The sequence below is a fragment of the Nelumbo nucifera genome, chromosome 1 (genome assembly GCF_055504915.1).
Source record: "Nelumbo nucifera cultivar China Antique chromosome 1, China Antique-T2T, whole genome shotgun sequence".
Taxonomy (NCBI): domain Eukaryota; kingdom Viridiplantae; phylum Streptophyta; class Magnoliopsida; order Proteales; family Nelumbonaceae; genus Nelumbo; species Nelumbo nucifera.
In genome coordinates, this window is record NC_142649.1 from 202,552,257 (window position 1) to 202,624,345 (window position 72,089).

Consider the following 72,089-nt stretch of genomic DNA (forward strand, 5'->3'; position numbering starts at 1 on the left):
CTTAATAAACTTCCTATAGAATCCGGCATGCCCCAAGAAGCTTCTTATAGAATGGACAGATGATGGGAGTGGCAATTTTTCAATTGCCTCCACCTTAGCTCTGTCGACTTCTATACCTCTTTGAGAAATCTTGTGTCCAAGCACTATGCCTTCTTGCACCATAAAATGCCACTTTTCCCAATTTAATACTAGATGTGTCTCTTCGCATCTCTTAAGCACCTGTTCCAGGTTATTCAAGCATGTATCAAATGAAGAGCCAAAAACTGAAAAATCATCCATAAAAATCTCAATAAATTTTTCAACCATGTTTTGGGATTTTAACCTTTTCAAGAAGGTTTAGGTTAGGATGAGGGCACTTGATTACTATTTTTGGTTGGGATGCTCATATGTTCTTCATGTCTTCCTTCATCTTGGCCAACTTTTCTTGGTAAAGTACAATCGATAATTGTTGCTCGGTAGGAAATTGATGAAAGGCTTATTCCACAGTGATCCTAAAAGGGTTCTTTTTAGTTTGAGAGGGGTTTGTACTTTTGTTTGGTTAATGTTGTGTCCTGTATTACTCTATTAAAGCTAGGCTAGCTAGATGCTTTAATGTTGATTGTCTCAAGGGCCTATGTTATTGGTTCTATAAAGGTATCAATTTAGGTTGTAGGTATCTAATGTGTGGGAATAAACTAGTGTGGGATAAGGACTAGTTCTAGGGATGCAATATGTGATGACATGCATTATGCTCATGCAAATGATGAAGTGTGGGCAAAAATAACGGAAAACGATGACAAAGCTAACTTGCCCCTAGTATGCACTTAGAGCTATTGAGGCTATTATGACTTGGCTAACTAGATATTAGATCCTAAGCAATAATGGGTCGAGCTTAAACCTGACTTAAGTGGGTGTAGGCTGCTATGGATGAGGTTGTGGTAATAAACTTGATGTGAAGTGCTAGGGTTCTCAATTCTATGGTGACTATTGATTGGAAGAGTCCTAAGAAGGATATATGTGTAGATGATTAGATAGGATAACTTCCTTGGAGTGGGTCAAGGGAACCTAGCAAGGATGAAAGAATTTATGGTCAACTAGACTAGGTCATGCAAGGGGAATGTTTTAAATTAGTGGACCTCTGTCAAAAATTAAAAAAAAAACATTTAGAAAATAAAAACTAAGATGAAGTTTGAAGTTGGAAACATTGAAAAATTTTTTGGGGTTTAGGCAATTCGATTAAGATTTGAAAGAGAATTCATGGACTTCGGTATTTTTTCAAGTTTGTGGAATGTTGATTTTTGCAATTGACTTGAAATTATGTGAGTTAGGATTTGATAAAGAGACTTTATTTAATAATCATCATAATAGAACCTCATGTTTTGATAATTTTATTTCACATCAAATTATGAGCTTTTCCTTTATTGTATTTATGTTGGCTTGATAGATATATTTTTATTATGAGTTAGATATTGGACTTTGATGTTATTTGGTACATTTATTCTTCTCCCTCATTTTATTGTTAATTTTGGGACTTGGAAAACTAGTGTTGTAATTAGGATTAAGTTCTATTTTAGAAAATACTCTTGGGTTTTGGAAAATGTTAAGATTTGAAGGAAATACTGAGAGTAATTAGTTCATGTTTATGAAACAACAACCTTTTTTATGTTTCTCCCCAAGAGCAAACTCATTAGGTTGAATATCCACTCAGTTTAAAGAATAGCAAGAAAGATATTTAAGCTCGAAAGTTTATGAAGGATCATGAGAATGTCCTTTTGACACTGGCTAAGGGAATATCAATCCATGCACCATATGTGTACCTACTAGACATCCTGGAGTTTTGAAGGTATGAAGGTCCAAGTGGACTTTTGATGTTATTTCTCAAGAGTAACTAATAAAACTAAACATCTAATTGGCCTAAGTTCAATTGAGGGAATGAAGCATCATTTGATATTAGTCAAGGGAGTGTTAGACCCTTTACCATATATATCTACTAAATCCTCCCAGAGTTTGAATACTTAGGATGGGTCAATGTGGTGTTTTGATAGAGTTAGGTACCTACTTAGCCAAGACATGGGCATAGGATAGAAGAGGCCCAAAAAAAATGGTCGTTTGATGCTATTTCTTAGGAGTTGAGCTCATAGAGTTAAGCACATAAAGTCATGCATCTACTTAGCCAAGGGATAAACATAGGACAGATAATTAAATGAGTAAATAATGGCCTTTTGATGCTACTTTTCAAGAGCTGAGCTTATAAAGTCATGCGTCTACCTAGTTAAGAAATGGACATGGGACAAATAATGAAAGGGGCCAAAATATCCATTTGATGCTACCTCTCAAAAGCTGAGCTCATAGAGTCATACATCTACTTAGCTAAGATAGGGAATAAAAACTTGGAGTTGGAAGATGGTCATTTGAGAGTTTCAGATTCTGATAATTGTAGTTTTGATTTTGATCTTGACTCCTAAATTTCTTATCCTTATTTTTTTATTATTATAGTTTGAATCTTAAATGAAATTTGTAGATTTGATTTTGATTTGTTTAATTGGTTTTTATTTTTTTATCTATTATTGTTGTTATTTGGCTTTGATTTGATATGTTGAAGCTTACTTGGGATCAAACTTAGACTTGGATAACATTTGGAAATTTGGACCTATGTGTTACTTTCAGTTTGAAAGAGTTCAAGCTTCATGTTTTTTATCCTACTTCTAATGATGGCAACCACATAGTGCAACACTCATAGTGTCCTAATCCTAATTATAGTACAATTCCTCTTTCCTGCTTTCATATAAGGATTCTATATATGAGTATTCTAGGTGCAATGTAGGTGGGTTCTAGACTCTAAGGTTCCAACAATGTTACTAGTCTTCAAACCTCCACCCATGGACAAATGGGTTTCTCTGTTTGGAGGCTAGTTTGAAGGTTTTGGTGGAGCCTTTGAAGGCCAAAGTCTAGAGGCACACACCTACTATCCTTCCCCTAATAGGTGGAAAGGGATTCTAACTCTATTTACATGAGAGAGTGTGTGTGACTATGAGTGTTTAGGTATGCAAGAGAAATGAATATAAAAGAAATAAAAGAATGGGAGAATCCAACCACATGTTCAAGTTTACAAGCAATCATACAAGTCTCTAGGTGGCAACATTTGAGGATCTAATAGAAGCTAAATTCTCTTGATGCATTTTTAACTAAAATGAAGAAAAGGAAAGAGCAGAACAAGGAACAAATGCAATTTATTGCTATCTAAAAACTAGGCTAATAATATTTAGTTACAGAAAAAGCAAAAACTACAAATTTTGAGAGATTATCAAAGGAAAAGATGGGAGAAAGAAAAAATCCAAAAAAAGGGTGCTATGACAGAGGGTGCAATGCGATAACAGGGCGCGGGAAGGGTAGATGGGTGTAATGAGGTGCGATAAAATTGAAATACACTGCGATGGGTATGTTCCAATGTGCGATGAACAACTTCTGAGTTGTGATGAGATTGAACTAAGTTGCAATGAGGTTAAACTAAGTTGTGATTTTGAGCTTCTGGGTTACGATGAGATTAAACTGAGTTGCTATGAGCTTCTGGGTCGCAATGAGATTGAACTGAGTTGCGATTTTGAGCTTCTGGGTTGCAATGAGATTAAACTGAGTTGCAATGAGATTGAACTGAGTTGCGATGAGCTTCTGGGTTAAGATGAGATTGAATTGAGTTTCAATGAACTTATAGATTGCGATGAGATTGAACTACGTTGCGATTCTGGGCTTCTAAGTTGTGATAAGATTGAACTGAGTTGTGATGAGCTTCTGGGAAGGTTCTATTTGGATTCTTGAAGTGCGACAAAACTGAGGAAAGGTGTGGTTTTGCACTTTTAGGCTACGATAGAGATGAAATGAGGCATGATTGATTTTGGAGAAATGTTTTAGGTTAGACTCTAGTTGCAATTTCGACAAAGGTATAGTTCTGGGTGAAGCTTCAGGTGCGAGTTGGCCCAATGATGGTTTTGGGCATACAAGGAGGAGGTCACCCGCACCAAAGAATGATAAAATGTGGTTTTGAATTGCATTGGGAAAGTCTATAATGCCCAGCCTTCTTGAGGTGCGATTTTGAATTGCAATCCAAAAAATCTTAAACTTACCAACACAAAACAAAAAGAATGAAACTAAGTTTGAACAACACTCAACAATGGTTCTAGTTTTCCCCAGTGGAGTCGCCATCTATGAGCTCCGGGTGGATCATGGCCGGTTCAAAGAGATGGAGTCACCACCAATTTTTTAAAGGAAATGGACTATTATTTTTAGATTTAAAAACTCAATTTAAGTCTTTGATAGTGACTCAGTCCTCCATGGAAAAGGCACATAACCAAGAGATTTTAGATCCCAAGGATTAGGAGAGGGAAGTTATTAGGCACCCCTCTCTCCAAGCTGTTGTAACAACCCAATATGGGAGTTGTTCAAGCTCAGTTTCTTTCGGAGCGAAAAAACAATGGTTGCAAGAATTTCTTAAATCTGGAGGAACACATTTTCAAGCTTTCCTAAGACTGATTTTGAGGTGATGTTATGGGGTCTTAGGTACTGATCTCCCTAAGAACCTCTCCTCTCTGCCTTTATTCTCAGTCAAGAAGAAATTGCAAACAATGATTCTCCCAACATTTCAGAACCTCAAGCAACCCAGAAAAACTAAAAGAGACTTACATTTTGTATGTACATTGTCAAAAGTTTTCCAGCAATTAGGAGGACTTCAAATGAAACTTGAGTAAGGCAGAAACTGAGCTGAGTGTTTTTGGTGTTATGTTTGGAAGACAGGAGATGAGGCTTGAGCTTGGCTTCAGAGATTTTGGGATTACAAGTAGAATGGGTGTTTTACAAAAATTAGGAAACTACTCTCTTCCTCTCTCTTTCTCACTGGGAGACTCCCTGAGGTTTCTACCTTATCTCCCTCTTCTCTCCCCCACTCCCCCCCCTTTGATCTCAAATTAGATCAATATTTATAGAGAAAGGGAAGGGGGTCTGGTCTGAATTCGCTCAGTTACAGTGCTTGGGATTCAATAGAGGTTTTTCACAAAAATATGTAAAGATTCTTCAAAGAAATAAATGTCTACTTAAGCTTACCTATTTGGTGAAACATTTTCTTTGATTTGGGGGTGGCTTCTATGGGTTTTGTGTGTCCAATGGGTGCTTGGGGTGTGCCAGACGTTGCATCCCCGTATTTGAGGTTGACAGTGGCTAAAAACCTAAATTTGATAAACTTTCAAATTCTATTGTCTTTTCTAGGTTTTAACTGTGGGTATCTTTGGGTTTTTGGGTTTTTTGGATTTATTAGGCTCTATTTCATTGGTCCAAGTGTTCTAATGGGTTAAGAATGGGTCTGGCATCATCCATCACCCTTTTTGGACATCAGGTTGGGATAGATGAGATGATGTGGCAATTTAATCTGGTGCGTCGAAATGAAATCTTTCTAGTTTAATAGTTAAATTGATGAATCTGGTCATGAAATTTGATGTTCTGGGGTTTTTTGGGTTTTTAAACATAGTGGTGATGTCTAATTGGTCAAATAGGCTCGGGATGATTGAGATCTATAGCTGACAAGTTCGGGTTAACGAGATTTATAAAAATAGAATCTTTGTTTGATAAAGGGTCAAAAAGGGGAATTTTGGGATGAAATTTGGTGGGTTGGCACTTCCGAACATCCTAAATCTAATGGAAGTGATGGATCTTTGATTAAAGGTGTAGATTGATTGTTTTAGTTCAGATCATGGTCTTAGCTTATGCTTTTTCAATTAATGAGAGTGTCCAAAGCAAAACCTTACTTTTTCAACGGTCAAATGGAGGTGTTTGGTCGTGAAATTTGTTGTGCTAGGGTTATTTGGGTCACTGAACATAGTGGAAGGGTCTGGTTATTCAAATAAGGTTTGGATAATGGATATTTGTGACAAGTGAGCTTTTGATCAGTGACATTCATCACAACAAAATTAAAGCTTAATGTTGGGTCAAACAAGGGAATTTTGGGATAAAATTTGGTGGGTAGGTATGGATTGGGATTATGAGACTGTTGGAATGATTTGATCGTGTTAGGTATGTGCAGATCAAGGGTTTTAGGTTCGAGGAGCATCGTAGTGTTATACACGTCGAAATAGAATCTCTGATGGATGATTATCTAAATCCTGTAATTTAGGGTTGAAATTTTGTGCGATTGGTTGTTTGATGATTTTGCTTCATGTTATGGAGTTTGATTGGGAATCAAGTATGGTGATGTAGCATAATCAAGAACATCAAAAGGGAATCATGTAGATTTAACGATGGATTTATGGGCATTTGGGCTAAAATTTGGTTTCTTAGAGTTTTGGCATGTTTTAAAGTGACTGGCATGGTCCGTGCTAGCGGGCTATGCTAGCCTGCCCCAGACCATGTTACACCTCTACATGAATGCAAAGTGAGAGATTGAGTTGTGGGCCAAATATACTTTATAGCTTTTGTGAATAGTGATGGCAATTTTCCCCATTTCCCTGATCCCCGTGGGGATCTGCCCCCAATGGTGTGGAAGTGAGGATGGTTTTCCCCCGCAAAGATCGGGATGGGGAAATTTTCATCCTCGTTAGTTGGATTGGGGCGAGGATGGGGAGAGAGCTCTCCGCCTTATGGGATCCCCGCTAATATATGTATATATGTACACATATGTACATTTATATATGTATATATCTATACATGTGTCTATATGTTAATATTTTTAAAAATAATATGGTTGAATATGTTTGAATCTTTTCTAAACAGCGTCCTGTGGGCCTATCGGATGACACCTCGGATAGCCACGAGAGAAGCCCCATTCAACTTAACTTACGACACCGAGGTCGTCATTCCGGTAGAGATCGACCATTCGACGCTTTGAATCAAGGCGTACAACGAAGCCAAGAACAATGAATAACTCAGAACTAACCTAGACCTGTTGAAAGAAGTCCGAGAACATGCGCGGATCAGAGTAGTAGCCTATCAGCAGATACTCACTCACTACTATAACTGAAGTGTGAAAGAAAGACACTACAAAGGAGACCTCGTCCTCAGAAAAGTCATGGTGCCCGAGCTCGGTGTAGGAAAGCTCGGCCCCAACTGGGAAGGTCCCTATAAAATCAAGCAAATTGTCGGCCCCGACACGTTTCTGCTTAAGCATCTGAATGGAAGACCTATCCCTTACACATGAAACTCGGAAAACATCTAGATATATTACCAGTGAATGTACTCCCTATTAGCTGAACAATGAATGCAAAGTTCCTCGCCCCTTGGCTCAGTGTTTTAGTGTACAAGTCCTTATTTTCGCTAAGTGGCCAGGACCCCTCGGCCACACGATCGGCCAACGCGTACTGCCTCTTTTGAGGTCACACACTCGGATTGGATAGTGGTTAGGACACATGGTCCCTTGTTAGCCATATGTCCCCTCTGCCTTCACGCTAAGGCAAGGATTGACAGGGACCTCAACTACAAGCATCGGCCAACAATCTCGGCCCATAACGAACAAACACTAAGAATAACCTAAGTGCATCACCAAAAAGGAAGGATATGGTGACCTCGGCCAAGCACAGCTCGGAAGCCTCAGCCATATGAGGGATCACACCCTGGGGCACTCCTAAGAATGTCAAGCCATGTGAACATAGGAAAGTACTATCTCGTAGATGTGGATTATAGAAATATGTCGGGATTCTTAACTCCTTATCAAAACATACGGTACCACCTCAATGAGATCTAAGGACGGTTGCTTGAATCTGCAAAAGAAATCTTCAACCATAGGCATTCCGCATTGAGAAATGTAGTAGAGCGTGCATTTGGTGTATTAAAGAAGCGCTAGGCCATCCTAGACCCCACCCAACACTTTGATTTCCCTACACAGGTTAAGATTGTAATTGCATGTTGTGTCCTTCATAATCACATAATGGGCGTTGATCCAAATGATGTAGAAACTCGACAAGGTATTCGGAATACAGATGCATGCAACTCTAATGCTAGTAGGAGTAAGCCATGGATGATGCACCAATTGAGGACAACTTAACGCAACAACTCCAAAGAAATGAACTTGCAAAGAGTACTTCGTTTAGAGATCAGCTTGGTTCGGAGATATTTCGGGATTGGCAGACTCAAAAAGGAGTCCGATGGGGTGGATTGTTGTGAGACCAGTGGTTTTGGCTTCATATATGCTTTTATTATTGATGAACCATTTGTATCACATTGAGAATAGTTTGATTTTGTTTAATGTTATGGTTATTAACATGTTCAGTTTCATTATTGCTATACAAGCATACATTTTATTTAGTGGTACTAAATCTGAATTAGATGCTCGTATGTTGAATGTTGGCATATGTTTTTTATTCAAATTTAAGTGTGTTTTAAATTTCATCTTTCAGGTATGTATGAATCCATCTAATTCATGATATGAGACTGGTTACCAAGAATGGTGTCGGGAAAAGATTCACAAGTGTCGACAAGCGGTCACCCAGGATACTGGCAAAAGGGTAAATCCCTATTTGTCTAACATCTAGCTACACCAAAGTCTAAGCATTGTAGGCAGATTAGATGGAATGATTCAATGGACCAATCATTAATAGAATTATTGGTAGAGCAGGTTGTCTTAGGCAACAAGATCTATAAAGAGTTTAAGACATCTAAGTATACGTGTTTGTAAAGGGATAATGAGACGATATGGTGTTGACATGAAAACCCCAAACATAAAGATAGGATGCGCACATTGAAGTCGATTTATATAGAGGCAAAAAAACCGCTTGGAAATTCTGGGTTTGGATGGAATCTCCTAAAGAGAAAAGATATTTGTGTCAAACACACATTAGAATCCAACACTCAATGGATTCAAGCCACAGAACTTGAAAAGCCTCAATATCATTGGAACCAGATAGATCATGTAACTGCTGCAGCCTTAACAAAAGGTGCAAGGTAATTACCTGCAATTTTTTAGTTGCAAAATATACAACCAGAACAAATTTGAGAATCTATTAAACAAAATGAAAGGAAAATTTTCATGACATCAACAAACAAATACCATGCCCTGTTGTATAATCCCATCCCAAGCACATACCTCATCAATCCAAGATTGAAGGGCTGCAAGACAATTTCCTTTGCCCTCAATCTTAGTAGCATTTTCCACAGACTGTTGTCAAATAGAAATCAATTCCTCCAACTTTGCCTTGGAGCTTTTCTTTATGTTATCCATAAATTCACTAAGGGCAGGTTTTAGTCTTCCTTTGTAGTCAATTCCCAACAACTCAGCAGGGGTTGATCCTTTGGCGTTCAACACATATTGATAATTGCCTCTGATCTTTAGCCTGGAAATAACAAAAAGGAAACAATGTTATAGCCATGAAGGAAGTGTTCTTCAATGTGGATTGTTTTTCATGTTGTGAGTTTCAAAAACAAATCAAAACTATCAAGAACGTGTATTTTTTTGTGCATGCTGAAGCAGAAACTTCAAATATAAATGAAAACAAAAACATTCCTGTTAATTTCTACACAAGGAATAAACCAGCCCTAAAAGCTATAATGGAATGGAATTTCAAATTATACTCAGGAAACCCACAAACCAAAATGCTTCGATTATAAAATTAAAACTAAAATGGTTTCTGACCTATTTAGATCATGAAGCAATATACCTTCTAAATCAGATAATTGATGCAACTCCAGCACACTAGTTAGAGATGAATTGGCAAAAACAAATCAAAATGCAAATCATCAAGCAAATCACAACAATTCACCTCCTAAGAGCATGATTTCATTCAATTGAGAGATTCTCAAGTTCCTTAAGCTTATGTGCTAAAGTGGCATCAAGGTGCCAGCATTTCTCCTCTCAATCGTTCCTCGCAAGCTTTGTCTCCGCAATATCTCTTTCCATAGCATGGACCTTCCTCTTCATCCTCTCTGCATCCCTAGCATTCACAGTCTGCGCATCAATCCTCTTCTCCGTCTCCTCATTCTCCTCAGAAATCCTCTTATTCTCCTGGAGTTTGGCATCCAATTCCTTCTCCTAATCCTTCAAAGTCTTCTCCACCATCACAATTGCGTTAGTGAGCTCCTCAACAATTGTGTGAAACTTCTGCACATCCTTCTCCAGCATAGATTTATCTTTCTCGAGCACCTCCCTCTCGGATGGCCCCGACCTCAATTCTTCAAGTTGGGCCTCAAGATCAGCCACTTCTTTCCCCAACGACTTAACTTTCTCAGCCGCGGCATCCCTCTCTTGTTACATTTGTCTATTGAATTCATTATCGAGATCTTCAACACCATCATCGTCGCCACGGATGTAGAGTGACTAGCAATTTACGATGTGAGTAAGAACCCTATTATCTCGGAAGAGTGAATTTGTCGTTGTTGTCGAAGAAGACGCGATGATCGTTGTAGAACGCAAGCTCGATGAGCCAGTGAATGACGGCAAGAAGGGAAGGCCAAGAGTGAAGAGTGCCGGGAGCTTTGAGGGCGGATTTTGTTGAGTTTGAAGGGGCAATTGAGGTGTTTGAGGAGAAGAGGAAGATCTTCTTCGAGTTTGAAAGAGGGCCAATCGAGGTGAGTGAAGAGAAAGCGAATGGTGCAGTGATGTCTTTGGCAGAGGGGAGAGGGGGCTTGAGGACAGTGGAGGAGGAGTGGAAAGCGAGGTAAGCGTTGATGACGCGGATGGCGGAGGCTTGATGGACGCGATCGGTAATGGGGGTGGAGGTGGCACGACCTATCCCGATGGAAGAGTTGGAGGGGCGGCTGCTGCAGAAACTGGCGTCAGAGTCTCGGTTTTGAATGGTGCATAAATGGCGAGTGTCGATCGGAAGTCGATCTTGCAGAGAGTCCTTTGGGCGTCTCCGCCCACTGATGGCTCCTCTCATTTCTCTTCGTCTCTCGCTTCTGGTTCTGTGACTTCTATCTATTCAAATTCGTCTCTTTTTCAGTCTTTCCCGCCTTTGTCTCACTCCCCTCGTTTAGGTAAATTACAAAATACTACCCCCAAATTTGTGTCAATAGCAATTACCCCCTGAACACAAAGATTCCCTCAACTTTCACTTTGCAATAAATGCCCCTTTGCCTTGGAGTAGACCAATTCATGGGCCGGGTAGCCCAACGGCCCATCTCGGTCTGGCCAGTTATAAGTTGGGTTTGGTCATAATTTTAGGCCTGGGTTTGGGCTCGGGCCTAAAGCACCAAACCTAACTTTTTTTCTGGCTGGGCTTGGGCTTTCTCAAAAAAAGCCCGGCCGGAGCCCAAGCCCGACATGATACTATATATTAAATAATAAAATATATATTTTATTTAATAAAAAATATATATATATACAATATTTTTTCTTTGCTCTTCTTCTCTTTGTTTTTTAAAGTAATAGTGAGATGTTTATTATTTTTGAGTTTTGAAGATTTTTAATATAAATAAAACAATTTTTATTGAATAAATTAAAAGAAAAAAATTTGTTTTCAAATTTCTATCCGGGCTTGGACTTCGGGCTTTATATGAGGGTCGGGCTCGAGCTCAAGACCTAGGCCCAATGGTCCAGTCAAGCTCAGGCTTGGGCCAGAATTCATTATGTTGATTCATACACAAAGCCTAGCCCATGAACAGGTCTATCTTGGAGTTTTGTCTGTTTACTTTGAAAAAATTCTCATTCAGCTATTTAAAATTTTTAAATATCTAAATTACCCTTTTATTATTTATTTGAACGATTTACGGTTCGATTAATTTTCTAAATATCATATTGAAGTTCTATAGGTTTATATTTCTGACCGGATTCAATATTTAGATAAAATGGTAGAGGTTTCTTTTCAATATATATGTATTTAGGCTATGTTTGGTTTGAAGGAAAAAGTAGGGAAAGGAAGGGACCCTACTTTTTTCTTCAAACCAAACACAACTTTAAGGTTTCATTTGGTTTTTCTTGATTTATTAGAGAAAGGAATGAATAATTTTTATACTTTAAGATGAACAAAGACATTTGTGTCAATAAAATAAAACACGGATTTAAAGAAACCTTTTTGTATGTCAATAAAATGATCCTTGTTATTCTCGCTGGTTTCCTTTGGAAAATGAAAGTATTTTGGGTCAATTATGGTTTAAGACTTGATTGATAAATAACCCACCCATGAATTTTCATAAATAACACTTGATTGATTGCCATGTTTATGATACCACTTAATTGGTAAAAAAATTATAAAATAAAGAAAGTTCAAGTGTATATTTTGATAATTTAATGTGTTTCGTCGTCTAACTTAATAACTTAATAGTGAAGAGTATTTGTCTCAAAGAAAGTTCAGGGGTAATTATCATTGACTGACCTCATAGTACAATGGGTGTTTTTTGTAATTTACACCGTCTTTTGTTTTTTTAGTCACACTCTGTTAAGCAAAATTAGTTTACAAAAAAAAAATAAGCAAAATGGATGAAAGATTTGTATGGCATTTGTAATTAAGCATAGCCTATCCAAGGCCTTGTTGTTTTAACCGGTTTTCAATCTCTAATACCTTCAAAGCAAATGACTTTCAATGTTCTTCCAATACCTCTTATTTTATTAGATTCCAAACATCAGAATGACAATATTTTTATTATTTATCCCCCAATTTCCCTTTGTGAATTTTATTCATCATTTATTATTAGTAACATTCACTTATTATATTAAAACTTTATAATAATAATAATAATAATAATAATAATAATAATAATAATAATAATAATAATAATAATTGATGGAGGAAGATTTGGCCCGACCCCTTGGCCACGCGACATGTGGAAGCAACCGAGAGTGACCTAGCAGATGCGCCAGCTCGGCACGGCAGTGGGCCCATAACCCGAGCTCCGAGAAAGGGAGTCCCGAGCTCTCCCAAGAAAGGAACCAGCGACCCGAACTCCCCAAGGAAGAACCCGAGCTCTCCCTTGGAGGTCCTGAGCCTTACAAGGAGTGTAAAGGGCAAAAACCCGAGCTGACCCACCCCGGGGCAGTTCGGGCCACACTTCGATCCGAACTCAAGACTTCACCTCGCACACCACTTCAGCTCTAAGTTGCTTGATTGAACAACCGTACCAGACGCCCAGGAAGCCCATACACGGAGGCGGTGCGCCTGACTGGTTAGAGGTCCGACACATGACTGCCACCCTCCAACGGCCACCTGCCACCGCCATCTCAGACATAGCAGAGACGGCCCTGACAAGAACAGTCGCAGCTATGACACCCAAACTGGCAACTGGCAGAGGCTATGACACCCGAACTGGCATTCGACAGAAATGATGACACCCGATCTGGCGGAGGTGATAATGCCCGACCTGGCAGAGGTAGGGGAGTGAGTGTATAGGGTGATTATAAAAGGCCCCCATCTCCCAAAGAAGGAGGTATGTGATTCTTGCGCTTTCTAGTCTTAAAGTTCCTCATTTCCCTTACCTTCTGAAGAGCACTAACTTGAGCTTCAGAGTGTTCCAACCAGGTTCCTCCCCGGAAGTCCCCATTTTTCCTCTTTGTTTCAGGCACCTCCAGTTTCGTCAGAGGTGAGGTCATCGATAGCTAGGACCGATCGGATTGTGCACCATCATTTGGCGCTGTGTATGGGAAGACTTCAAAAGGCCTCCCCGAACCTTTAACTCTCTCTCTCTCTCAAAGAAACCTTAGCTTCCATGGCTTCATCCAACAGCAACAGGCACAACGCCGACTTGAATGTTGTAGGGGAACACCCTCAGCCCGCCACTATATGCATCGAACAGTTCACCGTCACCCTCTCGACGGACGAAATCCCTAGCCTCAATGCACCAAACATGGTGGCACCTGTGAATGTTCCCCTTCCCCTCCCTATTGGGACAACCTTCACCGAATCGGCCGCTGTCCCTCCGGCGACTGGCCAGAACGAACTTGACGACTTGATGCAGTGCATGCGGGCAATGCAAGCCTAGATGCAGCAGTTCCAGCAGCATTAGCTTCATCAGCAACAAGTACTACACCACATTTCTCAGTGTCACTACCAACAGCAGTTCCCCCAACTGCCTCTGAATCAACCACAGCTCCCACCTCGGCACCCCTCCAGAAGCCAGGCCTCATCCCCAGGCAGGAGGGAAAAACTAATTACCCCCGCCTTGCAGCTCGCCGGCGGATCAGGAACTTCCTTGCCGATCAAGTCAGAACCTTGGCACTCCAAATTCGAGCTCCTGCTCGCAGAGAACCAGTTCGGCGTCCTGGCTGCGAACTACCAATAGTCCGGGCCCATCGAGCTCAGCAACACCAAGGCAAGCAGCGCCAATACCAGGCCTTCTAAGCGGTAGCGAAGACGCCTGCGAGGTCGCCGAACTATTACCCGCGTCTTGCCCGAGCTCCGAGGAAAAGAAGCAAGCTCGGACGAGGTGAAAGTTGCCCCTGTTCTTTCAGTCCCTTCCCCCTGTCATCAGAACTCCTTGTGGTTCCCATGCCCAAAGATGATAGGAGAAAGAAACGGGATCAAAAAAAGGAAGAGGGAAGGCGAGCCCTCCAACCCAGATGACAGGAGAAAGAAAGACTCACCTCGGGGGACGAAGCCAAGCCAACCATTCCGAGCTCCCTTAAGAGGTCGGACGGACTACACGCCCTTAAACGCGAAGCGGGCCGAGATCTTAATGACTATCAAAGACGCCCCGTATGTGAAGTGGCCACCTCGTCTGAAGGGAAACTCGAACGAGAGGAATAAAAACTTGTACTGCAGTTTCCATAGTGACCCCGGTCATAGAACCGAACATTGTAATAATCTCCGCGACGAGATAGAAGAACTTATCCGTCGTGGGTACTTGAGAAAATTTTTACAGCATAATAATAATAATAATTATAATAATAGGACAGATCGGTAGGGGGAGCACAGCAGAGATGCTCCGGAGTCCAGTAGCCGGCTAGCTGAACCGCAGAAGCAGCCCGTGGAGGAAAGACCAGTTCGGGGAACAATCCACGTGATCGTTGGAGGATCGATCGTAGCAGGATGCACCTCGGCAGCAGCTCGGGCATCAACCCAGGAGGCCACTAGAGAAGAACAAAACCCCCCAAAGCGGTCTAGGACGGAAGACCTCATATTCTTCACCGAAGACGATGCACACAGGGTTCACTACCCCCACGACGATGCACTTGTCATAAAGGTGAAGATCAACGACTTCGAAGTCCGGCGCGTACTCGTTGACTCCGACAGTTCGACAGACATCCTTTTTAAAGCAGCCTTCGACAAACTCCAGTTATGAGATAGTGATTTGAAGCCCGCGAACATCCCGCTGGTTGGTTTCAGCAGAGAGGAGGTCAAACCCCTGGGAAAGGACACGGAACCTGTGGAAGTCGGCACGTGGCCTTGATGGTAAGACTCAGGCACGACTTCTTAATGGTTGCAACCCCCTCCCCCTATAATGCCATAGTAGGCCGGCCAATCACCAATGCTTTCAGGGCCGTGGTGTCCACTTACTATTTGGCGATGAAGTTCCCAACGGACCTCGGCATCGGGGTAGTACGGGGCGACCAACTCGAGTCCCGTAAGTGCTAGGTCGCCGCTCTCAAGGGAAAAGCCAAGGTAACTGGCGACCTCGAACTGGAGCGACCTGTGGAATGGAACAAGGAGCAAGCTGCACCAACATAGGCAATTGTTCCCATCTCTGTCTCGGCAGAAGACCCTGCCATATTACTTCAGGTCAGAGCATCCCTGGAAGAACCCTTGCGGTCCGAACTGGTACGCTTCTTACTCAATAACTTAGATGTTTTCACTTGGTGCACGGCAGAAATGCCCGGCATAGACCCTCAGCTCATAACTCACAAGCTGAATACTGACCCCGTAGTTAGGCCCATTAGACAGAAGAAACGCAACTTAGCCCCAGAACGCTGGAGGGCGGTCGATGAGGAAGTCAAGAAGCTCCTCGCAACAGACTTCATTAGGGAAGTTCATTACCCGAGCTGGGTAGCCAACCCCGTTCTGGTAAAAAAGGCAAACGGCAAGTGGCGCTTGTGCGTCGACTACACCGACCTGAACCGAGCTTGCCCAAAGGACTGCTTCCCCCTCCCCAGGATTGAGGCCTAGTGGACGCGACCTCGGAACACGAGTTGCTAAGCTTCCTGGATGCCTACTCGGGCTACAACCAAATCAGAATGGACCCAGCCGATGAGGAAAAAACCGCCTTTGTAACCGAGTCCGGCCTGTACTGCTACAAGGTTATGCCCTTCGGACTGAAAAATGCTGGGGCAACCTTTCAAAGACTTGGGAATAAGCTGTTACAACCCTTAATTGGCACAAAGGTAGAGTGTTATGTAGACGACATGGTCATCAAGACACAATTTTCGCATGAATTAATACAAGAGTTGCATCCTGTCTTTCAAATTCTGCGTCAATTTAGCATGAAACTAAACCCAAACAAGTGTGTCTTTGGTGTCACCTCGGGTAAGTTCCTAGGGTACCTCGTCAACCGACGCGGTATTGAGGCCAACCCGGACAAGATAAAATATGAGACCACCCCGAAAAGTGAAAGAGATTCAGAGGCTAAACGGTAGAATAGCCGCTTTGAGTCATTTCATGTCTAAATCAGCAGACCGTTGTCTGCCCTTCTTCAAGGCAATAAAAGGCAAAGGGTTCGAGTGGAACCCGAAGTGCCAGCTCGCATTTGACGAACTCAAAAAATACCTCGCCAGTATCCCAGTGTTGACCCGCCCGAAGAGGGCGATGTTTTAGAACTGTACCTCTCGGCATGCGACGAAGTGGTCAGTTCGGTACTGATAAAGGAAGCAGATCGGGTCCAACGACCCATCTACTATGTTAGTGAAATATTGTAGGGAGCAGAAACAAGATACCCAGAGATAGAAAAACTAGCCTATGCGCTGGTCATTGTGGCCCGCAAACTCCGTTCGTATTTCCAAAACCATACCATCATCGTCCTCACAGACAAACCCTAGAGGCAAGTATTACTCAGGCCTAGGGTCTCTGGTCGATTGACGAAGTGGGCCATTGATCTCTGTGAGTACGACCTCCAGTACAAGCCACGAACCGCTATCAAAGCTCAACCCTTGGCGGATTTTGTCCCAGAATGCACGTTCAGCTCCGAGGTCCTCAGCCCGGTTGAGCACGAGGCTCCTAGTCCGGGTGAGCTCGGTGCTCCCAGGCTGGTTGAGTCTGAGCCCCTTGAGGTCGCACCCAGTTCGGTATCTCTTCTGGTTAGGCCGAGCGCGAACTGGGATGAAGAGCCCCGGATCCTTCACGTAGATGGCTCCTCAAATCAGCAGGGCAGCGGAGCCGATGTAGTTCTCCACGGTCTGAGTTGCACGAAACTGGAGTACGCACTACGCTTCGAGTTCGCGGCATCCAACAATGAGGCAGAATACGAGGCGTTGATAGCCGGGCTAGCCCTGGCGCAAGAGGTAAAGGCAAAACACATAGTTATCTACAGCGATTCCCAGCTCGTGGTAAACCAAGTTACAGGGGAATACGAAGCTCGCGAGCTAACTATGATCGCTTACTTGGCAAAGGTAAGAGAGGCTCTTCTTAGCTTCCAGTCACACTTCATCAAGAAAATCCCGAGGTCAGAGAACGCTGAGGCCGATGCCTTGTCCCGGCTAGCCAGCACCAGTGACAACACCATGAGAATTGTGTACATAGAGGACTTACCTCGGCCTAGCATTCTCCAGGGGGCAGAGGAGGTCGCTCCTGTCGCCCAAGCAGAACCTAGCTGGATTGATCCACTCGCGAGCTTCCTGCTACATAGAACCCTCCCCGCAGACCGCGCCGCTAGAAGGGTAGAGCGCCAGGCAGCCAAGTACGTCATGATAAATGGACTGCTATACTGAAAATCCTACACGCTCCCCTACCCGCTTGTTTCTTAAGCACGAGAATAGCGGAAAAAATTTCCAGGTCCAATGGAAGGCAGTGTTCACAGCAAAGGGAGATGGTCCCGACAAGGTTACGGATAGAGTTCGGGTGAAGCTGACCTACAGTGACACCGAAGTGGTTCATGACCTCGACGATGAGAGGGTGGAAATGAAGGCACAGCCCGACAACAAGCTGCTCCCGGAATATCACGATCTCGTCCGGACCGTGCTCCCAAGGGAAGTCGCCCGAGGGTAAAATGTAAGTATACTCCCCGGGCAAGTTGTACTGGGCGATAAGGGACCAAAGCCTCTCGGGCGTCATAGTGGAAGGTCCGAACTTGTCTAGCACCCGACCTCGATGGGAGGTGGATGCCAAACTACCCGAGGTGACTGGGCCAACGGGCTCAAACTTGAGCTCATCCTCGGGCCCCACCTCGGACTCACTAAGGCAGTTGGGGGCAGCAGCTCGGTTCGTAGAACCAGCATCAGACCCCCCAGGAGACTATCTAAACTACCCGAGCTAGACATCGAAACAAAGAGAAGGTTGAGGACTCACTAGGAAAAGCTACCGGACTACGAAAAGTGACGCGAGTTGATAGCCTGAGACACGAGATCAAGGAACGAATGCTGAAGGATAGCGAAGGAAAGTGACCAGGGGCCCCCCACTATTTATAGCCACTGTACTCGCGCATGAACGGCCAAGATCAAAACCATCAAACGGCTCCCCACGAAACCGGCTGCGCATCCCCCGAGGAGAAGTCAGGTTGGCGCACATTTCTTGATGTTCAAAAATTTGAAATCATTTACGCGCGTGAGCTGCAGGCAACCCGGGATTGACCCCTGGTCGAACCAAGCCAACCTTGATCGAGCCAAAAGCACAAGAAGGTCAGACCGAAGAAGCTCTGAAACAAGGCCAAAGCGTCGCAAGGCAAATCCACCCGTCATCCCATGAACTCTCCATGCCGGGTCAGGACCCCGTGCACAGGGAGTGGGGGGCAATTGATGGAGAAAGATTTGGCCCGACCCCTTGGCCACGCGACACGTGGAAGCAACCGAGAGTGACATGGCAGAAGCGCCAGCTCGGCATGGCAGCGGGCCCATAACCCGATCTCTGAGAAAGGTAGTCCCAAGCTCCGCCAAGAAAGGAACCAGCGACCCAAGCTCCCCCAAGAAAGGAACCAGCGACCCGAGCTCCCCAAGGAAGAACCCGAGCTCTCCCTTGGAGGTCCTAAGGCTTACAAGGAGCGCAAAGGGCAAAAACCCGAGCTGACCCACCCTGGGGCAGTTCAGGCCACACTTCTATCCGAACTCAAGAGTTCACCTCGCACTCCACTTCGGCTCCAAGTCGCCTGACTGAACAACCGTACTTGACGACCAAGAAGCCCGTACATGGAGGCGGCGCGCCTGACTGATTAGAGGTCCGACACATGACAGCCGCCCTCCAACGGTCACCTGCCACCGCCATCTCAGACGTAACAGAGACGGCCCTGACAAGAACAGTGGCGGCTATGACACCCGAACTGGCAACTGGCAGAGGCTATGACACCCGAACTGGCGTCCGACAGAAATGATGACACCCGATTTGGCGGAGGTGATGATGCCCGATCTGGTAGAGGTATGGGAGTGAGTGTACAGGGCGATTATAAAAGGCCCCCATCTCCCAAAGAAGGAGGAATGTGATTCTTGTGCTTCCTAATCTTAAAGTTCCTCATTTCCCTTGCCTTCTGAAGAGCACTAACTTGAGCTTCGGAGTGTTCCAACCGGGTTCCTCCCCGGAAGTCCCCATTTTCCTCCTTGTTTCAGGCACCTCCAGTTTCGTCAGAGGCGAGGTCATCGGCAGCTAGGACCGATCGGATTGTGCACCATCAATAATAATAATAATAATAATAATAATAATAATAGTAATAATAATAATAATAATAATAATAATAATAATAATGATAATGATAATAAAATATTATTTTCATAATGATAAATATGACTAAAATAATAATTATTATTTATTAAATTAACAATAACATTGTTATTGTTATTAAAATAGTAATAATTAGTTACTATTTTATTTATTTATTTATTATTTCATTAGATTATTAATATTTAATTGTTTAATTATTTAATATTTTTCTATTATCATTATTTTTAACTATAATTATTGTTTTAATTATTCAATAATAATAATTAAGTATTTTATCATTTAATTAATTACTATTAAAATAATAATATATTATTATTTAATTATTACCATTATTTTTATTAATTTCTCAATATTAACTTTATTTTAAAAATGATTATTAATATCAATTATATAAGGGCACAGAACCCCAAGGTACAACAAATGAGAACACTCTACATTCTAGTATCAAAGACACCACCCTAGGGACATAACCCCAATGCCTCTAACACCTTTCCATGACCACAAGTTGCCAAAACCATTCATCTCCTTGTTAATCCAAGCAGCAACAAAGTCCATATTTACAATGTTACCTGTAACCATATTAAGGCAGGTTTACCACTTAACCCTGCCCTTTGACATCCATAGTAATTACAAATTAGGTGTATCAAAGAGAGTGGTGTATTTGGAGGGAGAAGATCCTCTTAAAACAAAAGAAATCATCTTCTTCTCTACTTTTGGTGGAGTTCGGGCTACCATCCGGACAATGCCCGTTCGAGAAGCTTTTTCAGTCTTGCATTGGGAATATCTCCCTACTCATGTGCTTTATTTCATGGGAAGTTATTCCCGATGCAAAGGTTGAAAGAGGCTGTTGGGACAGTGTGAGCACGAGCGTGCCTTGACCGAAGCCAATCTCCTTTTGGTGAGTAGTGACAACCAAACCACTGCATCCAAGTGAATATGGTATTTGACCCTCTCCTTGTTACATCCATATCAAATCATAAATCTCGATCAAGATGATGAAAGCAAGATTGGAACACCACTATCGCTGCCAGAGATTCTTGGGGTTTTAGGCGGTGTTCGGAACTGCTTAAATCTCGTGGACAAGACCGTTTTGGTCCCGTCCACGGGATTTTGTTGCGTTCGGCTGGGTGTGGATGGGACTGGTCTTGTCCACACCCCTATATAGCGTGGACAAATCCCTTTCAAACCCTAATTTCTCATCCACGGTAAAATCTCGTGGTTGGGGACCATCCACACTTGATTTTTGATCCCCTACTTCACACTTTCCCTGAAAGGCTACTCTATTGTCTATTTCACATTTTAATATTTTTGTCAATAAAATATTAAATATTTTACTTAATTTTTTATTTTTTTAAATTTTAATGTTTTATCAATAAGATTATATTTAAAATATTTAAAATTTTAATTATTTTACTATTGTTCTTATAAAATAAATCATATTTATTGGTTAATATTAATGCATTGATGCATTTTTCAATATATTTATCATATAAAATGCAAAAATTAGAATTTATGATTAACTATGTAGATCAAGGTTTTCGAACCGCTGTTGACCCGAACAGTCGTACCGTTCCGCCCGGGAAATGTCCAGGCAAGCAGTTCCATTTTACCCCAAACCCAGTTTTTGGCTAAAAGCCATTGAAAAAGTCAACAACCCGTTGACCCGAGTGATCAAACCATCAACCCGTTCAATGATTTTTTGTCGTTTTTTATTTCTAATTATTTTTTTTATTTTTTAATTTGTTTGTCAGAACGGGCCATCCGTTCGAAATGGTCCGACCGTTGACCCGGAAACCGGTGGTCAGAACGGTTCCATTTCCAAGTCGTTTTTTAAAATGTTGGTGGTGTGGTGTGGATTGGTCTAGTCCACTGTGGGTGTGGGCTGGTCTAGTTCACATAGTTTGTCCATAGTTTAGAACAGTTGTGGATTGTGGTGTGGTGTGGATTGGTCTCTGCCACAGGGTGTGGTGTAGACCAGTCCACCCCCACCAGTTTCTCATCCACACTATAGAACACCCCCTTAACCGTTCAGTCCACCCCTAGGGCAAAGCTAAGATTTCTAGGAGTGGACTGAATCCTGACCGTGAATTAATGCCAAATTCACGGGCATGATGCGGTTTATAGGGGATGGGGATTGCAATTTTAGATTTCTGAGGTGGAATACAGTCCACTTATCCCTAGATTATTCAAGATGATGCAGCAAATTTTTATTGAAGGGTCAATGTAAAAGATTGACCCAAGGGGTGATAGAATGCGGATTCACTTGAATGCATCTCCCTACAAGATCAAAACTGACATAGATTCCCGTAAGCTGGCCAAAACCAACATCCTAAGCAACCGACAAATCAGGGGATTCACATCCAACCCTTTGCATTTTAGTCAATGGATAGCTCTCTTTAGATTGGACTGTCAAGGGGTCATGTCTATCCGATGTATCTGAACAGATCGAACCGATTATAATGGGGTCTGGTTCCATGGTTATGGTTTTGTCCCGGTTAATAATTGGGTCGATTCTGGCACTTGCCTATCCTGAACCAATTAAGACCCAAAACTGATTATTTGATTGAAATTTGAATATGTAACATTTTGTTAATTTTTTTATAATTTCTATCATGTTTTATGTTTGAAATTATAAATTTGATAAATAATATCTAAAAGATATTTAATTTATTAACATATGTATAATTAATTAAATATTTTTTTATCAATTTTGTTAAGGTTATAATATCAAAATTTAAAATTGTAAGTTGTTATTAAATAAAAACATATATAGTCTTTAGTAGAGGTGTCAACGGTATTCGGAAATCCGATTTTGAATTTGATATTCGACATAATCGAATCGAATTTGGATAATTCGAATATCTAATCGGTCGAATTCGGATATCATATTCTTATCGAATAGTTAATCGGATTCAAATTCGGATATTGCCTGATTCAATTCGATAAATATCCGAATTCGACTGATTATTTAATTCGACCCGACCCGACCCGACCCGACCCGACCCGACCCGATCTTCATAAAGAGCTATCAGCTTTGGTCGGTGTGGAGCGTTAGTAACCGCCATGAAAAGGCAGCCGTTAGTTGTTGTGATTGTCAAATGTACTCTCCAAACAGACGAATACTGAATCAGCTTTTGTCGGTTCACCGGTTTTCTTATTTCTTATTGTTACCGCTTCTACTAATAATCTCTGTATTTGTTACTCTGTTAGTTAAGTCGGTTAAGAATTCCATTCGAGCAGCCGTTTCTACTAATAATTAAACCTACTCCAACTCCAACATTTTAGCCTTCCTTTTCGGTTGGCCGGCTGTCTTATTTCCTATTCTTGTCGTTTCAATCACAATCTCTGTATCTGTTACTCGGTTTATTAAGTCGGTTAACAGAGTTCCATTCCAGCACACGTTACTATTCCTAGTAGGATTCTTGTTTTATAAATAGTAAATAGAATCTGCCTCTCACTCTCACTCTCATTCGCATACATACAGCATCATCAACACTACACTTCGTCCGATTCAGCACCGAGAAATCATTACGGTAAGTCTCTTCTCCCTTCCTTTGTTTCTCTTTCTCCTTATTCATTTTCTGTTCCATTACACTGATTTCTCTTCTCTTCTGTTTATCTGCAGTGCGTGCGTCTGCAACAAACAAAATGGCTATGGTGTTATCTATTCTTTCCTTCCTTTCAATCTTTTCCTTCACTGTTTCCTTCGGTCAATTAGATGATTACGAGTGGCCTGTACCTGAATATTCCGTTGTGGGAGATCCTGGTATGAGAAATTCTAACCTTAGATTGGCCATAGACTCATGGAACTACTGTAACAAGGTTGGATCTGAAGCTCCTAAGATGGGGAGCCCGGCAGCAGCTGATTGCTTTGATGTCCATCCTAAGACATTCTCTGTTCGGCATAGAGTCACAGAAGCCGATAACAGATTAAGTGTTGGAAAGCCTTTTCCTAGTTCATTCAGGGGACAAGATTTGTCTCATCTTAATGACCCAGATTTGTATGCTGTTCAGAAGGAACTGTATCTTGGTTCCAAGTGTGAGGTACATGAGAACGACCTGAGGTTTATTTCTGACTATTATCAGTTTTGGATGATTACTCTTAGAAATGGAAACCTAGACACACATGCTGGATTGTGCCCCAGTAAAGGCAGGGAGGTCGGTCCCTTTGAACATTCAGAAGATGGATTCTCATGTTTTGGAAAGGGGTGCATGAATCAGCCACTTATGTTCCATAACTATACCAGCTTGCAAACTGTTGGAAAGGAGAATTTTCTTAGAGGGAGTTTCTTTGGCACCTATGACTTGGATGTTGATTTTGGTAAAGGAGTAACACGTAACATTTCCTACAACTCTGTATCATGGGAAAAGAAGCTTGGAGAGGACAAGAGTTGGGCTTTTCATCACTTTTTGAGGACATCAGACAAATACCCATCACTAAAGCTCACCCTGAAATCTGATAGTGCTGGTGGAAAATTTGGCTATGGTACCAGAGGAATGACTAAGGATGTAAGTATCAATGTGCTGGCTTCTTTGTTTATATTTTTTCTATAATTAATTTCTGATTTCTGATCATATTGATTATTTGATCATATAATTTGCAATGATATTTTTTAGTTAGTTAAGAGTTTTAACTTCTTTTGGTTTGTTCTGATATTGCAGCTTACAATTTCACCAGACTTTGAAGTGATTTTCACACTTAATGTGCTCAAGGGAGGAGGTGCAAATAGCCAATTCAACTTGCTAGAGATGAGAAGCTGTTGGCGGAACGATGGTCTTAGATGCGAAGGCTGGACAATTGGCATTCACATTACCTTTTTATCAGGATCCAGGGACTGTGCCTATAGATAGGTCTTGGGACTCTATTGGCGTTGGTACAGAGGTTTTCATGAACCCTGATCAAGTTGTAGAATGGACTATCAGTGACTTTGATATCCTGATGCATCCAAGGCCACATGATTAGTAGTTTTTCCTTTTCTTCTATTGTTTTTTGTACATGGTCTAAGGACCAAGTTATAAGTTTGGCAAATGTATGAAGCTTTGAAATTTGATTTTTCTGGTTCGATTCAATTCAATCATTTTATTTATTTGGCTGTTTATGAGGAATTTGAAAAGCAATCAGAAAGTTTTGTCCATTGTTTTAATTATATGATTGCTAGCTACCCATATAAAATCTTCAAATGGTTTTCCAATGCCAGCCTGGTTTGCTTCTTGTCCATTATATCAATGCTAGTTATTTCTGGTTCATAGATGCTTCCTCCCCCCCCTTCCTCTCCTTTGTAAGCACGACAATGGATTTAGCTGCAGTTTACTTCAGAGTTGGCAGATTTAGCTGAAACAGAGGAATCAGCTGTTAACCCTGCTCAAGTATATAACGATTCTTGCTGGCCATTCACTGGTGTTCTGTTAATGAGCACTTTCGGAAATAAGAATGAGATAGCTGTTTTGCAAGGTGGGATCTGGAACTACGTTTCTGAACTAAATGAGTTCTTGAATGCTGGCCTGATCTGGAACTCTAGTGGGGAGACCTGCTTTTCTTGGTGACCTACGTCACCTATTGTAAGGTGACTAGCTTCTCTTCAACAACTTACTCGTGTCACTGCTTCCTGCTTGTTGCTTCTTCTTCTGCTCACTTCCTCTTCCCAATCAGATCTAACCAGGATCCCAATCCTCCTTCGCCTTTGTGAACTTGTTGGCCTAGTGGAGGAATTCCTACATAGAAGATGGAGGGTTCAACTCTACTTTCCAGCACAAGTCGGGGTGGCAGACGCCATTGACCGCTGCTGTGAGCTAAATTATCAAGTCGAGATTTGGAATCTAGAGGCGCTCCAAGCTGCTATTGTTGTTGCTGCTGAGGTTGTTGCTGTTGTGGTTGTTGTTGCATCAGAGACAGGAATGGGGATTTTCATGGGGACGGGAATGGAGAGAGACTCCCCGTCCCTGCCCCGCCCCGTTGCCATTCCTACTCGTGAAACATCATTATTGGCGGTTACACAGTTTTTATCGCAGCCATCAAGTTCGTTTCATCCCGAGTTATACAGGTTATTAATATATACATTCTAAAAAAACAAGATTAAGAGACCCTTCATGTGAATTCTTTAACTTATAATGTTTATTTTCAATCAGGAAAAAAATGCAATATTTGTGGATACTAAGGACTGGTTTAAGAGGGCTGAGCTAAAGATAAGCATTGATTCAACCAAGTTAATTCAGTTGCATATTGACAACTGACTTAACTGCGAAGTCAAAGAATGACAATATTGACAACGTGTTCTGAATAACAGATTCAAAGAGGATGAGGAGGGTGGACAGCCCTGCCCTTCAACTGGTTGATAAACCGACAATTTGGTTCTTTTGATTTTTTCACCAAAGCATAGAATTATGATCCAACTAAAACATATGCACGGGAATGCAAATGAAAAATATGCAAATTCTTGTTTAATTTTGTTATGGGTTTTGCTTTATTCTACTTCAGGTTTTGATTTATTTCATTTATACTGCAATCAAATAAGATAAACTGAAATTTAAAACAAAAATATTTCAGAATTTACACTACCATAATTTTGCATCAGTGCAAATTTATTTGCATTGCAACCAAATACAGGCTTTGTCTCATAGGCAGTGCAAATTTTGCATCCAAAAAATTGATGTAAAATTCATACCACCTTCCTCTGATCTTAATTATCTTACATGAATTGAGGATCGCATCTTGCTTCCCACCTCACTGTCATGTATTTGCAGCAATGCAATTAAGCAAACTCACGAGCTTCACTAAGAAAAGAATCCAATTCATTATTTCTAAGATCACATAGAATCAAGATTTTAATTCTTGAGATATTTGGTGGATTACAACTAAATTAAATTGGCCTTGTCTCATAGGATGTTCAAATGTTATATAAAGCCCATCCTAGATCACACTTTTCACTGCAAATTCATCCATGGCAACTCCCAAGTTCAATGCCATGTTCTTCGTTTTCTTTGTTCTCCTAAGTCTTTCTGCGCTTTATGAGGGTAAGTCCAAGCTCTTTAATATGGTCTTTCATCTATTTCTTTTTTTTTTTTCTATTAGTTGAGTTCTTTATGTTCAACAACATTCTTACATTACAGTTGTGTGGTGAACCGGAAACAGGTAGAAAAGATGGCAAAAAAGAGGAGCAAATTTGGAGAATGGATCCCATGGAGATGAAAGAGGGTGGTATAAAGCTAAACATTCCGCCATGTATTCCGATGCGATGTAAACCTAATAACGAAAAATGCTGGTGCTGCGTAACAGATCCCCGTGGAACATGTTGGATCAACAAAAATGATTGTATCCAACTTTGCCCTCCGCCTTCACCTCAGGCTCAGCCATTTCCATGACAATTTTGCTTTTCTCATGTCTTTTTGCTCATCTCTGTATCAACCCAACCTTGTCAATGCTAATAAGGTCTAAAATAATGGAGTGCGACATTATGTTTCCTTGTCCTGATGGGGTTTTAGTACTCCAGCTAGCTTTCAGATAATAGCATAAATAATCGATTTAACAGTTAAATTATATCGTCTTCTCTGGTTTTGTTATAGTTCTTTCTCTCTCTGTATATATTATAGGATTGTGATGGTTTTTAACCCTTTATCATAGAGAATAATGTACCAAAATCTATAGTGCATTCACTGTACCATGCAGCCAAAATCACCAGCCCAAGTATTCTTTCTTTATTTAACATAAAAAATAATCAATGAAAAGTAATTGGGTAGTCTGCATCCTTTTGAAGCCCCCAATAAAATAGGGACACAACAACTTTCGAAAGACCTAGCAATTGGGTTGTCTGCAGAGGAGTGTCAATTGGACTGGATATGGTCCAAATGTCCAATCTGATCCAGTCCAATGTGAGTCCATTATAAATGGATTAGGTCCAATCCAATTAATGTTTTGGACCAATTTGGAACGATCCAATTCAATGTCTGGACCGTTCAATCTGTTCAAATTCATTCTAATTTAAATTGGTTTCAAGTTCAACCCAAACCCGGTATATTGACACATATATTCTTATCTTATATCGATGGACTAGATATTGGCTTAATCCAACCCAATCCAATATAAATTTGTTATGAACGGACCAGGTCCAATCTAATCGAATAAATATTTTGGACCAGATTGGTCCAATCCTATATGTAGTATTGGTCTGTCCAATCCACCCAAATTGATTTTGGACCGGACGGGGTTCAATCCAAAACCAATCCATTGACACCCTTATCTGCATCAGGTTCATGTCGGGTCAAGGCAATTTTGGATAGGGTAAGAAAAGGCTATACCCCAACCCTAAAACAGACCAACGGATCAACTCAGGTGAACCCTGAAACTAACTGGAATTTCAAAAGATGAAGAAACAAAATGATAAATGCCAAAATTAGAGGAATTAATTGGAAAAATACAAATTTAAAAGAGAAAACTTGAAAACTAAAATATTGAAAGAGTAAAGACCAAATACTGAAGATTAAAGGAGTGTGTATCTCCTGCCCACACAAACTCTACCCACATCTACCCACATAACATTGCAGCTACACATGGAGAACATCTCATCCTCCTAATTGATATTATATAGGAGGCGATATTCCGGGATAGTGTGTTGTGAGTAGACGTGGGCAGAGTTCTTGTGGGCAGGTGATCCGGAGTTGGATTAAAGAGGGAAAAGGGGCGAATTAGAGGCTTTGGTAGAAGCCTCGAAAGAGAAGTGTGGCAAAGGAGCAGTCCCGGGTATTAGAGCTTTGGAGCCTCCTAAAGGACTAGGGAAGCCCAATTTTATAGATACTCTGATTGAAAGATAGGTCTAGATGGCTAATTTGTGTGGTTTTTGTTTTTGGGGTGGAGAAAGGATCGCAAATGAAGCTTTTAAAAGATATGAGCTGGAGGTAGAAAGGTTGAGAGATGAGAGTGAGGTAAGAGTTAGTAAAGAAGAGATGGATTTTTACTTGATGAATTCTGAGGAGGCCCTCAAATTTGGGGGCTTGCTTGGAAGTAGAAAATTAAGAAGGTTGGACGAGTTCTACATGGATGCTTCGGTAAAGGCTGATCAAAGAAAAGAAAAAGCGATCAGAGGAAGAGGGAGAGGTGGGAGGGGAAGACAATTCTATTGATCAGTTCTGTTTTTGTGTTTAGAGACTTTTATGCATGTTTCTTAAGCGGCCTGTGCTTTGTTGTTCTTAGGAAAGGTTATCTGGGTGTTTGCTATCTAAAAGTTTTGGGTTGGGGTCTCACACTATTGTGTTGGCTGTTGGGCGAAGGTTTTTTCTTTTTTCTGTTCTGTTGTCTTTTTTTTTTTATGTGTAATAATTTCCCTTTAATCCTTTTTATCCAAAGTACTGGTTGCGGGATTCCATTCTGCATCAATGCTGGAACAAATTAGTTAATACACCAACGAAACGAGCCAGCTCTCACAGTTTGTTAGGACCTGAAGTCCTATAAAATGGACTTAAAAATACCTTACTATTAACTCACTGGACTTAAATTACCCTAATTAATAGACAAGTTAAGAAACCGTTTATATATGCATGCCATCATGTTATCCATTTAAACTTTTAAAATCCTTATTTTTCCCTTCTCAATAGTTGAGATGGGTGTATAAATTTTTCAAGGACCTAGTCACCCAGTTCCCACAATAATCCGTCAATAGAACATCAAACGATTTTTTAGCAAACAAAGAGATAAATGGTTGCACTCTGCTTTGCAAAACGATGACCCAAAATGTATTAACTTTTAAGAAAATTTGGGCGAGTAAAACCAGTTACTGAATGGACAAAAATCTATCAGCGAGAAAGGCTGATTTCTTTAACTGTAGTAAAAGTTGGGTGGCTCACATGGATGTGATTAGACCTGTTCATGGGCCGGGCTGGGTCGGGCTCGGGCCAAGCATTTACTCCTTATTAATAGAATTTTTTCAGGTCCGATCCCGACCCCAGCTCAATCAATGGGCCTACAACTTGGGCTTGAGCCCGACCCTCTTAAAAAACCCGAAGCCCGACCTAACAGGTGTTCACTAGTGAGAATGAGTTCGCTGGAATTCACTGGTGGCGCTAGTGTTCACAGGTGAAAATGAGTTCACTTGAGTTCATTGGTGGCACTGGTGTTCACTGGTGAGAATGAGAACATTGAGAAGATGGAACACACACAAAGAGAGAGAGAGAGAGAGAGAGAGAGAACTCACCGCCACAGTTCACTAGTGGCACCGGTTCCTAAGAAAGTGAGAATATGCGACAGTGAATGAGAAACTGAGAATGAGTACTGTGAGAGAGACGAGTGAGAGAGATAGATAGATAGATAGAGAGAGAGAGAGAGAGATAACTCACCGCCACAATTCACTGGTGGCACCGGTTCTTAAGAAAGTGGGAATATGTGACAGTGAATGAGAAGCTGAGAATGAGAATTGCGAGAGAGACGAGCGAGAGAGACAAGCGAAAGAGAGAGAGAGAGAGAGAGAGAGAAGACTCACCATCAGAGAGAGAGACGACTAGTGCTTGAGCTCGAGTGTTGCCTCTAAGACTGAGAATGGTGGCTGCCTATATGGGTTCGCACCGATTCTGAAGAGAGGTCAAGCCCATAAAACAGTCGGGCTCGAGATTTTGTGGCAAATCCCAAGCCCAGTCGTAAAACAGTCAAGCTCGAGCTTTTATGCCCAAGGTCAAGCCCACGGTCTAATATCTACGCGCAAGCCCGACCCGTTGGGCTACCCGGCCAATGAACAAATCTAGATGTGATGTGACGTTCTAATGAGCCATTGGGGGAAAACTCCAGCAAAGTCATCATGGTTGACGATGTAGGCGCACATGGCCATAACCAGTAGCACACACATGTGTGGCAGGCAGCAGCGCTCAAGACGAATCCAATGTGGGCGTATAGAGCAGATGTCGACGTGCAAACCAAAACCAATGGTGCGACCGCATACGGTGGCCTTGGATGGACGCGCCCCACAGGAAAGGACCACATCCTGACCGTCCGAACCCAATTACCTCCAAGCGGCCTCAAGTATAAATAGGGAGCAACCCCCTCCAATTAAACATCTAGAATTTAGACCTAAGAACACTAAGAACTCTCCAGTTTCCTCTGTGGCCTTGTCTGAGTGTTCCCACCTCAGGCCTCGTCCACCTCGCGTTGCACCCGAACTAACTTGATCGTTGGAGTCTCTACCTCAGGTACCTACCCGAGGCCTACCACCCCTCGGCCATCCTAGGCCTCGGACTACTCAGCCATGCCTCGCCTCGAAAGTGAATGGACAGTATTTCCCTTAACCCATTCTAGGTGGCAACAATTGACAGTGTTGCCCTTAGCACGCCTCAACTCAAGAACGTTGCTAAGACTTCCCTCAACTAAATTTGGACTCTCTTAAACTTAAATAACTAACTCCTAAGCTTCAGCCGACATGGCAAGAAACACCAGGAACACTCAGAACCTGGTCACCATCGACAAGTTCCAAGTGGTCCTCGATCGGCTCGACAATCTCGCACAGAGGCTGGATGAGATGGGGCACCCAACAGGAGGCCGCCCTCTGGGCAGCCGCCCCTTTGGAAGCTTGGGGCACCATTGCGAGTGCTCCTCTCCAGACCCCTTATCCATCAGCCTAGTCAGATCCAACAGGGCCGACCCCTCAGAGTCAAACAATAACTAACGAGCTAGCCAACCACCAAGGACCTCCCGACCCCTTAGCCGAAGAGGGGATGAATCTGCACAATCTCGCGACTATCGCCAAGACCAAGAGCACCACCTCCACTACTGACGAGAAAATTCTCAGGACGAAGGTGGACGATCGGGCCACCACAGCCCCCTTTGAGGGCCATAAACTAATGCCATGCCTCTCCCTCTCGCATCTCGAACCTCCAAGACCCCCTGAACGACAGGCGGGCCCGAAGAAACGAACACGCACCCGCATTAGAGTACTCAGGGAACCGGGCCGACCCTTGCCGTGTTTGAGAGAACCAAGACGAGGCCTACGCTCCCCTTGACCAAAGAATCGTCAACCTACACACATAGCTCAACACCGTAAGGATGAGATTCGCCAAGTTAGAGAGAGCCGAGCTGAAGCCATGGCCAGCTACAACCCTCCATCCAGGAGAATGGATGCCTTCACCATAGACATCATCTCCGAACCTCTCCCCCCGCACTCGAGATGTACCACGGGACAACAAACGCAGACAGCCACCTATAATGCTTCAAGGTGCTCATGCTTCTCTACAGATACTCCGATGCCCTGGCATGCCAGACTTTCCAAGCGACCTTCAAGGGAGCAACCTATTGATGGTTGTCTGGGCTTCGCCCCTCGGACCATCGGTTCAAGGGAGCAGTTCATCAACCTTTTCCTCACCCACTTCATCAACAGGAAGCGATACCAAAAGAGTGTCGTCTCACTCATGGTTGTCCGACAGAAGCGCGGTTAGAGCCTACAGTCCTATATTGACCGTTTCAAGAGGGAGGAACTCGAGGTCTGGAACCTCAATTCCATGGTCTCCAGGAACGCTGCCATCAATGGTCTCCTGTCGGGTTCGACCCTCAAGTGATCAGTAGCCAAGACACCTTTGAAGTCTAAGGCAGAATTTTTGGAGAAAACTCAGAAGTATATCACTGCCAAGGAGGCCTTGGCTGGCGATCGCCAAGAAGGAGAGGCCTACCACCATCATGGAGGCCCAAAGAAGAAGAGAAGAAATGGAGATGGCCACAACAACAACAACAGCAAGGACAACAAGACGCCACCGGCCTCGGCCCTGGCGTACAGCGAGTACAAGCCACTCAACTCCACCCGAAAGTAGATCCTCATGCAAGTAGGGAAAGAGGAGTACGTGAAGTGGGTAGAGAAGATGAAGAGGAACCCAAGAGGGAAAACCCGAAGAAGTACTGTAAGCATCACCGAAACACCGGCCATGACACTTAGGATTGCTATGAGTTGAAGAATGAAATTGAGCCCCTCATCCTCGCAATAACAACAACAGTAGTAGTAGCGACAGTTAGCCGATGTGATAGATGTCATCGTCGGGGGCACGATTTCAAGTGGAGCCTCGGCCTTGGCTCGTAAGGCCAATGCCAGGTAGTTGAACATCCATGGGTTGGCTCCCAAGAAGCCGAAGCAGAGTGAAGCCCTTGCATTCACAGACGAGGACTTGAAGGGGATCTCGGTCCCCCATGATGATGCGCTCGTTGTGTCCGTCATCGTCACAAATTTTATGGTGAAGAGGATATTGGTGGACAGAGGCACCTCGGCCGACATCCTCTTCTATGACACATTTGAAAGAATGAAGTTGGAGCCCGAGCGCCTCCAACCCACCAACGTGCCACTCATCGGATTCTCCATAAACGTGGTCAAAATGGAGGGAAGAATCACCCTACTAGTCACGGTAGGGACAGAACCTCGACAGGTGACGAGGATGAACAAGTTCCTAGTCATGAGGATCGACTCCCCTTACAATGCAATTATTGGAAGGCCGACCCTCCATGCACTAAAGGCAGCCATCTCCTTCTACTGCCTCGCCCTCAAATTCCCCACCGGGCATGGTGTCAAAGTCGTTCAGGGGGACCATCAAGAAGCTAAAAGACTTTCAATGGATGGAAGATTGCCATTGCGCCCTTGAAGAACTCAAGTCTTACCTCGCCTCGCCGCCCCTCCTTACCCAGCCGCCCCCAGGAGACGTGTTGTACTTGTATCTCTTGACCAGAGATGAGGCCATCAGCTTGGTGTTGATCAGATAAGATGGAGCGCAAAGACCGATTTTCTATGTCAACAATGTCCATTGCGATGCCGAGACCCAGTACCCTGAGGTAGAAAAACTAGCCTTCACCCCCGTGGTTTCAGCTAGGAAGCTCAAGCCATATTTCCAAGCCCACACCATCACGGTCTTGATGAACCAATCTCTTAAGGCTGTCCTATCCAAGCCAGAAGCCTCGGGGTGGCTAATCAAGTGGGTCATCAAACTATCTGAGTTCAACCTATAGTACCAGTCGAGGCCTATAATCAAAGCACAAGCCTTGGCCGATTTTGTGACAGAATGCACCTTCAACTAATCCCTCTACCGAGCCCTTGAAGAAGAAGGAAAAGAAAGGCCTCATCTGGTCGTGGGAGCTCGGCCCACCTGGAAGCTATTTGTTGATGGATCATCCAACTCCAAGGGAAGTGGAGCCGGCCTCATCCTCCGTACCCTAAACAATACCGAAGTAGAGTACACATTGAGGTTCGACTTTTCATCCTCCAAAAATAAAGCCGAGTATGAAGCCCTCCTCACCGGACTACAGCTTGCGAAAGACCTCGTCTCCCAACGCAATGAGGTGTTCGGTGATTCCTAGTTGGTAGTGAACCAGGTCAATGGTGAGTACGAGGATAGGGAGCAGAGCATGACCAAGTACCAAGCCAAGGTGTGAGAGCTTGCCCACCACTTCCAACACCTCTCCCTATAACAAGTTCCACGATTCGAAAACATGAGAGTTGATGCCCTGTCAAAATTGGCAAGAACCTCTAACGTATCCCTCGGTCACACTGTCTGCGTAAAAAGTAGATCTCACCCCACCAACGAAGAAGTCCAAATACTCCCAGTGCAGGCCAAGCCACCCTAGATGGATCCTATCATTGCCTTCCTCTTGACCGAACAACTACCTGACGATAAGAACAGGCTAGATGAATCCAACGGAAGGCCGCCCACTACACTTTGCTCAAAGGGAAGCTGTACCAAAGATCTTTTACCTTGCCTTACCTCCGATGCCTTTCCCAAGAGGAGGGCGAGTATGTGCTCCGAGAGATTCATGAAGGCATCTGCGGTAACCACCTCGAAGGAAGAGCCTTGACCCAAAAAGTACAAAGGCAAGGGTATTTCTAGTTGATTGTTCAGAAGGACGTAGCCGAGTTGGTGCGGAAGTGCGATTGATGCCAGAGACACTCCATCATCTCCCACCAGCCAGCCACAACCCTCTCAGCCCTCACCAGCCCTTGGCCCTTCGCCAAGTGGGGCATGGATTTCCTTGGCCCCTTCCCTCAAGCCACTGGAAACAAAAAGTACCTCGTTGTCGCCATGAACTACTTCACCAAATGGGTCAAAGCTGAGCCCCTGGCTACCATCACAGCCGGAATAGTACAAAATTTCTTCTGGAAAAACATCATTTGTCGATTCGGCCTCCTTCACATGCAAGTCACCGACAATGGGAAGCAGTTCGGCCTCCCTCACATGCTAGTCACCGACTTTGTGTTTTCTCTATGGAATAAAAATTTTACCTTACCTTTCAAAAATAAATGAATTATATAATATCTTTACTACAAAATCCATTTTTGTTTTGAAAACTATAATTTTGATTATTTTAAAATATGATTTTTTTAAATAAAACCAACTTGTTTTGATATTCAAAACAAAAACACAATTCCAGAACGTGTATTTTTTTATGCATGCTGAAGCAAAAAATTCAAATATAAATGAAAATAAAAACATTCCGATTTTTTTCTACACAAGGAATAAACCAGCCCTAAAAGCTATAATGGAATGGAATTTCAAATTATACTCAAGAAACCCACAAACCAAAATGCTTCGATTATAAAATTAAAACTAAAATGGTTTCTGACCTATTTAGGTCATGAAGCAATATACCTTCTAAATCAAATAATTGACGCAACTCCAGCACACTAGTTAGAGATGAATTGGAAAAAACAATTCAAAATGCAAATCATCAAGCAAATCTCAGCAATTCACCTCCTAAGAGCATAATTTCATTCAATTGAGAGATTCTCAAGTTCCTTAAGCTTATGTGCTAAAGTGGCATCAAGGTGCCAGCATTTCTCCTCTCAATCGTTCCTCGCAAGTTTTGTCTCCGCAATATCTCTTTCCACAGCATGGAGCTTCCTCTTCATCCGCTCTGCATCCCTAGCATTCATAGTCTGCGCGTCAACCCTCTTCTCCGTCTCCTCATTCTCCTCAGAAATCCTCTTATTCTCCTGGAGTTTGGCATCCAATTCCTTCTCCTAATCCTTCAAAGTCTTCTCCACCATCACAATTGCGTTAGTGAGCTCCTCAACAATTGTGTGAAACTTCTGCACATCCTTCTCCAGCATAGATTTATCTTTCTCGGCCACCTCCCTCTCGGACGGCCCCGACCTCAATTCTTCAAGATCAGCCACTTCTTTCCCCAACGACTTAACTTTCTCAGCCGCGGCATCCCTCTGTTGTTACATTTGTCTATTGAATTCATTATCGAGATCTTCAACACCATCATCGTCACCGTGGATGTAGAGTGAGTAGCAATTTACGATGTGAGTAAGAACCCTATTATCTCGGAAGAGTGAATTTGTCGTTGTTGTCGAAGAAGACGTGATGTGATCGTTGTAGAATGCAAGCTCGATGAGCCAATGAATGACGGCAAGAAGGGAAGGCCAAGAGTGAAGAGTGCCGGGAGCTTTGAGGGCAGATTTTGTTGAGTTTGAAGGGGCAATTGAGGTGTTTGAGGAGAAGAGGAAGATCTTCTTCAAGTTTGAAAGAGGGCGAATCGAGGTGAGTGAAGAGAAAGCGAATGGTGCAGTGATGTCTTTGGCAGAGGGGAGAGGGGGCTTGAGGACAATGGAGGAGGAGTGGAAAGCGAGGTAAGCGTTGATGACGCGGATGGCAGAGGCCTGATGGGCACGATCGGTAATGGGGCTGGGGGTGGCACGGCCTATCCCGATGGAACAGTTGGAGGGGCGGCTACTGCAGAAACTGGCGTCAGAGTCTCGGTTTTGAATGGTGCTTAAATGGCGAGTGTCGATCGGAAGTCGATCTTGCAGAGAGTCCTTTGGGCGTCTCCGCCCATTGATGGCTCTTCTCATTTCTCTTCGTCTCTCGCTTCTGGTTCTGTGACTTTTGTCTGTTCGAATTCGTTTCTTTTTCAGTCTTTCCCGCCTTTGTCTCACTCCCCTCGTTTAGGTAAATTACAAAATACTCCCCCCAAATATGCGTCAATAGCAATTACCCCCTGAACACAAAGATTCCCTCAACTTTCACTTTGCAATAAATGCCCCTTTGCCTTGGAGTAGACCAATTCATGGACCGGGTAGCCCAACGGCCCGGCTCGGTCTGGCCAGTTATAAGTTGGGTTTGGTCATAATTTTAGGCTTGGGTTTGGACTCGGGCCTAAAGCACCAAACCTAACTTTTTTTTTGGCTGGGCTTGGGCTTTCTCAAAAAAGCCCGGCCGGAGCCCAAGCCTGACATGATACTATATATTAAATAATAAAATATATATTTTATTTAATAAAAAAAAAATATATATATATATACAATATTTTTTCTTTTCTCTTCTTCTCTTTGTTTTTTCAAGTAATAGTGAGATGTTTATTATTTTTGAGTTTTGAAGGTTTTTAATATAAATAAAACAATTTTTATTGAATAAAATAAAAGAAAAAAATTTGTTTTCAAATTTCTATCCAGGCTTGGACTTCGGGCTTTATATGAGGGTCAGGCTCGGGCTCAAGACCTAGGCCCAATGGTCCAGTCAAGCTCAGGCGTGGGCCTGAATTCATTATGTTGATTCATACACAGCCTAGCCCATGAACAGGTCTTTCTTGGAGTTTCGTCTGTTTACTTTGAAAAAATTCTCATTCAGCTATTTAAAATTTTTAAATATCTAAATTACCCTTTTATTATTTATTTGAACGATTTACAGTTCGATTAATTTTCTAAATATCATATTGAAGTTCTATAGATTTATATTTCTGACCGGATTCAATATTTAGATAAAATGGTAGAGGTTTCTTTTCAATATATATGTATTTAGGCTAAGTAGGGAAAGGAAGGGACCCTTCTTTTTTCTTCAAACCAAACACAACTTTAAGGTTTCATTTGGTTTTTCTTGATTTATTAGAGAAAGGAATGAATAATTTTTATATTTTAAGATGAACAAAGACATTTGTGTCTATAAAATAAAACACGGATTTAAAGAAACCTTTTTGTATGTCAATAAAATGATCCTTGTTATTCTCGCTGGTTTCCTTTGGAAAATGAAAGTATTTTGGGTCAATTATGGTTTAAGATAAAAAGACAAGAAAAATAAAAGGGAAAATCTATGATACGGGAATCAATCAAAACCCACCCATGAATTTTGATAAATAACACTTGATTGATTACCATGTTTATGATATCAATTAATTGGTAAAAAATTTTTAAAATAAAGAAAGTTCAAGTGAATATTTTGATAATTTAATGCGTTTCGTCGTGTAACTTAATAACTTAGTAGTGAAGAGTATTTGTCCCAAAGTAAGTTCAGGGGTAATTATCATTGACTGACCTCATAGTACAATGGGTGTTTTTTTGTAATTTACACCGTCTTTTGTTTTTTTGGTCACATTCAGTTAAGCAAAATTAGTTTACAAAAAAAAATAAGCAAAATTGATGAAAGAGTTGTATGGCATTTGTAATTAAGCATAGCCTATCCAAGGCCTTGTTGTTTTAACCTGTTTTCAATCTCTAATACCTTCAAAGCAAATGACTTTCAATGTGAATTTCAATCTCTAATACCTTCAATGTTCTTTTTATTATTTATCCCCCAATTTCCCTTTGTGAATTTTATTCATCATTTATTATTAGTAACATTCTCTTATTATATTTAAACTTTATAATAATAATAATAATAATAATAATAATAATAATAATAATAATAATAATAATAATAATAATAATAATTGATGGAGGAAGATTTGGCCCGACCCCTTGGCCACGCGAGCTCCTAGAAAGGGAGTCCCGACCCCTCGGCACGACAGCGGGCCCATAACCCGAGCTCCTAGAAAGGGAGTCCCGAGCTCTCCCAAGAAAGGAACCAGCGACCCGATCTCCCCAAGGAATAACCCGAGCTCTCCCTTGGAGGTCCTGAGCCTTACAAGGAGCGCAAAGGGAAAAAACCCGAGCTGACCCACCCCGGGGCAGTTCGGTCCACACTTCTATCTGAACTCAAGACTTCACCTCGCACACCACTTCGGCTCTAAGTCGCCAGACTGAACAACTGTACCAGACGCCCAAGAAGCCCGTACAAGGAGGCGGCGCGCCTGACTGGTTAGAGGTCCGACACATGACAGCCGCCCTCCAACGGCCACCTGCCACCGCCATCTTAGACGTAGCAGAGACGACCCTGACAAGAACAGTGGCAGCTATGACACCCAAACTAGCAACTGGCAGAGGCTATGACACCCAAACTGGCATTCGACAGAAATGATGACACCCGATCTGGCGTAGGTGATGATGCCCGACCTGGCAGAGGTATGGGAGTGAGTGTATAGGGCGATTAACTCTCTCTCTCTCTCAATGAAACCTTAGCTTCCATGGATTCATCCAGTAGCAACAGGCACAACGCCGACTTGAATGTTGTAGGGGAACACCCTCAGCTCGCCATTATATGCATCGGACAGTTCACCGTCCCCCTCTCGATGGACGGAATCCCTAGCCTCAATGCACTAAGCATGGTGGCACCTGTGAATGTTCCCCTTCCCCTCCCTATTGAGACAACCTTCGCTGAACCGGCCACTGTCCCTCTGGCGATTGGCCAGAACCAAGATGATGACTTGATGCCGTGCATGCGGGCAATGCAAGCCCAGATGCAGTAGTTCCAGCAGCATCAGCTTCATCAGCAGCAAGTACTACACCACATTTCTTAGTATCACTACTAGCAGCATTTCCCCCAACTGCCTCTGAATCAACCCCAGCTCCCACCTAGACACCCTGCTGCCAAGCCGGTCAAGCCCTCCCCTTTGGGCGGGTGCCTTCACCGGGGGAAGCTTCCCAACTCCAACACCCCTCCAGAAGCTAGGCCTCATCCCCGGGCAGGAGGGAAAGATTGATCACCCCCGCCTTGCAGCTCGCCGGCGGATCAGGAACTTCCTTGCCGACCAAGTCAGAACTTTGGCACTCCAAGTTTGAGCTCCTGCTCGCAGAAAACTAGTTTGGCATCCTGGCCGCGAACTACCAACAGTCCGGGCCCATCGAGCTCGGCAACACCAAGGCAAGCAGCGCCAATACCAGGCCTTCTAAGCGGTAGTGAAGACGCCGGCAAGGTTGCCGAACTACTACCCGCGTCTTGCCCGAGCTCCGAGGAAAAGAAGCAAGCTCGGACGAGGTGAAAGTTGCCCCTGTTCTTTCAGTCCCTTCCCCCCTGTCATCAGAACTCCTTGTCGATCCCATGCCCAAAGATTTCAAACTCCCTCCCCTAGACAAGTATGATGGGTCCTTTGACCCCAATGACCACGTCAATGCTTTCCAGTCCCAAATGCACCTGGCCAGGGCTAGTGAATCCTGCATGTGTGTAGCGTTCACTACAACCTTCAGGGGAGTGGCCCGCACCTGGTACAGAAACCTGGCCCTCGGGTCGATAAGAAGCTGAACCCAGTTCGCGCAAGTCTTCACCGCACACTTAGTTACTAGCAAGCAGTGCCCCCGGACCGGGGAGAGCCTCTTCGAAATAGTCCAGAGGGAAGGAGAGTCCATCCGGGGCTATGTCAAACAGTTCAATGACATGTGCTTGCAAATACCGTGCCTTGACTCCGCGGTACAGCTCGCGGCAGCCAAGAGGGGTGTGACACACAAGGAGTTCAGGTGGCACAAGGTAGTTAACCAGCCCGCGGCCGTGGCTGAATTCCTCAAGCTCGCGGACAAATTTATAAGACAGAGGAAGAGATCAACCAAAGGACTGAAAGCGGGATCGAAAAAAGGAAGACGGAAGGCGAGCCCTCCAACCCAGATGACAGGAGAAAGAAAGACTCACCTCAGGGGACAAAGCCAAGCCAACCGTTCCGAGCTCCCTTAACAGGTCGGACGGACTACACGCCCTTAAACGCGAAGCGGGCCGAGATCTTAATGACGATCAAAGACGCCGTATGTGAAGTGGCCACCTCGTCTAAAGGGAAACTCGAACGAGAGGAATAAAAACATGTATTGCAGTTTCCATAGAGACCACGGTCATAGCACCGAACATTGTAATAATCTCCGCAACGAGATAGAAGAACTTATCCGTCATGGGTACTTGAGAAATTTTTTACAGCATAATAATAATAATAATAAGACAGATCGGGCAGGGGGAGCATAGCAGAGATGCTCCCGAGTCCAGTAGCCGGCTAGCTGAACCGCAGAAGTAGCCCCTGGAGGAAAGACCAGTCTGGGGAACAATCCACGTGATCGTTGGAGGATCGATCGTAGCAGGATGCACCTCGGCAGCAGCTCGGGCATCAACCCGGGAGGCCATTAGAGAAGAACAAAACCCCCCAAAGAGGCCTAGGACGGAAGACCTCATATTCTTTACCGAAGACGATGCACGTGGGGTTCACTACCCCCACGACGATGCACTTGTCATAAAGGTGAAGATCAACGACTTCGAAGTCCGGCGCGTATTCGTTGACTCCGACAGTTCGACAGACATCCTTTTTAAAGCTGCCTTCGACAAACTCCAGTTCTGAGATAGTGATTTGAAGCCCGCGAACACCCCATTGGTTGGTTTCAGCGAAGAGGAGGTCAAACCCCTGGGAAAGGTCACGGTACCTGTGGAAGTCGGCACGTGGCCTAGCACGGTAAGACTCAGGCATGACTTCTTAATGGTTGCAACCCCCTCCCCCTATAATGCCATAGTAGGCCGGATAATCACCAATGCTTTAAGGGCCGTGGTGTCCACTTACTATTTGGCGATGAAGTTCCCAACGAACTTCGGCATCGGGGTAGTACGGGGCGACCAACTCGAGTCCCGTAAGTGCTACGTCACCGCCCTCAAGGGAAAGGCCAAGGTAACTAGCAACCTCGAACTGGAGCGACCTGTGGAATAGAACGAGGAGCAAGCTGCACCAACAGAGGCAACTGTTCCCATCTCTGTCTCGGCAAAAGACCTGCCAGATTACTTCAGGTTGGAGCATCCCTGGAAGAACCCTTGCGGTCTGAATTGGAACGCTTCTCACTCAATAACTTAGATGTTTTCACTTGGTCCACGGCAGAAATGCCCGGCATAGACCCTAAGCTCATAACTCACAAGCTGAATATTGACCCTATAGTTAGGCCCATTAGACAGAAGAAACGCAACTTAGCCCCAGAACGCTGGAGGACGGTCGATGAGGAGGTCAAGAAGCTCCTCGCAACAGACTTCATTAGGGAAGTTCATTACCCGAGCTGGGTAGGCAACCCCGTTTTGGTAAAAAAGGCAAACGGCAAGTGGCGCATGTGCGTCGACTACACCGACCTGAACCGAGCTTGCCCAAAGGACTGCTTCCCCCTCCCCAGGATTGAGGCCTAGTGGATGCGACCTTGGAACACGAGTTGCTAAGCTTCCTGGATGCCTACTCGGGCTACAACCAAATCAGAATGGACCTAGCCGATGAGGAAAAAACCGCCTTCGTAACCGAGTTCGGCCTGTACTACTACAAGGTTATGCCCTTCGGACTGAAAAATGCTGGGGCAACCTTTCAAAGACTTGGGAATAAGCTGTTTCAACCCTTAATTGGCACAAAGGTAGAGTGTTATGCAGATGACATGGTCGTCAAGACACAATTTTTGCTTGAATTAATACAAGACTTGCATTTTGTCTTTCAAATTCTGCGTCAATTTTGCATGAAACTAAACCCAAACAAGTGTGTCTTCGGTGTCACCTTGGGTAAGTTCCTAGGGTACATCGTCAACCGACACGGTATTGAGGCCAACCCGGACAAGATAAAATATGAGACCACCCCGAAAAGTGAAAGAGATTCAGAGGCTAAACGACAGAATAGCCGCTTTGAGTCGTTTCGTGTCTAAATCAGCAGACTGTTGCCTGCCCTTCTTCAAGGCAATAAAAGGCAAAGGGTTCGAGTGGAACCCGAAGTGCCAGCTCGCATTTGACGAATTCAAGAAATACCTCGCCAGTATCCTAGTGTTGACCTGGCCCGAAGAGGGCGATGTTTTAGAACTGTACATCTCGGCAAGCGATGAAGTGGTCAATTGGGTACTGTTAAAGAAAGCAGATCAGGTCCAACGACCCATCTACTATGTTAGTAAAATATTGTAGGGAGCAGAAACAGGATACCTAGAGATAGAAAAACTAGCCTATGCACTGGTCATTGCGGCCCGCAAACTCCGTCCGTATTTCCAAGCCCATACCATCATCGCCCTCACCGACAAACCCTAGAGGCAAGTATTACTCAGGCCCAGGGTCTCTGGTCGATTGACGAAGTGGGCCATTGAGCTCAGTGAGTACGACCTCCAGTACAAGCCACGAACCGCTATCAAAGCTCAACCCTTGGCGGATTTTGTCCCAGAATGCACGTTCAGCTCCGAGGTCCTCAGCCCGGTTGAGCACGAGGCTCCCAGTTCGGGTGAGCTCGGTGCTCCCATGCCGGTTGAGTCTGAGCCCCGTGAGGTTGCACCCAGTTCGGTATCTCTTCTGGTTAGGCCGAGCGCGCACTGGGATGAAGAGCCCTGGATCCTTCACGTAGATGGCTCCTCAAATCAGCAGGGCAGCGGAGCCGGTGTAGTTCTCCACGGTCTGAGTGGCACGAAACTGTAGTACGCGCTACACTTCGAGTTCGTGGCATCCAACAATGAGGCAGAATATGAGGCGTTGATAGCCGGGCTAGCCCTGGCGCAAGAGGTAAAGGAAAAACACATAGTTATCTGCAGTGATTCCCAGCTCGTGGTAAACCAAGTTACAGGGGAATACGAAGCTCGCAAGCTAACTATGACCGCTTACTTGGCAAAGGTAAGAGAGGCTCTGCTTAGCTTCCAATCACACTTCATCAAGAAAATCCCGAGGTCGGAGAATGCTGAGGCCGACGCCCTGTCCCGGCCTCAACCTAGCATTCCCCGAGGAGAATTGTGTACATAGAGGACTTACCTCGACCTAGCATTCTTCGGGGGGCAGAGGAGGTCGCTCCTGTCGCCCAAGCAGAACCAAGCTGGATTGATCCACTCGCGAGCTTCCTGCTACATGGAACCCTCCCCGCAGACCGCAACGCCGCCAGAAGGGTAGAGCGCCAGGCAGCCAAGTATGTCATGATAAACGGACGGCTGTTCCGAAAATCCTACACGCTCCCCTACCTGCGTTGCCTGCGACCTTCCGAAGCCGAGCTCGTACTCCGTGATACTCATGAGGGGTTGTGCGGTGGGCACTTGGGGGGTAGGGCCCTCTCTTAGAAAGCACTACGACAGGGGTACTATTGGCCAACAAAGAAAGCATACGTCGTCAGGCTGGTCAGGAAGTGCGAGAAGTGCCAAAAGCACGTCAACATCCACCACCAGCCCGCCGCCGACCTCAGGTACCTCACCAGCTCATGGCCTTTCGCACAATGGGGTATCGACCTACTCGGGCCATTCCCGCCAGCAACAGGAGGAAGGACGTTCCTAGTAGTGGCAGTAGACTACTTCACCAAGTGGGTTGAAGCTGGAACTCTCGTAACCATCACAACTCGAAACATCCAGAACTTCTTCTAGAACAACATAGTATGCCGCTTCGGGCTACCTCGGATGCTGATCTCCGACAATGGCAAGCAGTTCGAGGACATCAAATTCCAAGAGTGGTGCCAAGACATTGGGATCCGGCAAAACTTTACGTCAGTTGCGCACCCACAAGCAAACGGTGAGGCAGAAGTCACGAACAAAGCTATCCTCTGCGGACTGAAAGCCATGCTAGACCGAGCTAAGGGGTTATGGCTAGACCTGAGCCCATCGTTGGCAAACTCGGGCCAAACTGGAAGGACCCTACCGAGGAAAGAGAGTACTCGGGGGAGCATATGAGCTCAAGACCTTGGAGGGCAAACAGATACCCCGGGCATGGAACATCGTCAAATTAAGACGATTTTACCTATAAATGATCAAACTAAGCAGGCCTTGAGCCACTAACAGAGCCTAAGGGCCAAAGTGCCAAGCTAACAAAGACTTTGGCACCGTAAGGGCCAGAATACCGAGCTAAAGAGGACTTCAACACCTCATCAACAAAGGCAATCTGCACATTAATGGATCCCGAGGTGCATAGCCCAGTGCCCAATTCAGCCATGTTAACTAACCCGGGCGGAGAACAGATCGGGCACATAGCCTTACTACGTTACTTCACCTCGGGGCCTAAGTCTAGCAATTCGGCAACATAGTCAGCTCGGCGAAAAAAAAAAGAAAAAAGAAAATAAACTGCCCAACACTTTGCCAATAAAGGGGAACTATTCATTGCAAAATAAACTTGTTTACACTTCATCAAAAAAACAAAAAGCAAAAACACAAACGAGCTCACTAGCTCGGAGGTACATCTTCCTTACCTTTAGAAGGGACTTCGACAATACCCAAAGGTCCCGCTTCATCTTCGGAATCTGCGTCATCATCAGCTGCAGCAGCCATTTTCGGAGTGATGCGCGAAGTGGTTATGGTACTCGAGCTTGGGGTACATGTTCCTTATCATCCATCGGCTCAACTTGAAACCCCTTCTGTACGAGCCCACCATCATGTCGTCAAAGCGTGGCGAGGCAATATAATCATTAACAACCTTCACATTCGCCTCCTCGACGGCCTGAGAGAAGATCTCTGTCTTCTCCCTGATATCATCCTGAAGGTACTCGACCTGATGCTCCAGGTCCAACTTCAGGTCCGCCATGTGCCTCACCACCATTCCTAAGGTCTCTTTGTCCCTCCGAGACCTCGTTAGCTCGGCTCGCGCAGCACGGGAAGCCGCTTCGGTAGCTTGTGCTCGCTTCAAGCCCCTCTCCGCCTGGATTGCCAAAGCGTGGATAGAGGAGTTCACCTGCCAGAACGAGAACAAATCAGCTCGGTAAAAAAAAAAAAATCGGGGGGGACAAACACTACTTCGACTTACCACCATGGCGTGAGAGGCAGCCCGAGCGCCTATTAGATTTGTAGGAAGATCGGCCCACGCCGTGACCTCCTCGGGGCAAATGGCCTTCTTGCTTTTTCGGAGAGCGTAGCTCGGCGTCAGCACACTCCCAACCTCATTGTGACTTCCCGAGCCTGAAGGCACCAGCCCGTGTATAATCAGTGCTGGCATAGGGGACCCCTGCCGCTTCCTGAACTAGAGGGGGCACCTCGGGCTCACCAGGGGGCTCCATTCTTGGTGCCTTGGGCTACGCAACCCGGGAAGGATCAACGCGGACCCGCTTAGCAGCTTGTTTCCTCCTTTTCATACCATTGAATAGACTCACACCTCAAACTGGCCTGAATAAGCTTGTCCTCCGTCAGGTAGACTTCGCATTTATGCCCGAGCCGGGCCCAGTCCTTGAGGCCCTTCACCGTATCTTCGTCTAATGCGACACTGAGGTCAGGAACGGCCAACCCTCACTCAGTAGGAAATGGACACCCCGTAGCACTTCGAACCACGAAGTAGTCCCGCTTCCATGCCGGGACCTTATTTTGGAGATCGTGTAAGAGCTTGAAGCTCAGACGAGGTGACAAGTGGTACGCCCTCCTACGCCCGGGCAGGGGACCCGCTTGTTTCTTAAGCACGAGAATAGTGGAAAAAATTTCCAGGTCCGAAGGAAGGCAGTGTTCACAGCAAAGGGAGATGGTCCCGACAAGGTTACGGATAGAGTTCGGGTGAAGCTGACCTATAGTGACGCCGAAGTGGTTCATGACCTCGACGATGAGAGGGTAGAAATGAAGGCGCAGCACGACAACAAGCTGCTCCCGGAATATCACGATCTCATCCGGACCGTGCTCCCAAGGGAAGTCGCCCGAGGGTAAAATGTAAGTATACTCCTCGGGCAAGTTGTACTGGGCGATAAGGGACCAAAGCCTCTCGGGCGTCATAGTGGAAGGTCCGAACTTGTCTGGCACCCGACCTCGATGGGAGGTGGATGCCAAACTACCCGAGGTAACTCGGCCTATGGGCTCAAACTCGAGCTCTTCCTCGGGCCCCGCCTTAGACTCACTAAGGCTGTCGGGGGCAGCAGCTCGGTTCGTAGAACCAGCATCAGACCCCCTAGAAGACTATCTAAACTACCCGAGCTAGACATCAAAACAAAGAGAAGGCTGAGGACTCACTAGGAAAAGCTACCAGACTACGAAAAGTGACGCGAGTTGATAGCCTGAGACACGAGCTCAAGGAACGAATGCTGAAGGATAGCGAAGGAAAGTGACCAGGGCCCCCCCACTATTTATAGCCACTGTACTCGTGCATGAACGGCCAAGATCAGAACCATCGAACGGCTCCCCACGAAATTGGCTGCGCATCCCCCGAGGAGAAGTCAGGTTGGCGAGCATTTCTTGATGTTCAAAAATTTGAAATCATTTACCCGCGTGAGCTGTAGGCAACCCGGGATTGACCCCTGGTCGAACCAAGCTGACCCTGATCGAGCCAAAAACACAAGAAGGTCAGTCTGAAGAAGCTCCAAAACAAGGCCAAAGCGTCGCAAGGCAAATCCACCCGTCATCCCATGAACTCTCCATGCCGGGTCAGGACCTCGTGCACGGGGAGTAGGGGCAATTGATGGAGGAAGATTTGGCCCGACCCCTTGGCCACGCGACACGTGGAAGCAACCGAGAGTGACCTGGCAGAAGCGCCAGCTCGGCACGACAGCAGGCCCATAACCCGAGCTCTTTGAAAGGGAGTCCCGAGCTCCCCCAAGAAAGGAACCAGCGACCTGAGATCCCCTAGGAAGAACCGGAGCTCTACCTTGGAGGTCCAGAGCCTTATAAGGAGCGCAAACGGCAAAAACCCGAGTTGACCCACCCGGGGCAGTTCGGGCCACACTTCTATCCGAACTCAAGACTTCACCTCGCACTCCACTTCGGCTCCAAGTCGCCTGACTGAACAATCGTACCTAACGCCCAGGAAGCCCGAACACGTAGGCGGCACGCCTGACTGATTAGAGGTCCGACACATGACAGCCGCCCACCAACGGCCACCTGCCACCGCCATCTCAGACGTAACAGAGATGACCCTGACAAGAACAGTGGCGGCTATGACACCCGAACTGGCAACTGGTAGAGGCTATGACACCCGAACTGGCGTCCGACAGAAATGATGACACCTGATTTGGCGGAGGTTATGATGCCCGATATGGTAGAGGTATGGGAGTGAGTGTACAGGGCGATTATAAAAGGCCCCCATCTCCCAAAGAAGGAGGTATGTGATTCTTGCTCTTCCTAATCTTAAAGTTCCTCATTTCCCTTGCCTTCTGAAAAGCACTAACTTGAGCTTCGGAGTGTTCCAACCGGGTTCCTCCCCGGAAGTCCCCATTTTCCTCCTTGTTTCAGGCACCTCCAGTTTCATTAGAGGCGAGGTCACCGACAGTTAGGACCGACCAGATTGTGCACCATCAATAATAATAATAATAATAATAATAATAATAATAGTAATAAAAATAATAATAATAATAATAGAAATAATAATAATAATAATAATAATAATAATAATAATAATAATAATAATAATAATAATAATAATAATAATAATGATAATAAAATATTATTTTCATAATGATAAATATGACTAAAATAATTATTATTATTTATGAAATCAACAATAATATTGTTATTGTTATTAAAATAGTAATAATTAGTTACTATTTTATTTATTTATTTATTATTTTATTAGATTATTAATATTTAATTGTTTAATTATTTAATATTTTTCTATTATCATTATTTTTAACTATTATTATTGTTTTAATTATTCAATAATAATAATTAAGTATTTTATCATTTAATTATTTATATTAAAATAATAATATATTATTATTTAATTATTACCATTATTTTTATTAATTTCTCAATATTAACTTTATTTTAAAAATGATTATTAATATCAATTATATAAGGGCACAGAACCCCAAGGTACAACACATGAGAACACTCTACATTCTAGTATCAAAAACACCACCCTAGGGACATAACCCCAATGCCTCTAACACCTTTCCATGACCACAAGTTGCCAAAACCCTCGGTCTTACATTCATCTCCTTGCAGCAACAAAGTCCATATTTACAATGTTACATGTAACCATATTAAGGCAGGTTTACCACTTAACCCTGCCCTTTGACATCCATAGTAATTACAAATTAGGTGTATCAAAGAGAGTGGTTTATTTGGTGGGAGAAGATCCTCTTAAAACAAAAGAAATCATCTTCTTCACAACTTTTGGTGGAGTTCGGGCTACCATTCGGACAACGCCCGTTCGAGAAGCTTTTACAGTCTTGCATTGGGAATATCTCCCTACTCATGTGCTTTATTTCATGGGAAGTTATTCCCGAAGCAAAGGTTGAAAGAGGTTGTTGGGACGGTGTGAGCACGGGCTTGCCTTGACCGAAGCCAATCTCCTTTTGGTGAGTAGTGACAACCAAACCACTGCATCCAAGTGAATATGGTATTTGACCCTCTCCTTGTTACATCCATATCAAATCATAAATCTCGTTCAAGATGATGAAAGCAAGATTGGAACACCACTATCCCTGCCAGAGATTCTTGGGGTTTTAGGCGGTGTTCGGAACTGCTTAAATCTCGTGGACAAGACTGTTTTGGTCCCGTCCATGGGATTTTGTTGCGTTCGGCTGGGTGTGGATGGGACTGGTCCTGTCCACACCCCTATATAGCGTGGACAGGTCCCTTTCAAACCCTAATTTCTCATCCACGGTAAAACCTTGTGGTTGGGGACCATCCACACTTGATTTTTGATCCCCTACTTCACACATTCCCTGAAAGGCTACTCTATTGTCTATTTCACATTTTAATATTTTTGTCAATAAAATATTAATTATTTTACTTAATTTTTTATTTTTTTAAATTTTAATGTTTTATCAATAAGATTATATTTAAAATATTTAAAATTTTAATTATTTTACTATTGTTCTTATAAAAAAAATCATATTTATTGGTTAATATTAATGCATTAATGCATTTTTCAATATATTTATCATATAAAATGCAAAAATTAGAATTTATGATTAACTATGTAGATCAAGGTTTTTGAACCGCCGTTGACCCGAACGGTCGTTCCGTTCCGCCCGGGAAATGTCCAGGCAAGCAGTTCCATTTTACCCCAAACCCGTTTTTTTGCTAAAAACCATTGAAAAAGTCAACAACCAGTGGGTGTGGGCTGGTCTAGTCCACACAGTTTGTCCATAGTTTAGAACAGTTGTGGATTGTGGTGTGATGTGGATTGGTCTCTGCCACAAAGTCTCTGCCACAGGATGGGGGCTGCAATTTTAGATTTCTGAGGTGGAATACAGTCCACTTATCCCTAGATTATTCAAGATGATGCGGCAAATTTTTATTGAAGGGTCAATGTAAAAGATTGACCCAAGGGGTGATAGAATGCGGATTCACTTGAATGCATCTCCCTACAAGATCAAAACTGACATAGATTCCCGTAAGCTGGCCTAACCCAACATCCTAAGCAACCGACAAATAAGGGGATTCACATCCAACCCTTTGCTTTTTAGTCAATGGATAGCTCTCTTTAGATAGGACTGTCAAGGGGTCATGTCTATCCGATGTACCTGAACAGATCGAACCGATTATAATGGGGTCTGGTTCCATGGTTATGGTTTTGTCCCAGTTAATAATTGGGTCGGTTCTGGCACTTGCCTGTCCTGAACCAATTCAGACCCGAAACTGATTATTTGATTGAAATTTGAATATATAACATTTTCTTAATTTTTTTTATAATTTCTATCATGTTTTATGTTTGAAATGATAAATTTGATAAATAATATCTAAAAGATATTTAATTTATTAACATATGTATAATTAATGAAATATTTTTCTATCAGTTTTGTTAAGGTTATAATATCAAAATTTAAAATTTTAAGTTGTTATTAAATAAAAGCATATATAATCTTTAGTAGAGGTGTCAACGGTATTCGGAAATCTGATTTTGAATTTGATATTCGACATAATCGAATCGAATTTGGATAATTCGAATATCTAATCGATCGAATTCAGATATCATATTCTTATCGAATAGTTAATCGGATTTAAATTCGGATATTGCCTGATTCGATTCGATAAATATCCGAATTCGACTGATTATTTAATTCTTATATATAATATATAAAATATTTTACATAATTTATATATAATAATTAAGTTATATAAATAATTTATATATTTATATATTTTATATCAATAAAATATTTATTAATTATCTAAAATAATCAATTAATCAAATTCAAATCGAATAGAATATTTGAATATTTAATTGGATTTGAATTTGGATATTAATTTTCAATATCCGTCGCAAATCGGATCGAATTCAGATATTGGATTTTCTAATCGGAGTCAAATTCGGATATTACCTGATCCAATTCGAATTCGATCCGTTTACACCCCTAGTCTTCACTATAACTGTCCAGAATATTAACCGGGACGATTCTGGTTCCACTTAGATCCAGACCCGACCCGACCCGACCCGATCTTCAAAAAGAGCTATCAGCTTTGGTCGGTGTGGAGCGTTAGTAACCGCCATAAAAAGGCAGCCGTTAGTTGTTGTGATTGTCAAATGTACTCTCCAAACAGACGAATACTGAATCAGCTTTTGTCGGTTCACCGGTTTTCTTATTTCTTATTGTTACCGCTTCTACTAATAATCTCTGTATCTGTTACTCTGTTAGTTAAGTCGGTTAAGAATTCCATTCGAGCAGCCGTTTCTACTAATAATTAAACCTACTCCAACTCCAACATTTTAGCCTTCCTTTTCGGTTGGCCGGCTGTCTTATTTCCTATTCTTGTCGTTTCAATCACAATCTCTGTATCTGTTACTCGGTTAATTAAGTTGGTTAACAGAGTTCCATTCCAGCACACGTTATTACTCCAAGTAGGATTCTTGTTTTATAAATAGTAAATAGAATCTGCCTCTCACTCTCACTCTCATTCGCATACATACAGCATCATCAACACTACACTTCGTCCGATTCAACACCGAGAAATCATTACGGTAAGTCTCTTCTCCCTTCCTTTGTTTCTCTTTCTCTTTATTCATTTTCTGTTCCATTACACTGATTTCTCTTCTCTTCTGTTTATCTGCAGTGCGTGAGTCTGCAACAAACAAAATGGCTATGGTGTTATCTATTCTTTCCTTCCTTTCCATCTTTTCCTTCACTGTTTCCTTCGGTCAATTAGATGATTACAAGTGGCCTGGACCTGAATATTCCGTTGTGGGAGATCCTGGTATGAGAAATTCCAACCTTAGATTGGCCATAGACTCATGGAACTACTGTAACAAGGTTGGATCTGAAGCTCCTAAGATGGGGAGCCCGGCTGCAGCTGATTGCTTTGATGTCCATCCTAAGACATTCTCTGTTCGGCATAGAGTCACAGAAGCCGATAACAGATTAAGTGTTGGAAAGCCTTTTCCTAGTTCATTCAGGGGACAAGATTTGTCTCATCTTAATGACCCAGATTTGTATGCTGTTCAGAAGGAACTGTATCTTGGTTCCAAGTGTGAGGTACATGGGAACGACCTGAGGTTTATTTCTGACTATTATCAGTTTTGGATGATTACTCTTAGAAATGGTAACCTAGACACACATGCTGGATTGTGCCCCAGTAAAGGCAGGAAGGTCGGTCCCTTTGAACATTCAGAAGATGGATTCTCATGTTTTGGAAAGGGGTGTATGAATCAGCCACTTATGTTCCATAACTATACCAGCTTGCAAACTGTTGGAAAGGAGAATTTTCTTAGAGGGAGTTTCTTTGGCACCTATGACTTGGATGTTGATTTTGGTAAAGGAGTAACACGTAACATTTCCTACAACTCTGTATCATGGGAAAAGAAGCTTGGAGAGGACAAGAGTTGGGCTTTTCATCACTTTTTGAGGACATCAGACAAATACCCATCACTAAAGCTCACCCTGAAATCTGATAGTGCTGGTGGAAAATTTGGCTATGGTACCAGAGGAATGACTAAGGATGTAAGTGTCAATGTGCTGGCTTCTTTCTTTATATTTTTTCTATAATTAATTTCTGATTTCTGATCATATTGATTATTTGATCATATAATTTGCAATGATATTTTTTAGTTAGTTAAGAGTTTTAACTTCTTTTGGTTTGTTCTGATATTGCAGCTTACAATTTCACCAGACTTTGAAGTGATTTTCACACTTAATGTGCTCAAGGGAGGAGGTGCAAATAGCCAATTCAACTTGCTAGAGATGAGAAGCTGTTGGCGGAACGATGGTCTTAGATGCGAAGGCAATAGTAGAATTGATGTAAATCGATACTTCAGAATGATCCTCAGTCCAAACACAACTGCACTGTGTAGCCCTACCAACTTAAAAGCATGTCCTCCGTATCACATTACTCGTGGTGGTTCCTCTCCCATATATCGTAATGACACAGCAAACTTTCCATATGAGGCTTACCATAGTTACTGTGCACCTAGCAATGCTGAACACCTTCAAGAGCTATACCAACTATGCGACCCTTACAGCAATCCAATGCCACAGGAGATTATTAAGATACTACCTCATCCGGTTTGGGAATCATATGGGTTCCCAAAGAAGCAAGGAGATGGATGGATCGGTGATTCAAGGAAGTGGAAGCTAAAGGCTGGACAATTGGCATTCACATTACCTTTCTGTCAGGATCCAGGGACTGTGCCTATAGATAGGTCTTGGGACTCTATTGGCGTTGGTACAGAGGTTTTCATGAACCCTGATCAAGTTGTAGAATGGACTATCAGTGACTTTGATATCCTGATGCATCCAAGGCCACATGATTAGTAGTTTTTCCTTTTCTTCTATTGTTTTTTGTACATGGTCTAAGGACCAAGTTATAAGTTTGGCAAATGTATGAAGCTTTGAAATTTGATTTTTCTGGTTCGATTCAATTCAATCATTTTATTTATTTGGCTGTTTATGAGGAATTTGAAAAGCAATCAGAAAGTTTTGTCCATTGTTTTAATTATATGATTGCTAGCTACCCATATAAAATCTTCAAATGGTTTTCCAATGTCAGCCTGGTTTGCTTCTTATGGATTGGTCTGGCTTCTTGTGGTCTAGAGAAAAAAAAAAAGAACCAAAGAAAGAAATAATTAGGAAAAGAGATTTACTTAGGTTTGGTTCAGTGGTTTACAATGGTGGTAATATAATTATATCAATGCTAGATATTTCTGGTTCATACATGCTTCCTCCCCCCCTTCCTCTCCTTTTTTTTTCACTAATTTGGGTTAACATAATGTGCTCTGAGAACTTATAAGTAACCCTGCTTAAGATAATGGGTAAACTGCAGTTTACTCAAAATGATGAACTCAAGAGTAATCCATTTATTGTAAGCACGACACTGGATTTAGCTGCAGTTTACTTCAGAGTTGGCAGATTTAGCTGAAGCAGAGGAATCAGCTGTTAACCCTGCTCAAGTATATAACGATTCTTGCTGGCCATTCACTGGTGTGCTGTTAATGAGCACTTTCGAAAATAAGAATGAGATAGCTGTTTTGCAAGGTGGGATCTGGAACTACGTTTCTGAACTAAACGAGTTCTTGATTGCTGGCCTGATCTGGAACTCTAGTGGGGAGACCTGCTTTTCTTGGTGACCTACGTCACCTATTGTAAGGTGACTAGCTTCTCTTCACCAACTTACTCGTGTCACTGCTTCCTGCTTGTTGCTTCTTCTTCTGCTCACTTCCTCTTCCCAATCAGATCTAACTAGGATCCCAATCCTCCTTCGCCTTTGTGAACTTGTTGGCCTAGTGGAGGAACTCCTCCATAGAAGATGGAGGGTTCAACTCTACTTTCCAGCAGAAGTCGGGGTGGCAGACGCCATTGACCGCTGCTGTGAGCTAAATTATCAAGTCGAGATTTAGAATCTAGAGGCGCTCCAAGCTGCTATTGTTGTTGCTGCTGAGGTTGTTGCTGTTATGGTTGTTGTTGCTTCAGAGACAGGAATGGAGATTTTCATGGGGACGGGAACGGAGAGAGGCTCCCCGTCCCTGCCCCGCCCTGTTGCCATTCCTACTCGTGAAACATCATTATTGGCGGTTACACAGCTTTTATCGCAGCCATCAAGTTCATTTCATCCCGAGTTAAGACCCTTCATGTGAATTCTTTAACTTATAATGTTTATTTTCAATCAGGAAAAAAATGCAATATTTGTGGATACTAAGGACTGGTTTAAGAGGGCTGAGCTAAAGATAAGCATTGATTCAACCAAGTTAATTCAGTTGCATATTGACAACTGACTTAACTGCGAAGTCAAAGAATGACAATATTCACAACGTGTTCTGAATAACAGATTCAAAGAGGATGAGGAGGGTGGACAGCCCTGCCCTTCAACTGGTTGATAAACCGACAATTTGGTTCTTTTGATTTTTTCACCAAAGCATAGCATTATGATCCAACTAAAACATATGCACGGGAATGCAAATGAAAAATATGCAAATTCTTGTTTAATTTTGTTATGGGTTTTGCTTTATTCTACTTCAGGTTTTGATTTATTTCATTTATACTGCAATCAAATAAGATAAACTGAAATTTAAAACAAAAATATTTCAGAATTTACACTACCATAATTTTGCATCAGTGCAAATTTATTTGCATTGCAACCAAATACAGGCTTTGTCTCATAGGCAGTGCAAATTTTGCATCCAAAAAATTGATGTAAAATTCATACCACCTTCCTCTGATCTTAATTATCTTACATGAATTGAGGATCGCATCTTGCTTCCCACCTCACTGTCATGTATTTGCAGCAATGCAATTAAGCAAACTCACGAGCTTCACTAAGAAAAGAATCCAATTCATTATTTATAAGATCACATAGAATCAAGATTTTAATTCTTGAGATATTTGGTGGATTACAACTAAATTAAATTGGCCTTGTCTCATAGGATGTTCAAATGTTATAAAAAGCACATCCTAGATCACACTTTTCACTGCAAATTCATCCATGGCAACTCCCAAGTTCAATGTTATGTTCTTCGTTTTCTTTGTTCTCCTAAGTCTTTCTGCGCTTTATGAGTGTAAGTCCAAGCTCTTGCATATGGTCTTTCATCTATTTCTTTTTTTTTTTTTCTATTAGTTGAGTTCTTTATGTTCAACAACATTCTTACATTACTGTTGTGTGGTGAACCGGAAACAGGTAGAAAAGATGGCAAAAAAGAGGAGCAAATTTGGAGAATGGATCCCATGGAGATGAATGAGGGTGGTATAAAGCTAAACATTCCGCCATGTATTCCGATGCGATGTAACCCTAATAACGAAAAATGCTAGTGCTGCGTAACAGATCCCCGTGGAACATGTTGGATCAACAAAAATGATTGTATACGACTTTGCCCTCCGCCTTCACCTCAGGCTCTGCCATTTCCATGATAATTTTGCTTTTCTCATGTCTTTTTGCTCATCTCTGTATCAACCCAACCTTGTCAATGCTAATAAGGTCTAAAATAATGGAGTGCTACATTATGTTTTCTTGTCCTGATGGGGTTTTAGTACTCCAGCTAGCTTTCAGATAATAGCATAAATAATCGATTTAACAGTTAAATTATATCGTCTTCTCGGGTTTTGTTATAGTTCTTTCTCTCTTTGTATATATTATAGGATTGTGGTGGTTTTTAACCCTTTATCGTAGAAAATAATGTATCAAAATCTATAGTGCATTCACTGTTATTCTTTCTTTATTTAACATAAAAAATAATCAATGAAAAGTAATTGGGTTGTCTGCATCCTTTTGAAGCCCCCAATAAAATATGGACGCGACAACTTTCGAAAGACCTAGCAATTGGGTTGTCTGCAGAGGAGTGTCAATTGGACTGGATATGGTCCAAATGTCCAATCTGATCCAGTCCAATGTGAATCCATTATAAATGGATTAGGTCCAATCCAATTAATGTTTTGGACCAATTTGGACCGATCCAATTCAATGTCTGGACCGTTCAATCTGTTCAAATTCATTCTAATTTAAATTGGTTTCAAGTTCAACCCAAACCCGGTCTATTGACACATATATTCTTATCTTATATCGATGGACTAGATATTGGCTTAATCCAACCCAATCCAATATAAATTTGTTATGAACGGACCAGGTCCAATCCAATCGAATAAATATTTTGGACCAGATTGGTCCAATCCTATATGTCTTATTGGTCTGTCCAATCCACCCAAATTGATTTTGGACTGGACGGGATTCAATCCAAAACCGATCCATTGACACCCTTATCTGCATCAGGTTCATGTCGGGTCAAGGCAATTTTGGATAGGGTCAGAAAAGGCTATACCCCAACCCTAAAACAGACCAACGGATCAACTCAGGTGAACCCTGAAACTAACTGGAATTTCAAAAGATGAAGAAACAAAATGATAAATGCCAAAATTAGAGGAATTAATCGGAAAAATACAAATTTAAAAGAGAAAACTTGAAAACTAAAATATTGAAAGAGTAAAGACTAAATACTGAAGATTAAAGGAGTCTGGATCTCCTACCCACACAAACTCTACTCACGTCTACCCACATAACATCGCAGCTACACATGGAGAACATCTCATCCTCCTAATTGGTATTATATAGGAGGCGATATTCCAGGATAGTGTGTTGTGAGTAGACGTGGGCAGAGTTCTTGTGGGCAGGTGATCCAGAGTCAGATTAAAGAGGGAAAAGGGACGAATTGGAGGCTTTGGTAGAAGCCTCGAAAGAGAAGTGTGGCAAAGGAGCAGTCCCGGGTATTAGAGCTTTGGAGCCTCCTAAAGGACTAGGGAAGCCCAATTTTATAGATACTCAGATTGGAAGATAGGTCTAGATGGCTAATTTGTGTGGTTTTTGTTTTTGGGGTGGAGAAAAGATCGCAAATGAAGCTTTTAAAAGATATGAGCTGGAGGTAGAATGGTTGAGAGATGAGAGTGAGGTAAGAGTTAGCAAAGAACAGATGGATTTTTACTTGATGAATTCTGAGGAGGCCCTCAAATTTGGGGGCCTACCTGGAAGTAGAAAATTAAGAAGGTTGGACGAGTTCTACATGGATGCTTCTGTAAAGGCTGATCCACGAAAAGAAAAAACTATCAGAGGAAGAGGGAGAGGTGGGAGGGGAAGACACTTCTGTTGATCAGTTTTGTTTTTGTGTTTAGAGACTTTTATGCTCGTTTCTTAAGCGGCCTGTGCTTTGTTGTTCTTAGGAAAGGTTATCTGGGTGTTTGCTATCTAAAAGTTTTAGGTTGGGGTCTCACACTGTTGTGCTGGCTGTTGGGCAAAGTACTGGTTGCGGGATTCCATTCTGCATCAATGCTGGAACAAATTAGTTAATACACCAACGAAACGAGCCAGCTCTGACAGTTTGTTAGGACCCGAGGTCCTATAAAATGGACTTAAAAATACCTTACTATTAACTCACTGGACTTAAATTACCCTAATTAATAGACAAGTTAAGAAACCGTTTATATATGCATGCCATCATGTTATCCATTTAAACTTTTAAAATCCTTATTTTTCCCTTATCAATAGTTGAGATGGGTGTATAAATTTTTCAAGGACCTAGTCACCCAGTTCCCACAATAATCCGTCAATAGAACATGAAACGATTTTTTAGCAAACAAAGAGATAAATGGTTGCACTCTGCTTTGCAAAACGATGACCCAAAATGTATTAACTTTTAAGAAAATTTGGGCGAGTAAAACCAGTTACTGAATGGACAACAATCTATCAACAAGAAAGGCTGATTTCTTTAACTGTAGTAAAAGTTGGGTGGCTCACATGGATGTGATTAGACCTGTTCATGGGCTGGGCTGGGTCGGGCTCGGGCCAAGCATTTACTCCTTATTAATAGAATTTTTTCAGGTCCGATCCCGACCCCGGCTCAACCAATGGGCCTACAACTTGGGCTCGAGCCCGACCCTCTTAAAAAACCCGAAGCCCGACCAAACAATGATTTTTTTCACTTTTATTAAAGATTGCATCTTGAGTTCGCCGGAGTTCACTGGTGGCGCAGGTGTTCACTAGTGAGAATGAGTTCGCTGGAATTCACTAGGGGCGCCGGTGTTCACAGGTGAAAATGAGTTCGCCTGAGTTCATTGGTGGCATTGGTGTTCACTAGTGAGAATGAGAACATTGAGAAGATGGAACACACACAAAGAGAGAGAGAGAGAGAGAGAGAGAGAGAGAGAAGACTCACCATCGGAGAGAGAGACGACCAGTGCTTGAGCTCGAGTGTTGCCTCTAAGACTGAGAATGGTGGCTGCCTATATGGGTTCGCACCGATTCTTGAGAGTGAGAGTGAGGAGAGAAGATAGAAGATAAAGACTGAAGAGAGGTCAAGCCCATAAAACAGTTGGGCTCGAGCTTTTGTGGCAAATCCCAAGCCCAGCCGTAAAATAGTCAAGCTCGTGCTTTTATACCCAAGGTCAAGCCCACGGGCTAATATCTACGCGCAAGCCCGACCCGTTGGGCTACCCGGCCCATGAACAAATCTAGATGTGATGTGACGTTCTAATGAGCCATTGGGGGAAAACTCCAGCAAAGTTATCATGGTTGACGATGTAGGCGCACATGGCCTTAACCAGTAGCACACACATGTGTGGCAGGCAGCAACGCTCAAGACGAATCCAATGAGGGCGTATAGAGCAGATGTCGACGTGCAAACCAAAACCAATGGTGCGACCGCATACGGTGGCCTTGGATGGACGCGCCCCACAGGAAAGGACCACATCCTGACCGTCCGGACCCATTTATCTCCAAGCGGCCTCAAGTATAAATAGGGAGCATCCCCCTCCAATTAAACATCTAGAATCTAGACCTAAGAACACTAAGAACTCTCCAGTTTCCTCTGTGGCCTCGTCTGAGTGTTCCCACCTCAGGCCTCGTCCACCTCGCGTTGCACCCGAACTAACTTGATCGTTGGAGTCTCTACCTCAGGTACCTACCCGAGGCCTACCACCCCTCGGCCATCCTAGGCCTCGGACTACTCAGCCATGCCTCGCCTCAAAAGCGAATGGACAGTATTGCCCTTAACCCATTCTAGGTGGCAACAATTGACAGTGTTGCCCTTAGCACGCCTCAATTCAAGAACGTTGCTAAGACTTCCCTCAACTAAATTTGGACTCTCTTAAACTTAAATAACTAACTCCTAAGCTTCAGCTGACATGGCAAGAAACACCAGGAACACTCAGAACCTCGCACAGGGGCTGGATGAGGTGGGGCACCCAATAGGAGGCCACCCTCTGGGCAGCCGCCCCTTTGGAAGCTTGGGGCACCATGGCGAGTGCTCCTCTCCAGACCCATTATCCATCAGCCTAGTCGGATCCAACAGGGCCGACCCCTCAGATTCAAACAATAACTGACGTGCTAGCCAACCACCAAGGACCTCCCGACCCCTTAGCTGAAGAGGGGATGAATCTGCACAATCCAGCGACTATCGCCAAGACCAAGAGCACCACCTCCACTACCAATGCGAAAATTCTCAGGACGAAGGTGGACGATCGGGCCACCACAGCCCCCTTTGAGGGCCATAGACCAATGCCATGCCTCTCCCTCTCGCATCTCGGACCTCCAAGACCCCCTGAACGACAGGCGGGCCCGAAGAAACGAACACGCACCCGCATTAGAGTAATCAGGGAACCGGGCCGACCCATGCCGTGTTCGAGAGAACCAGGACGAGGCCTAGGCTCCCCTTGACCAAAGAATTGTCAACCTACACACATGTCTCGGCACCGTAAGGACGAGATTCGCCAAGTTAGAGAGAGCCGAGCTGAAGCCTTGGCCAGCTACAACCCTCCATCCAGGAGAATGGATGCCTTCACCATAGACATCATCTCCGAACCTCTCCCCCCGCACTCGAGATGTACCACGGGACAACAAACCCAGACAGCCACCCATAATGTTTCAAGGTGCTCATGCTTCTCTACGGATACTCCGATGCCTTGGCATGCCAGACTTTCCAAGCGACCTTCAAGGGAGCAACCTATTGATGGTTGTCTGGGCTTCCCCCCTCGGACCATTGGTTCATGGGAGCAGTTCACCAACCTCTTCCTCACCCACTTCATCAACAGGAAGCGATACCAAAAGAGTGTCGTCTCACTCATGGTTTTCCGACAGAAGCGCGGTTAGAGCCTATAGTCCTATATTGACCACTTCAAGAGGGAGGAACTCGAGGTCTGGGACCTCAATTCCATGGTCTCCAGGAACGCTGCCATCAATGGTCTCTTGTCGGGTTCGGCCCTCAAGTGATCAGTAGCCATGACACCTTTGAAGTCTAAGGAAGAATTTTTGGAGAAAACTCAGAAGTATATCACTGCCAAGGAGGCCTTGGCTGGCGATCGCCAAGAAGGAGAGGCCTAGCACCATCATGGAGGTCCAAAGAAGAAGAGAAGAAATGGAGATGGCCACAACAACAACAACAGCAAGGACAACAAGACGCCACCGGCCTCGACCGTGGCTTACAGCAAGTACAAGCCACTCAACTCCACCCGTAAGTAGATCCTCATGCAAGTAGGGAAAGAGGAGTACGTGAAGTGGGTAGAGAAGATGAAGAGGAACCCAAGAGGGAAAACCCAAAGAAGTACTGCAAGCATCACTGCAACACCGGCCATGACACTTAGGATTGCTATGAGTTGAAGAATGAAATCGAGACCCTCATCCTCGCAATAACAGCAATAGTAGTAGCCGATGTGATAGATATCATCGTCGGGGGCACGACCACATGTGGAGCCTCGGCCTTGGCTCGTAAGGCCTATGCCAGGTAGTTGAACATCCATGGGTTGGCTCCCAAGAAGCCGAAGCAGAGTGAAGCCCTCGCATTCACAGACGAGGACTTGAAGGGGATCTCGGAACCCCATGACGACGCACTCGTTGTGTCTATCATCGTCACAAATTTTATGGTGAATAGGATATTTGTGGACAGAGGCTCCTCGGCCGACATCCTCTTCTATGACACATTTGAAAGAATGAAGTTGGAGCCCGAGTGCCTCCAACCCACCAACGTGCCACTCATCGGATTATCCATAAACATGGTCAAACTGGAGGGAAGAATCACCCTACTAGTCACAGTAGGGACAGAACCTTGACAGGTGACGAGGATGAATGAGTTCCTAGTCATGAGGATCGGCTCCCCTTACAATGTAATTATTGGAAGGCCGACCCTCCATGCACTAAAGGCAGCCATCTCCTTCTACCACCTCGCCCTCAAATTCCCCACCGGGCATGGTGTCAAAGTCATTCGGGGGGACCATCAAGAAGCTAAAAGACTTTCAATGGACAGAAGATTGCCATTGCGCATTTGAAGAACTCAAGTCTTACCTCGCCTCGCCGCCCCTCCTTACCCGACCGCCCCCCGGAGACGTGTTGTACTTGTATCTCTTGACCATAGATGAGGCCATCAGCTTGGTGTTGATCAGATAAGATGGAGTGCAAAGACCGATTTACTATGTCAACAAGGTCCATTGCGATGCCGAGACCCGGTACCCTGAGGTAGAAAAACTAGCCTTCACCTCGTGGTTTCAGCTAGGAAGCTCAAGCCATATTTGCATGCCCACACCATCACGGTCCTGATGAACCAAACTCTTAAGGCTGTCCTATCCAAGCCAGATGCCTTGGGGCGACTAATCAAGTGGGTCATCAAACTATCTGAGTTCAACCTATAGTACCAATCGAGGCCTGTAATCAAAGCACAAGCCTTGGCCGATTTTGTGACAGAATGCACCTTCAGCTAATCCCTCCGCCGAGCCCTTGAAGAAGATGAAAAAGAATGGCCTCATCCAGTCGAGGGAGCTCGGCCCACCTGGAAGCTATTTGTTGATGGATCATCCAACTCCAAGGGAAGTGGAGTCGGCCTCATCCTCCATACCCTAAACAACACCGAAGTAGAGTACACATTGAGGTTTGACTTTTCATCCTCCAAAAATAAAGCCGAGTATGAAGCCCTCCTCACTGGACTACAGCTTGCGAAAGACCTCGGCTCCCAACACATTGAGGTGTTCGGTGATTCCTAGTTGGTGGTGAACCAGGTCAATGGTGAGTACGAGGCCAGGGAGCAGAGCATGACCATGTACCAAGCCAAGGTGCGAGAGCTTGCCCACCACTTCCAACTCCTCTCCCTATAACAAGTTCCATGATTCAAAAACATGAGAGTTGATGCCCTATCAAAATTGGCAAGAACCTCCAATGTATCCCTCGGTCACACTGTCTACGTAAAAAGGAGATCTCGCCCCACCATCGAAGAAGTCCAAATACTCCCAGTGCAGGCCAAGCCACCCTAGATGGATCCTATCATTGCCTTCCTCCTGACCGAACAACTACCTGACGATAAGAATAGGCTAGATGAATCCAACGGAAGGCCGCCAACTACACTTTGCTCAAAGGGAAGCTGTACCAAAGATCTTTTACATTGCCTTACCTCCGATGCCTCTGCCAAGAGGAGGGTGAGTATGTGCTCCGAGAGATTCATGAAGGCATCTGCGGTAACCACCTCGAAGGAAGAGCCTTGACCCAAAAAGTACTAAGGCAAGGGTATTTCTAGTTGATAGTTCAGAAGGATGCAGCCGAGTTGGTGCGGAAGTGCGATTGATGCCAGAGACACTCCAACATCTTCTACCAGCCAGCCACAACCCTCTCGGCCCTCAGCAGCCCTTGGCCCGTCGCCAAGTGGGGCATGGATTTCCTCGGCCCCTTCCCTCAAGCCACTGGAAACAAAAAGTACCTCATTGTCGCCATCAACTACTTCACCAAATGGGTCAAAGCTGAGCCCCTGGCTATCATCACAGCCAGAATAGTACAAAATTTCTTCTGGAAAAACATCATCTGTCGATTCGGCCTCCCTCAAATGCTAGTCACGGACAATGGGATTCTGAGAATGGTATGCCTCCCTCGGCATCAAGAAATAAAACACCTCGGTGGGCTATCCCCAAACGAACGGCCTAGCCGAGGTTACCAACCAGACTATCCCAGAAGGGCTGAAGACCAGATTCAACAGAGCCACAAGCCTCTGGGTAAACAAACTAAACAGCGTCCTGTGGGCGTATCGGATGACACCTCGGATAGCCATGAGAGAAGCCCCATTCAACTTAACTTACGGCACCGAGGCCGTCATTCCGGTAGAGATCGACCATTCGACGCTTTGAATCAAGGCGTACAACGAAGCCAAGAACAACGAATAACTCAGAACTAACCTAGACCTATTGAAAGAAGTCCGAGAACAGGCGCGAATCAGAGTAGTAGCCTATCAGCAGATACTCACTCACTACTATAACTCAAGTGTGAAAGAAAGGCACTACAAAGGAGACATCGTCCTCATAAAAGTCATGGTGCCCGAGCCCGGTGTAGGAAAGCTCGGCCCCAACTAGGAAGGTCCCTATAGAATCAAGCAAATTGTCGGCCCCGACACGTTTCTGCTTGAGCATCTGAATGGAAGACCTATCCCTTACACATGAAACTCGGAAAACATCCAGATATATTACCAGTGAATGTACTCCCTATTAGCTGAACAATGAATGCAAAGTTCCTCCCCCCTTGGCTCAGTGTTTTAGTGTACAAGTCCTTATTTTCGCCAAGTGGCCAGGACCCCTCGGCCACACGACCGGCCAATGCGTACTGCCTCTTTTGAGGTCACACACTCGGACTGGATAGTGGTCGGGACACATGGTTCCTTGTGAGCCATATGTCCCCTCTGCCTTCACGCTAAGGCAAGGAATGACAGGGACCTTAACTACAAGCATCGGCCAACAATCTCGGCCCATAATGAACAAACACTAAGAATAACCTAAGTGCTTTACCAAAAAGGAAGGATACGGTGACCTCGGCCAGGCGCAGCTTGGAATCCTCTGACTTGGTGGCATCACAGTGTCAGCCTTGTCAGGATAGGTCTCCCCAGACCGACCCACTGGCTGTGAACATTCTAAACTAACACGAGTCTCATTAAGTGTCCAGTTTAAGGGTATTACACAGAAACATACCAAGGGAACATGAATCAAATATGTATCTTCATTCATTTACAATAAACTCATAAAGTACATCATTCTGATTGAAGCTAAGGGCATACAAAACTGTCTAACAACTCCCACTTGCACTTAGGTCCAATCAGGTACTAGCCGGAGTCCCATGCTTTCCACTTGTTTCATAAACACTTTCTGTGATAGTGGCTTTGTCAATGGGTCTGCTACAATTTTTGCTGACGCTACCTTTTGAATCAGGATGTCCCCTCTACCAACAATCTCCCGCAGTATGTGGTACTTCCTCTCGATGTGCTTCGACTTCGAGTGGGCTCGTGGCTCCTTAGCCTGAGCAATGGCTTCATTGTTGTCACACAACAATGGGATGGGTGATGTGCTGGACGGAACAACTCCCAACTCGTGAACAAACTTCTTCATCCACACAGCTTCTTTGGCAGCCTCACTTGCGGCAATGTATTCGGCCTTGGTCGTGGAGTCTGCAGTGGACCCCTATTTGCTGCTTTTCCAGCAAACAGCACACGATCCTATCGTGAAAACATATCCAGATGTAGACTTTCTATCATTTGGGTTTGATTGGAAATCGGCATCTGTAAACCTCTGGATCTGTAGTGAGCTACTGTCGAACATCAGACAAAACTCTTTTGTCCTTCGAAGGTACTTAAGTATGTTTTTCACAGCAGTCCAATGCTCCTGCCCTGGGTTGGCCTGAAATCTGCTTACTACACTCACTGCCTGAGCAATGTCAGGACGAGTGCACAGCATGGCATACATGATGCTCCCTACGGCAGAGGCATAGGGAACGTCTTTCATGCCATCAATCTCCTTAGAAGTCTTGGGAGACATCTTCTTGGAGAGAGTGACTCCGTGCCTGAAAGGAACATTTCCTTTCTTGGAGTTTTCCATGCTGTATCTCTTGACTATTTTATCAATGTAAGCAGATTGGGATAATCCTATTATCCGCTTCGATCTATCTCTATAGAGTCGAAAACCCAGTATATAGGAGGCTTCTCCAGGATCTTTCATGGAGAATTGCTGTGAAAGCCATACTTTCACTGTACTTAACATTCCTACATCATTCCTAATGAGTAGAATGTCATCTACATATAGAACCAAGAAGGTAACCTTATCTCCACTGAACTTCCTGTAGACACAGGGTTCATCCAGATTCTGCTCGAAGTCAAACGATTTGATAGCAGAGTCAAAACGGATGTTCCAACTTCTAGAAGCTTGCTTAAGTCCATAAATGGATCTATTAAGTTTACATACCATGTTTTCCTGACCTGCAGCAATGAAGCCTTGCGGCTGCTGCATATAGATATCTTCAGTAAGATCTCCATTCAGGAATCATCAAGAACAACTTCCTGACAATGGGTGTCCAGGATATAGTCAGTTTCCAAGAATTGCGCATTTTGACTACAGAACACTTTTTGCTCACTTGGGTCATAGAAAAGGTAACCTACAGAGCCTTTTGGGTAGCCTACAAATAGGCAACGGCTGGTCTTAGATTCCATCTTGTCTGCACTCGTTCTTTTAACGTGTGCTAGACAACCCCAAATCTTCAAGTGTCTGACACTTGGTTTCTTTCCGGTCCAAAGTTCATATGGAGTATTCGAAACCGATTTGGTTGGAACCCGATTCAACACGTAAATCATAGTCTCTAATGCGTAACCCCAAAAGGATGTGGGTAACTCTGAGTGTATGAGAAGCGACCAGACCATATCTAATAAGGTCATATTCCTCCTCTCTGAAACACTGTTAAGTTGTGGTGTAGCAAGAGGAGCTAATTGTGATACTATCCCATTGTCCTTTAAGTAGTCCCTGAATTCGTCAGAGAGATATTCGCCACCTCGATCTGATCGAAGGGCTTTAATTTCTCTCCCTAACCGTTTCTCGACCTCTTGTCTAAACTCTTTGAACTTTTCAAAGGATTCAAACTTGTGTCTCATTAGGTACACGTAACCATATCGTGAAAAATCATCTGTGAAGGTGATGAAATACACGTGTTGATTTTGTGTCCTAACACTCAGGGGACCACATACATCAGTATGTATTAGGTCAAGTGTGCCCATACATCTTTCAGGCTTACCGTTAAATGGCCGTTTCGTCATCTTGCCTTGTAGGCAAGGCTCACAGGTGGGAAGATCTTCTACAGCTAGAAAATCCAAAGGACCATCCTTTACCAACCTTGTGATTCGGTCAACACCGATGTGGCCAAGTCGGTAATGCCACAGACACGTGGGATTAACTGTATCACGGGCTCTCTTCTTGGGGATTTCAGCCGACGTAGTTTCGGTTATGTTAGTTTCTAGAGAAGGATGTAGAACATATAGACCGTTTTCTAGTTCCCCGTATGCGATGAATTTGTTATTTCTTTTAATAGTAATCGTATTACTAAAGAAGACAGAATAACCATCTGCACACAGTTTTGAGACAGAAATCAAATTTCTTCTTAAATTTTGTACGTAAAGACAATCTTTCAGTACAATTATTCCTTCTCTAAAAAATAATTCCACGGTTCCTATGGCCGCGGCTGCAACAGTTGCAGTAGTCCCCAAGTAGAGTGTGACTTCTCCTTCACTCAGCCTTCTGCTTACCTTGAACCCCTGCAGTGAGTTACATGCATGAGTTGAAGCCCCGGAGTCAATACACCAGGACGCAAAAGCTACCAACAAATTGGTTTCTATAACACAAGTTTCAAAGTTACCTTTCTTGGATTCCAGGTAGGCAGGACAATTCCTTTTCCAGTGGCCGGTCTTCTTGCAAAAATGACAGGCATCTGATGCCTTGTCTTTCCTCTGTTTCTTGGGTTTGGTAGCCTTTTTTTGGGGCTTTCTTTTTGCCTTCCTTTTCTTGCCTGATTTCCCAGATTCAACAAGCATGGCAATGGGCTCATCCTTTTTAATCAATTCTTCGGCCCTCTACAACATATTGCTGAGTTCCTGCAAGCTGACGTTCAGCTTGTTCATGTTTTAGTTCATGATGAATGGATTAAAGGATGGAGGCAGAGAGTTGAGAATAGCATCGATCTGAGTTACCAGATCCAGCCTGGATCCAAGAACCTCTAGTTCGTTGACATAGCCCATCATCCGAAGACAATGGTCGTGAACTTGTTGGCCCTTGGACATCTGCGCGGTCATGAACTGTTTCAAGACCTTCTGCCGAGTAGAACGATTCTGCTCTTCGTACATTCTCCTAAGACTGTCCAATACATCCTTAGCAAGTTTGATCTGATCGAACTGCCTCTGAATTGGATTGTCCAAGGAGGCAATGATATAGCAGCGGGCAAGGGAGTTTTTCTCCTCCCATTCTTGGTATTCTCTTCTTCGGGCCTCAGAAGCCCTATCTCCCGGACGATCCGGGGCAGGATTCTTGGCTACCTTGTCCAATTTCTCAGAGGTTAAGACCAACATAAGGTTCCTGTACCAGTCAGCATAGTTTGGGTCTTTCAACTTGTTGTCATCAAGTAGCTTTGCAAAAGATCCGTTTGCCATTTTCTGATAAAAGAGCAAACATCAGTCCACGACCTAATTTGATTCATGTTCATTTCATAGATATGGATTTTAATCTACGATCCATTTCCATTTATTCATCTCTGAGATTTCCCTCCTTTCTCAGTGACGGAGACTACGGGTTGTCTCTGGAAATGTGGAAAATCATTAGGGTGCATGAGGCCAACTGTTTCAGCTGCATAACCCCACCACCTTTCTGTGAAGGATCATATCCACTCATCATATGAGTTTTCCCTTTGGCCTCTGTCAGACAAGGTTCAGAGCCGTTTTCAGGTAAACCTTTCTATCTAGTGAGTGCTTACCCATCATATTCGTGACGCCAAGGTACCGTGAGAGAGTTCCCATTTTCTGGTGAAGCCCCTCCCACATCGGTCTATGACGCCCCTATCATCTTATGAAACACTTAGACAAGCCCAACAGCAAATGGATGGCCCATTTTCTGGTGCGTTTCCTCATTACTGAAGGACCCATCCTTGTGCTAATGATGGAAGGCCTTTAGAGAGTTCATCATATGAATCTCCCTATCACATGCACTCATATTGTCTGGAGGGAACAGATAAATACGCCCTAGTTCTAACTTTAGGTCAAACCAAAGTGGCTCCCACTGACTTTCATAAAGCCAGATTTTGGTGGGCCTAAATCGGCTAGGGTTCTGCACGATACCTCATGATGAGGTGTGGGGCCCACCACTGAGGGAGGTCATCCAATGACCAAAAGGGACACCATGGCAATGATGTGCATTCAGCCATGGTGTGCGAAAGAGCCACTGTCGATTGAGCATGGGCCAAGTGTTAGACAGTTTTGTATGCCCTTAGTTTCAATCAGAATGATGTACTTTATGAGTTTATTGTAAATGAATAAAGATACATATTTGATTCATGTTCCCTTGGTATGTTTCTGTGCAATACCCTTAAATTGGACACTTAATGAGACTCGTGTTAGTTTAGAATGTTCACAGCCAGTGGGTCGGTCTGGGGAGACCTATCCTGACAAGGCTGACACTGTGGTGCCACCAAGTCGGTTGGGATGGCCTGTCTCAGCTGCTAGGGTGAGACCCTAGGAACATACAGTGTAGGATTAATTGAATCTTTGAACTGAACCAGATTTCCAGTATTGTCCTGGACCTTGGTGATTGATGGGCAAAACTGGAAAGTTACATCCGACCCCTAGACTCGATTATGATACTGCACTAGGTGTCGGATTGGGCTATCTTTGATGTACCAATCAGTGAGATCCTTAGTGGGGGTCAAAACCTGGGTATGTTGGAACAGTCCGAGAATTCATCTGAGTGGGTGATCATAGTGACAGGATCAGCCCCTTTGTCAGACAAAGGTAATGATCAGGGATGCACTCTCACTGATGGAAACCAAGACTGCCGGCAGCCGATTTCAATCGTTGAGATTTGTTTTTTGCAAAGTATATTTTATATGAGATATAAAAGTATATATATTATGGTTTCTAAAAGGTTTGCAAAAGGTTTTAATTCCCGGGATCTATATGAGTGGAGAGTGCAACACTGTTCCTTGCAGCCGAGGGAGAGGTCCTCTCTTGTCGGGCAGTGTATGATCATTATGGGCTGGGAGGTTAAGTGTAAGACCATTGAGGATAACACCTGATGGGCTAATCTTGCATCTGCCCACAGTCCCTGGGTGTTACAAGGTGGCTTGGCCCAGGGACCACTTAGTGTAAGTGTTGGGCCCATAGAGCCCATTTGATGGGTTTCAGGGGGTACACTGTCTTCAGTAGTGCATTCGGCCAGGCCTTGTAACAAAGGCTGGGCTGAACCCATGTGGCTGATGTGTAGATCAAAGCTTGGGTCCCACGCCATACAAGGAAGCCCAACTGGGCAGCAGTTTGGATGGCTTTTTGAGTACAAAACCTTAAATGGGCCTTAAGCCCATTTCGAACTGGGCTGATTTGATCGGTCATTTAAAGGGGGCGAATTCTGAAGTGGGTCAGCTAAAAGGATTGGGCTTAGACCCTATCCACTCTGAGAGTCCAAGATCTAAACTAGACACTAGTGCAGTATCATAATTGAGTCTATGGGTCGGGTGTAACTTTCCAGTTTTGCCCATCAATCTCCAAGGTCCAGGGCAATACTAGAAATCTGGTCCAGTTCAAAGATTCAAGTAATCATACACTGTATGTGCCTAGGGTCTCACCCTGGTAGCTGAGACAGGCCACCCCAACCGACTTGGTGGCACCACAGTGTCAGCCTTGTCAGGATAGGTCTCCCCAAACCGACCCACTGGCTGTGAACATTCTAAACTAACACGAGTCTCATTAAGTGTCTAGTTTAAGGGTATTACACAGAAACATACTAAGGGAACATGAATCAAATATCTATCTTCATTCATTTACAATAAACTCATAAAGTATATGAGGGTCGGGCTCGGGCTCAAGACTTAGGCCCAATGGTCCAGTCAAGCTCAGGCTTGGGCCTGAATTCATTATGTTGATTCATACACAAAGCCTAGCCCATGAACATGTCTATCTTGGAGTTTCGTCTGTTTACATTGAAAAAATTCTCATTCAGCTATTTAAAATTTTTAAATATCTAAATTACCCTTTTATTATTTATTTGAACGATTTACAATTCGATTAATTTTCTAAATATCATATTGAAGTTCTATAGGTTTATATTTCTGACCGGATTCAATATTCAGATAAAATGGTAGAGGTTTCTTTTCAATATATATGTATTTAGGCTATGTTTGGTTTGAAGGAAAAAGTAGGGAAAGGAAGCGACCCTACTTTTTTCTTCAAACCAAACACAACTTTAAGGTTTCATTTGGTTTTTCTTGATTTATTAGAGAAAGGAATGAATAATTTTTATATTTTAAGATGAACAAAGACATTCGTGTCAATAAAATAAAACACGGATTTAAAGAAACCTTTTTGTATGTCAATAAAATGATCCTTGTTATTCTCGCTGGTTTCCTTTGGAAAATGAAAGTATTTTGGGTCAATTGTGGTTTAAGATAAAAAGACAAGAAAAATAAAAGGGAAAATCTATGATATGGGAATCAATCAAAACCCACCCATGAATTTTGATAAATAACACTTGATTGACTACCACATTTATGATACCAATTAATTGGTAAAATATTTTTAAAATAAAGAAAGTTCAAGTGAATATTTTGATAATTTAATGCGTTTCGCCGTCTAACTTAATAACTTAATAGTGAAGAGTATTTGTCCCAAAGTGTAAGTTCAGGGGTAATTATCATTGACTGACCTCATAGTACAATGGGTGTTTTTTGTAATTTACACCGTCTTTTGTTTTTTTAGTCACACTCAGTTAAGCAAAATTAGTTTACAAAAAAAAAAATAAGCAAAATTGATGAAAGAGTTGTATGGCATTTGTAATTAAGCATAGCCTATCCAAGGCCTTGTTGTTTGAACCTGTTTTCAATCTCTAATACCGTCAAAGCAAATGACTTTCAATGTTCTTTTAATACCTCTTATTTTATAAGATTTCAAACAACAGAATGACAATATTTTTATTATTTATCCCCCAATTTCCCTTTGTGAATTTTATTCATCATTTATTATTAGTAACATTCTCTTATTATATTAAAACTTTATAATAATAATAATAATTGATGGAGGAAGATTTGGCCCGACCCCTTGGCCACGCGACATGTGGAAGCAACTGAGAGTGACCTAGCAGATGCGCCAGCACGGCACGGCAGCGGGCCCACAACCCGAGCTCCGAGAAAGGGAGTCCCGAGCTCTCCCAAGAAAGGAACCAGCGACCCGAGCTCCCCAAGGAAGAACCCGAGCTCTCCCTTGGAGGTCCTGAGCCTTACAAGGAGTGCAAAGGGCAAAAACACGAGCTGACCCACCCCGGGGCAGTTCGGGCAACACTTCTATCCGAACTCAAGACTTCACCTCGCACACCACTTCGGCTCCAAGTCGCCTGACTAAATAACCGTACTTGACGCCCAGGAAGCCCCTACACAAAGGCAGCTCGCCTGACTGGTTAGTGGTCCGACACATGACAGCCGCCCTCCAATGGCCACCTGCCACCGCCACCTCAGACGTAGCAGAGATGGCCCTGACAAGAACAGTGGCGGCTATGACACCCAAACTGGCAACTGGCAAAGGCTATGACACCCGAACTGGCATTCGATAGAACTGATGACACCCGAT

General features: G+C 43.7%; 2 protein-coding genes and 2 pseudogenes across 2 annotated transcripts; 2 read left to right on the forward strand and 2 right to left on the reverse strand.

Annotated features, from left to right (window-relative positions):
* Window positions 1-8,777: 8,777 nt before the first annotated feature.
* On the reverse strand, window positions 8,778-11,202 carry LOC148804363 (kinetochore protein NDC80 homolog pseudogene; annotated as a pseudogene).
* Window positions 11,203-23,155: 11,953 nt separating this feature from the next.
* Window positions 23,156-24,767, forward strand: LOC148804364 (uncharacterized). The gene is made up of 2 exons (XM_088886859.1): window positions 23,156-24,179; window positions 24,333-24,767. Exons 1-2 carry the CDS (start codon window positions 23,319-23,321, stop codon window positions 24,519-24,521), a joined length of 1,050 nt encoding a protein of 349 aa, XP_088742985.1. The 5' UTR covers window positions 23,156-23,318; the 3' UTR covers window positions 24,522-24,767.
* A 10,586-nt stretch (window positions 24,768-35,353) lies between these two features.
* LOC148804365 (kinetochore protein NDC80 homolog pseudogene) lies at window positions 35,354-36,463 on the reverse strand (annotated as a pseudogene).
* Window positions 36,464-51,443: 14,980 nt separating this feature from the next.
* On the forward strand, window positions 51,444-53,417 carry LOC148804366 (uncharacterized). Its single transcript, XM_088886860.1, has 3 exons — window positions 51,444-51,497; window positions 51,590-52,473; window positions 52,627-53,417. Exons 2-3 carry the CDS (start codon window positions 51,613-51,615, stop codon window positions 53,281-53,283), a joined length of 1,518 nt encoding a protein of 505 aa, XP_088742986.1. The 5' UTR covers window positions 51,444-51,497; window positions 51,590-51,612; the 3' UTR covers window positions 53,284-53,417.
* The last annotated feature ends 18,672 nt before the right edge of the window (window positions 53,418-72,089 follow it).

Coding starts and splice junctions, on each gene's coding strand:
- LOC148804364 (XM_088886859.1), top strand. CDS start 23,319: ATGGCTATGGTGTTATCTATTCTTTCCTTCCTTTCAATCTTTTCCTTC. Junction 24,180..24,332: donor CCAGAGGAATGACTAAGGAT/GTAAGTATCAAT, acceptor CTGATATTGCAG/CTTACAATTTCACCAGACTT.
- LOC148804366 (XM_088886860.1), top strand. CDS start 51,613: ATGGCTATGGTGTTATCTATTCTTTCCTTCCTTTCCATCTTTTCCTTC. Junction 52,474..52,626: donor CCAGAGGAATGACTAAGGAT/GTAAGTGTCAAT, acceptor CTGATATTGCAG/CTTACAATTTCACCAGACTT.